Below are 72089 nucleotides of genomic sequence, written 5' to 3' on the forward strand. Positions count from 1 at the left end.
GAAAACTCAAGATGCTAATCGAGACATCAGACAGACTCTTAAACTTGCTTTAGCTCATCTGCATTGCATAGCCTTAAAGATGCAGTTACTAATAATGTATGTTTGTTCCTTGTTTCAGAATGATCATACCCCTTTTCTTGAAACCAGAAAATAATTTTAATTGATTAGTGAAAGCCTGTGGATAGTCTCTTACTTTATTAAGCTTGCACTGGAATCTCTGTCTGGAAAAAATTAAACCTGCTGTACTCGTGGAAGCATAGGAGCAATTCTGATGAAAGCTTCAAGCTATTGTTGATGTGTTCCTTTGCAAGACAGATACATGATGTCATTGGATCGCTCTCAGTAACTATTCGCTCCCGATCCCTTCAACATCATCGTGTGTGGAATAATCTCTGAACCTCTATTTCAGACCTCACCACTCCCCCTGTATTACCTGAAAGCATATTTTGTTAAGTTTTGGAGGGGTTTGAGCTTAAAAGTAAATATCAGTTTGATATCTAGAGCCTTCATGAAACACGTCAATATTTATTATTTTTTTGAATCATCACTCTTTCTGTTCTCTTTTATGTAAACAGAAGTAACTGCTGCAGGCACTGCCCATATCATTTAATTATTACACTGCAGAAAGGGACAGTAGGCTTGATTAAGCCTAGCTACAATTTAAACCCACTTTCACGCTAATAAGCCTTCCTTTTTGTTTAAGATTCTAGATACATTTTACATAGAAATCAGAACATAAGAAGGAAGAAAGGCACTCAGAGATGATCCAGTCCTTTTCCCACGGCCAAAGGAAGGACCAGCTATAATGTCATCTATCATGACAGACATTAGTTTGGACTCAGTTCAAGACCTCCAAGCCCACCCTAAGCAATCTGTTTCAGTGTCTCACCGCCCTTGTATTCCAAGTCAGATCCAAATCTCCCTGGCTGCAATTTAAGCCCATCTCATCCTGTTAAACTAACCGTAGATTATTTTATTCTCTTCCCTTCTATAGTACAATCTTCATATAGTGGAAAATTTAAAAATAGTACAGAATACTTGCATAAAATAAGTCATGTATGTGCAGTGAGCCACGGTAAAAAGTGCAGTTAAATCAACCTTTTATAACTGAATACTTTCTAATCCCACAGATTTTCTGAAAATTAGATTGAGACCTCACCACTGATTAAAAGATTATTTTGTTTCAAGTATAGTGTCAGCACTACAGTATCCTACTGATCTCAACTACTTTGTTCAGAAATACCATTATTTCAATGGTAGCAACAACTATGGTTATGTCCATTTTTGAAGAAAAGTGGATAATTTATTCAGCGACGCATTTTTCAAGAAATAAGTTTCACTTTCCTAAGCTGTCTAACATTTTAAAAATCTACACTTTTTTCCTTACTCAAGGACAGCTTCTGGGTTTATGACCAAAATAATAATGATAAAAAAGGCAATTATGGGCTGCACTGTATGTAGTTGAACTTGCACTGAACAAGGTTAGAATTTTGCTAGCAATTCATTTCCCTTCTAGGAGAACATAACAGATAACCAAGTACAAAGACAGGTGTTTAACAGAAAGTAGACAAAATGCTGCCAGAAAAATATGGTAAGATTTACCACTTACATAAGGAATTGAAAGTGTTTATACAAGGATTTAATGTGGATCCTTCTTTTTGAAGAGTGATTAAGTTTTAATCCAAGGCAGGCATACATAGATTAGAAATTCATATTGCATGTTAGTACAATCTCATATCAATCATGGTGTTATAACTAGTGGCACAAGCAGGTAAACTTCTTTGAAACATTCACTTTGCTGTAACTGCTCTAAAAAAAACAACAAAACATTTTTGCACATACGCATAACCATCCTGATTTGTGCCTCCTTCCTATTTTATGTTGTAACCTGTTCATAATGGTAACTAAAAGCTGTTTAAGTGCATTTTAAAGTTTTCTATCTTACTACTATTTCATAAGTACCGCAAGACAACTTTCCCACAACTGCTGCTGTCAAACAGCACATTCTGCAAGCTGTGTTTGAGGTATCTCTAAATGTTTCTACGAATCTCAGAGCCCACACTGTGAATCCAAGGAAACGCATTCGGGGTCATAAAGCACGGAACATGGCATGGGGCTGGGATGCCCTGCTGAAGTTTGAGTGAGGTTCAAAATTCCTGTACCCGTGCTATTTTGATCAGGTAGCTTGGGCTGGTTTTGAACCTTAATCAGTTAAATCTCTTGCTCTTATACTTTGTGCTTAAGGCTTTTCAAAGACAGTCATTCAGTCCCTAGTTTTACGTGTCGCTCCTAATGACAACACTTAATATTTTTAATTGCTTTTCCCTTGAAAAAAATTTGTATGAATTTCTGAAACACTTTTGAAAAGGTAGAAGTACACTGGGGGAAAAATAAATATCACCTCAGATATTATTCCTTGCTGTCACGCTCTGTTAAAGCTTTAATAACAAGCTTTTATACTAAGTTGAAAATAGTACTTGAGCATGCTTCTCATGTATACGAACATCAGGAAAAGAATTATTCTTTCTTTGGTAAAACATACCAACAAATACAGTACCATTCTTAAAAGCTCTTGTTACAAGTAGTGTATTTTTTGAGTCTGTAGAAGTGGATCCTTAGGGACCTTTCGGTAAAGATCAAGCAGATGATTAGCAGTCCCTCTAAAACATTTTATATTGACTCTCTTATTTTCTGAAGCAGTAGCTTTCATTTACGTCCTCATCTTGACTTACTTGACAGCTGCCTTTTGCACAATTTTCAGACATAAATGTGAGCCACAGAGTAAAATGGAAACAAAAAAGCTGCATTTCTGAAGCACGATGATGCGTCCAAAACCCTTGCCACTACAAACACAGGTACATGACCATTACCACACCTATCCCTTGGCCAAAATCTTTGGTATACCTTCCATTCATGAGATTTGAAGCAGAACACTGTTGTTCTAGTATTTTGTCCGAAATGGTCTACATTTTAGAAAAACTTTCACTAAGTATACGACATGAGTATTTACCATAGATATCCAGATCATTATCTCAACTGACTTAGGTGGCTATCCTTCTAGCCTACATTTCCATTTTTACATTGAGTGGGGAGTAGACCCACCAGTTCCCTGAGCTCCTCCGTGACATACGTGGCTATTTACCTAAGGCTTTCTTCATCCTTTACCTATCCCAACTTATTTCTTTTTATTTTCTTTTCCGAGTCAGTCACTCACTAGTTTCAGCAGAACAGATGACTACGGCTAAAGCAGAGAACGGCAGGTCAAAGTAACGCCTTTTCCCTCCGCTGTTGGAGAGGGGGCAGCTCCCCTGCCCATCCAGACCCGGGGAAGTGATGCCTCACACGGCTTTCCCTCCCTCATAGGCAGGGTGAGAGCTCCCTCTCCTGTTTCAACGCATTTCTCACCACTCTTGTTTAAGAACGAAAGCAAGAACGTAGCAAAACACGTCTGCCTGAAAAATACCAATGAATGAATACCCCGATGAAACTCAGCTCAGGAAGAGGTACACTGCTTAGATCTCCGATACCAAGAGCATGGCAGTTAATGCTAACGTTTCAAACTATAAAACACTTCCACTGTACAGTTTTTCAGTATTAACTGTGGCGGGAAGTTCTGCACAGGCAATGACAGAAGTGCAAGTAGTCAAAGAAAGCTCATCCTAGTGCAATCATCAGAACTCCTTAAGAATTAAAGGCAAATAAAATAATAATTTAAAATTAGTGGCTATTGCTTATTTACAAAGAGGTTCAGGAATGACAGAGCACAAAACATGAAGGATGACTAATTCATTTATCTTAAATATGGCAGAGAAGAAAGCCACTGAGATTAAAACTTTCATCCATAGGAGAACCACAGGGTTCTCCAATGGGATTGCTTACATGCTATCAAGAGAAAAAATCTCAGAGCAACAGATTCGCTGAGTATATGATTCCTAAATAGCATAAAATCTCTTAATATTCTGTGGCTATGTGTTTTGTTTTGTTTTGTTTCCAAACAAAATATTGGATTTGAAACAAAAAAAACAATGTATTCTATTTAAAAAAATAATATTCAAATGAAAAAGATGACAAATATTCATTCTTATTTGGGGTAGATTAAAAAAATAAACCACTCAAAAATCAAATATATTTAGTCAGGCAATTCTGAGTCTATGATAGATGAGTAATACTAGAATGAGCCAATATATGATGAACTTAAAAGCAAAATTTCACTGTCATCATATAAATCAGCAAGTAAATAAACAAAAAAAAAGAACCATCAACAACTAGAGAGAAATAATGCGAGCCAATGATCAATGAATTTAATGGAAGTCTTTCCCGTGACATTAATAATATTCAGACCTGGCTTTTGTGCTCCAAGCTGATGGTGGTTTCAGGTGATACAATCATTTTCAAGCATTAAAACACAAGACGACAGCCCCGTCTGTTTGGCTGCTTGTCTGTGCTGGCAGCGCAGGGAGGGGGGAGAGGTGTTAAGATTGCTATTAGAGAAAGATGAAATATTACACCACTCCAGACAAGAACTGAGAGCCAGTAAAATATTTCTGGCAATGCCCTTGAGATAACCACCTGTCACATCACTAGAATGTGCTTCTGAGTTATTTTCTGATGCAGTTTCATTCCTAAGTCCCTATTTTCAGTATAACATATTACTTTTTAGTAGCTGGTACTCTATACAGCACATGTATTAATTTTCCTTCTTCCAATTGAAATTTTAATGAAGATAAATTATAATCATGACATTTACATCTCAATGATTTTCACAATTGAAACACTCTTATAATACCAGCGCACATGCTGTAAATGGGTTACACAGCCAGATACTAAAGCAATCGTTTTATCATTGTCAGAATGAACATAATGCCTACTGCAACCAATTGGACTTTTATGGGAACAGTTGGCTCAGCTGTTTTTGCATTGTCAGAATTGCAGTGAAGTGCCCATTATCTATCTCCACTGTCAAAGGACAAGGTACGATCTTAGCTGTCATTCTCAAGACTATGAAACTAGGCCTTGTAACACAGCTAAGATCAGATGCAAAGGAGTGTCAAGGTCATAGAACGGCTTGGGTTGGAAGAGAGCCTAGAGACCACCTAGTTCCAAGCCCTCTGTCATGGCATTAGCCAGCAAAAGGACCAAGAACCTCACACCCATGGAGGTGAGGAGGTAGTCCTGGCCATGATGAATGGAAGAACTGAAGACACCGAAGGTGCAAAAAAGGGTAGATGAGTGAAAAAAAAAAGTGGAGGCTGCAAGAACTATAATTGCAGAGAAATCTTAGAGGAAGCAGCAGAGCTGCTGTGGGAAAAAACGAATAAAAAAAGGTAAACCAACGCAGGCATGAAACTTGGCCTGTGAGCTCTAGTAACCCTACAGAAAGTTAGAAGTGAGAGCTTTACCACAGCTAGCAGAATAACTAGGACAAGATTTTTTCTGCGAGTACTCACCATTATATCTCGTACTTCCAGAGGTTAGATGGGTTTGTTTCTGCCTCAGGCCCTCGGGTCACTTGGTCCTCCGTTGTTGCAAGCTGCCTCACTATCTCAGCTTTCTCATAACATTTTTTTTTTTTTGTGCATTAGCTATTGTGCCTTCAATAGCCTGTGTGCCAGTTGTCTGATCTATGTAGAAATCATATCTGGAAGAGAGGAATATGCCTGCATTCCCTGACCTACTCCATGAGACAAAGAGAGTGCCAAGAATACTGGGTTATGTTTCTTAACTAGCCTTAGGGATAACGGCATCATTAAGCACTGAAAATACATTTTGTGTGAGAACACAGTGGATAACACTGTACCGGGTCTGGCTGGGATGGAGTTAATTTTCCCCGCAGCAGCTCACGTAGCATTGTGCTCGCCACTCATAGTCCTGTGAAGTAATCACATTATCTCTTTTAGTAAGGTACAGCATAGACCACGATATTCCTATTTTCAAAGGCAAAATGAGCATGCTTTCATCCCCTTCATCTTCTTTTGGGCACATCTTCTAGGCTGGTATCAACCCAGAGTCTGCTGCCTAAAGAACACTCTCAGAAGTCACAGTGTTTCTTGGGGATGGAGAGGGACTGCACAGTGTGATGATCCTGATAGCTTCATAGCTCAGAGCAGAATTCTCAAAATGGTAACGAAGTAATAAGAGCTCAGTGAGATTCATCATCATCCTCCATACCCCAACATAAAGACAGAATAAACTTGATTCAACAGTACTAGACGTATCCCAGTGGAACTCGTCAGAGAATCTGGATTTATTCCCAATTAGATTTAGAGAAAATAAACTGTGGATTTCTTTTTTTTTTTTTTTTCTTTTCCGTTGTGTCTAATAACTCAGAGCAGATCTGAGCTGATCTAATAGCTGAGCTGGTCACATCAGTAAAAACCCTACATTATGCAACTTCGAAAGCGTCAGACATACACAAAAGACAGAAGATTTATCCTGATATAGAAAGTTGCTTAAAATAATTTTTGCCTCTTCGTGATGTACTAAGTTTCCAGATCTGCTTAACCGAAGTTAGAGTGGCAAATCTTTTTATAATTTTGAAGAAAAATGAACAGAAAAGGTTAAGGTTGGGAATATGCTATTTAAAAGAAAAAAAGCAAATATTTCCCGCCTGCTATTTAAACACATCCCAGTGGGGAGATAAACACAAGAAAACCTGTTAATGTTTCTGTTCACATGAGCATTACCCAGAGCCTACAAGTTGTGCAGACGTAAAACCTTAAGTCTACAAGCTTTTTCAACTTGACACCCTTTCCCCTCAAAATACAGTTTACTTACTCTTTAAAAAAGCCTACTATGACACCCAAAATACTTTTTCCACATTAAAAACTAGGGATGTGGAAAACATTATGCATGGTGAACACTGGAGATGCAGAAAATATTATTCAACAAGCAGGTATGCGCAAAGTTTGGAGCTAACAGTTGAAACAAAGGGAGCAGCAAGAAGGGAGACTGTGGAAAATGTATTGTTGATGACTCCTGGCTCGGACTTGAACCCCTAGGTGAGTGCCGATACAGTTTCTTGAATGCTAATGAGATGCTTAATATTATCTAGTACCTTGGCTGTTCTCCTGACTAGAGAAAATAGAGAGCAAGGAAAAGAAATACAGAACAATGTTTGCAGCTCTGGGAGATACAGTACCCAGGATTGCTATATGAGGGAAAAAAAAAAAAAAAGAAAAAAAAGAAAAACTAAGGAACTATAAAACAATCTGGCGTGAATTCCCCCCAAAGCCACACTTTGAAGGGTGGCAAAGATCTTTCCCTATGGCAAAGGGCAGAGGTTAGGTAGCAGGTTACAGCCATGAACCTTACCAGACCTCGCAGTGCTTGCAGCAGGACACCGGCAGAGAAAGAGATTGTCATCCACAAGGAGAGCCCACAAGACTGCTCAAGAGGTGACCGAAGTGCATCACGCTGTTCTCTCACTCATCTTGTTCTATATTCGTGACACATTTTCACTCAACTGAGTTGAATACTTACTTGAAATGTCAAGTATTTAGCCCAGTTTTACATCTACGCCAAGAAATAGTTTCTGACAAATATTCCAATTTGATGTATTTTTGTATGTAATATTTTTAAATCAATGTCCTAGTAATTTTAGATCTTGGTACTCTGGATCATCAGTACTTTGTCAATAAGAACGTAAATATCATTTTGTATAAGAAACAGTCTTGGGAACTAAATCTGGAAGGACAACTTTAAACCACGTTTAGGATGATCTTGTTTTGAATAAATTTCTGCTTTTGAAGACAGAAAACAAGCACTCTATAGTTTTAAAACTTAATCTAAAGAGACATCATTGTAACAATCCTATAGCGATGGAGTTGTCAGAAGTATGATCAAATAACATACAAAAGTTTGAAAACACTACAGATAAAAAAGAACACTAGCTTTGAAGTATATCAGTCCTGCATATGAAAACATAGTTTTCAATGTAATTGAGAATCTTTCCACAAATTCAGATATTTTAAGCTGATCAACTCTGCTACTAACTTCTATATACGTAAGATGTCCACTCATATTCTGTTGTTATTTCTAAACCATTTAATACATAGCATGGGTCTGATTACATTCCGCATCTTCTCACCAAACAATGGGGAAGGAAAAAAGCTATTAGAAGTTACATTACAGAGATAGCTTCAACATGCTGTCAGAGGAGGAAGATTTTGGTTCGTTTTAGAATAAAAGCCTGGGATGTTTTTCTGAGAACTTTGGGATTTCTTTTGTATTCAAATAACCTATTAAACTTTACATGAACACATCAATACAAGAGGCTCAGGGATAAGGAGCCAACCTTAAACCTTCTCTGCTTGTCAAAGGCCACATTAGATAAGTCTGATAACATCAGACAGCAAGTTTTACAATCAATGTGAGACTTCCCTACCTGTTGGGTTTGCAAAGGAAAATGCCAGATAAAATGTTGTATGGAAAAAATGTCAATCCTGCTCAACTTTGGAAGTCAGCAAGAGTAAGGCGCCCAAGTGCCTTTGTGGCTCTGTACGTGGATAAACTCTTCAAGAGAAGTTCATCTGTGGGCAAATATGATTCCGTAACAATACCAAGGTCAGCGATGTGCTGAGTAAGTACCACTGGCAAGTCAAGATGCCTGAGGGCACCTTGAGCTCATATACCCAATTTTCCACTGTGTCAAAAATTGTATGAGAAGCGAATACATCGTGCAACCCTCCATCTCTTTCCTTTTTGTTAAATCCTTGCCCTTCCAGCACCCCATCTTGAGAATCCCCTCACACTCCTGGCATGCTTCCCAGAGCCCGCAATGAGGTTCATTAAAGAAGGAGAATACTGACTTGGGGTGATTTGGTCTGCATTGCCTGAAAATACAGCACTACCTTATTCAAGTTGTTCAGGGAATCTGTGATAAGCAGAGCATGAATAAGCTCAGAAGCCCTTACATATCTAATTTCTTCCTTCAGGTCAAAAAAGGCAAGAGGAAGAAAAAAGCCATCTCCCTGAATATTGTGTCTTCAGTAATACCAGACTGGACCCATGCTGATAACCATCTTGCAACACAGAAGGCAACCTCTTAATAAACACTAAACCCTTCTAATCTGAAAGATTGCAACCATCCTAATTACCAGAAATTAAATTGTTCAATGAAGGCTTATAAAAATCTAAGTCTCTACATGCTCAGAGAAACGCAAAATAAATTTGCCTTTCTTTTTATTTTGACAGGACATAATCTTCTGGGTCGTATTATAGTACACATGAGATTTGATACAGATGTCCAAAAATATAGATAGTTACTGAAAATAGACCTCATTAAAATCCATTTGCAAGATTTTGCCATAAATGTAACTCGATTTCTCCAGTGAAATTTGTATTTCTTCTTACAAATGCCTGTGGCATGTTAATTACTCAGACTGTTGTTTTATTGAATGCTTTTGTAGAAGACATTTTCTTTCTAACTTTTACATACAAATAGGATTTAAAATTCATAGGTAATTTAGTATATATGTGAACACACCTGTAAATCACAACGGGCACAGCTTTGAACCTCCTTTTTTTTCTCCTCAAAATTGCTACTAGTTTGACAACATCAGAAGCAGCAAAAACTCTTGCATTAAAAATTTCCTGGTAATAATTTAGGTACACTGTCCAGCACATCATGCAATTATGTTTGTCCAGCCAAAAAGTCAGTCCTGTTGCCAGGGAAGGTGGGAATTCTGTTAGGTCAGGGACAACAGATAACTCCAGTTTATGATGAGAAAGCTCTTATGGCAAAATAATTATTAATAAAAAAAGATTATATTGTGCCATGCACTTTTTTTTTTCCGGGGGAGTGAAGTTTTATTTTCCTCAGACGTTTTGTCTGCTGCAGAAAAGGATCAGAGCATCACAGTAGAGAGAGCTTGAAATTCACAGCTTCAGTTGCCTTGCCCCGAAAGTCCCTCTTCAGAGGTTTTTCTCCCTTAGCCAGACAAAAAGCATATCCTTTCATGTTGTTAACCTGCATCACCAGATTTTCAATTCCTGCTGCCATACTCCAAAAAGTCTGCTGATGACACAGAAGATCATTCAGGTCACAAGTGTTCCTGTTGAGCTGCAGTCTTTGTTGGATTACATCATTTGGAAAGCAGTCCAAACTCTTTGTCTGAACCTCATAGATGCCCTGCAGCATACAAGGTTTAGACAGCTGCCCAACTAGCAAGGTACCAAACCTGCTGACATTCCCAAGTCCATTCTAACAGAGGTGCAGCTATCAGGGGTCAGAAGGAAAGAACAGAATAAAATACCCAATAACAAATCGGGAGTCAAAGACTAACCAAACACACTCAGAAACCTTCTCTCTCCTCTCTGAAACAAATGTTTTATCAGCTAAAAATTTACCAAGTTATAAATTTAAGCTTTTTCAAGTCTGCTCAATGTTAAAAAGCAATATTTTATTATCCAAGTGAGAAAGGGAAGGGATGAATGTAATCATGGAATTTTTGTTGTGGCTCTACTGCACGTAAGGTTTTAAAAACCCTGAAATGGGAGGAGACCAGAAAGGAAAGGGAAAAGCAGGATCTAATGGAACCTAGGTTTGCAGGTGAACATTAGTTATACTGACCTACGGACTTTTTTTTAGCTACTCATTAAAATACTCAAGATGAGGATCAGTTTTTTTTTTAAAAAAAAAAAAAAAAAAAGGAGGAGGAAGGCTAGAGAGCAGTCTGAAAGAGATGGAAGAGTGATCTGATGACTTCAGGCTAAACTTCCCTGTGATAGCAAGGATTTAGACTTAATGACCCAGAAGACTTTATTCCTGTCTTGTTCTTTATGCCCTTATGATAATTGGAAACTACTACACATCTGTGGGATGACTTTCAGGTAAATATAAAGTACATGTGCAGACATATTAAAAAGTAAGAGCATGTAGTTTCATCTAAACTATGATTGGGACTATATTAATCCTTTTTTCAAAGGCTGCATATGAACAAAAAGATAGGTGTTTGCATTTTTATGACTCTGTGATACGCCACTCTGTGAATAATGACTGCAAATAAATATCCCATCCACGGAATTTTAATCTTCTCCCCATTTCAAGATTATAAGGGTACTGGTACCAGCAGATTTATAGTCCCCACCCAGTCAGCCTCATCAAACGACAAATCCTGGCATTCAATTGCATTAAATGATAATTAGTCAGTCTTCTTCTAATCTGATGGCTAATATATCATGTCAAAGGCTCTCTCATGAAGTAGATTGAATTGGAATTTCATCTATAACATTACATTAATGTATTACGATAATGAGTCCCAATCCCAGCCCTGAAGCTTCAAGGAAGCTTGGATATGGAAACGTAACCGAACCCAAGCTTTCTACCTCAAGCCACCTACTATGCAATAGGCCAAACCACAGTCTATACATTCACGCCCCTCTGAACTTGGGAGAAATTCAGATTTTACAAAAATGGATAATGACATTACTTAAATGAGCTTAAGGTGAGGGTGCAGTTCACCAAAGATTTAACCAGCGATGAGAAGAGTAGAGATTCCCAAGAGACATTTTAGCGACAATCAGTTACCTGCACACAAATTACCAGTGCTGTAAATATGATGGAGCTTATTGATTCGCTTCTCTCTGCCACTCTACAGGAATAGCAGCCGCCTGTGTGTTTTTAGGCATGCCTGCCAGCCCCACAGAGACACGTCAGACAAACCACCGCATCTAAGCTGGCACCTGATACCTATATTCAAGCATCTGAACAATTCCTCCATTTCTTTCTTTCCTTATAGGCATAGGTTCTCCCAAACCAAAAGCTTTTGTGGTAACAGATCTCTTCAAAGGTTAGAGGATGCCAGTAGCCAGTTTTCTGCAATTGAAAAGGCATCATATTTGGAGCTCAGCTGGTGAACAAAGCCACCTTCTGGGAGTTATTAAACTGCCTTCCAAAACCACAGAACTTTTGTATGCTGGCCATTTTGGCTTTTCTCGAGTAGTTTTTTCCCAAAACACTTCAAGCAAGTTATCATATGCACCAGAGGCAGCAAAAAACCTACTGTAGATTTGAAAATTATTTTCTCTTCAGAACACAGTCCAATATTATCATCATGCCTGTAAACAGAAAAACAGCATGATTCTTACCAGAGAGGTGTAGAGCACCATCTGAGTACTAACCGTCAAGCTATAAAGCTAACAATATCTCTTAGGGATAACGAAAGCGCAGGGAGACTTTGCTAACCATATCCATGTGCAGCACAGCTACAATCAATCATCTCAGATGATAACTATCAAATTGAATGTAACTGACAGTCATTAACACCACTTATGGATGAGTCTCTAAGGAAAGATAATTTTGTGCTGTCCTTCAGCTTTCTGGGAGACAATTCATGCAAGAGACAGTTGCACATCTGACATCCCCTTCCTGCCAACTCTAATTGCTTATTTTTCTTGAGCTACACCCTTGTAGCCAAGCTTTATAGGTCTCTTGCTGTGCTCCTGCCCTTTAAACAGGGTCTTTGATAGCTAACCCTTTACCAGATTACTCTATTTGAAAGTGGAACAAAATTTTTTCCCATTAAAAGTTAATTGGGCTGTTATAGTAAGAGCATGTAACAACTTGCAGCCTCAGATCCAGAAGCATCTAAGTCTATGTAGAAAATAATGAAACTGATGGCATAGAGTCAAGTCCCTTTCCTCATCAATTGATTTCTCCATGATCATTCAGCTTTGTCTCCCTTACACATGGGACAGTGATAGGAAAACTACATGCTGGAAAATGAATTATTTACTGTTACTGGGTTATGACTTAGGATAAGTACAAATGACTGTGGCCTAGCTATAACATGTTTTCTGTCCTATGTAACTTCCAAAAATTAAAAAAGGAAATCTATTTTACCACATTATTACTAGTAGGTAATGTTCACTCAAAGATGACAGACTAGTAAATATGTATATAGAGACCGATAACTTCAGACGTACTGTTTTTCTGCAAGGTGTAAAATATAAAGTAACATTATAACACAGATGATTTTTCTTCCGAAGAGTATTCTAAAGTGCTTTACAGATTAGAATAATATAATCACTAAATTAAAAAGCTTATAATGGAAGAGACAAAATATAGAATTAAGAGGCTCAGACAAGTGAGGAAAGCTGCTTTCCAATGAAATTTTAAAAGATACAGCAAGTCAATGAGGCAGAGAGGCTCCAAAAGACTGTTCCAGATGGCAGCGTCTTCAGAGGAACAGAGTTTTACAGCAAAGGCACAGTTGAAGGATAGCACAGTGAAGACATGGTTGTCAGTCTAGTCAAAGGAGTAGAGAAGACGGAAGCAAATAGAATATAAGATGACAAAGTAGTATACAGTGCACACGGATGTCTCAGAACTCTCCAATTTCTACCCTGTGTTCAGTAGTGAGATCACGAGGACGAGCACTGTAGCACTCTGTCTGCTTTTACATCCACTCTTTTTTTGAATTGCCTTACTAACTGCTTTACTTTCACTATTTTTGCACACAACACCATTGTGCACATCAGCTGCATTGTCCAGAATTATAAATCAGATACCAATAACAACAGCAATAATGGCCATAACAAGATCTACTGGAGGAGATGGCAGGTACAGAAACATTTTCAAACTATATCTTAAAATGAGTAAAAGAGGAAAAAATTACAGTGGAAAAATAAAGGCAATAAAATCATAAATTTTCTGAAGTACACGAGCAGCATCGTTTAGAGAATTGCACAGCCATGAGTGAGTATGTTCAATTATAGTTGTTCTGATAGATCAGATTGTGCTATGTGAGGAAAAAAAGGATTGAAAGAATACCATTAAATATTGCTTTTTTCTTTATATAATACTGCCTCTCTAAAGTAATTCCAAGATTATTGGGAAATAATGGTCTTGGTAATCTCTATTCAGACTAATTTCTGTTGCCAGAAGAATCACAAAGCTTTTTATAAACCAGAGACTGTCTCTCCCCCTCAGCCTTTTGGTTATTAGGAAGAAATAGTCAGATAGCTCATTTTTGGACTCAGTTTCATTGGTTCTGAATCACAACTAGCCTGCAGCTAAGCGAACCCTGCATCCACAAATGTCTCCAGCAGGCTTCACCAGAAATCTTTTTGCACGAACTTCACACTCCATTGCTCTGTTTCCTGATGGGCTGAGAGGCGTTGAGGAAAACTGGAACAGCCCAATGCCCTGGCATTCTTCTCCTGTGCATGTTCGTAAGAAAGCTCTGCACGTACGACTAGGGAACCGAGAAATTCTCATCTTTAAGAGAAGACTAAACAGCCTAAAAAGAGAGCTTAATGGCATAGTTTGGTTACATGCCTAAACGCTCTTCAGTATTTCATCTAAAAGTTGCATCATGTGGAAACAAAACCCAAGGAAATGTTCACACCACCTCCAGCAAAGCTGGCCTGTTGCATTACATACAATCCTACAGTCTCTACCAACATCTTACTAATGTGGGTTGTTTTTTTTTTTTTTATAACAAAAGAAAAGAACACAAACAAAAGCAAACCAAACAAAGAGGGGGAAAAAACGGATGTCATATTTTTTATGTCACAGTAGAACACTGTCTCGACAGAAGAACAGTGCACGGCTCACAGTCTAGCTTTAACTATGGCAGGAAACTGAACTATCCCTACCTTTAATTTCCAATAAAAATTATTTTGCTTAGCGTAAGTCAAGGGGAAAAGAGGTGAATTGCTATGAAATACACTGTTAGACAATGTAGTGATTAAGAAGATTCCTTCGCATTTAACTGGAATGAGCTTACTGTAAATCATAAGCTTAAAAGTTTTAAAGTTGTAATTGGATCAGCAGAGCTCTGACAGGTTTCAGGTTTTATAGCAGTTGTGGATCTAAAAGAATGGATTTCTTAAAGAGGCACACAAGAGACAAGCAACAGAAAAGATTCAGTCTGGGATATATTTTCAAAGGAATTTCAAATAGACAATCAATCTCTTAATGCTCTTTTTGTATTATGAATAAACAGTTTAAACTTCAGAATGCAACATACCCTACTTTGCCAGCTTATTCTCACTGCACCTAAGACCCCATTATTTGACAGATGACTAAGGACTTAGCTGATCGTCTGCAGCGTTTGATATACAATCTTGACAAGCATAGTCTATTAAATTAGAAGCATGTCAGCTTAAGCGAGTGACTGAGATATTCAGAGACGCAATTAAAGAAGTGAATAAAAAAACAAATAGTAAGCTTTTCACCTATGCGTCTTATACGCAGCTAACTTTTATAAAGACTACCATCTTTCAAAGAGAATTATTATATCTCATAAAGAAGTTAGGAGTATGTTGTAACCTCAGTTGGTAATTAAGATTCCGCAGAGAGTGACATGCTGAATTTCAGAGCAGATGCTTATAATCCTGCCCCAAAAATCCATTTATCTAAGTCTGAATGACTTTCACTGGGACTTAGATACCCAAGTCACTGAGATGCTTTTGAAAAACAAACTCAAAAGTGCTACAGATAAAACTCTAGGCATCTCCTCAGTAGACAAAGTGATACTTTTCTGTTCCTGAAATACAAAATGCTATAAAATGCCTCTCTGAATAGCAGTGTGAGCACATGCCTGTGCTGAGACTTTCTAAATAAAGGGTCGAGTCTTGAGCTATTACCTTGCTGCAGCTTTTTGAAGCAATCTCTTTAAGGATTGGAGAACCATTGTATCCTGTAATATCAATAACAATTGTAACGAGAAGTTAGCTTTTTCTCTGCTATATACACCTGTATATACGAGGTAAATCAAATCCCAGCTATCAGTATTCAAGGCATGCAAAGGGCACGAGCAAAGGAAGGCCGCCTGTCAGGCTGAAAAGAAAAAGTGCTGCTGGAGAGGATTTTATAAAGTGGCAATTGCTAAAGTAGCAAGAGAGAAAGTGCAGAATATATATTTAAAATACAAGCAGAATAACCTAACCTGGGCAAGAAGTCCTTCGACAGGAAATTACATTAGTTAGATCAAGGACTGAGTTACCTTTCCAATTTGCAGAGTAACTAGCTATACCATGAAGCAAATATGTTAAGCAATTGACAATCCAATACACCTTTGAACTTAGCTTCATCTTGTTTTCTGAGGGGGAAGGGGTATTAGTTCATAATTAAACATTTTTAAAAGCCCGTGTATTCATAGAATCATAGAATGTCTTGGATTGGAAGGGGCCATCTAGTACCGATGTCAGTTAGCAGTGACACTCCCTATCAGCTCAGACTGCCCAGGGCCCCATCCACCCATGGCTTTGGGCACCTCCAGAGATGGGGCACCCGCAGCTCTCTGGGCAGCGGTGCCAGGGCCTCACTGCCCTCTGAGTATAGAATTTCCTCCCAACATCTAAATAGATAAATGCGTTCTCTATTATTTTAATTGCACAACGTGGCTAGGCCACACAGGAGTATCTGTTCTCCCTGCAAGTTTCCCTCAGTTTCACACATCTTTAATGATCTGGACATTAGTAGAACCAATGATGACATTGTAAGAATTTCTGCAAAAAAATGCAAAAGCCACACTTTTTTTTTTTTNNNAGGTGGGGGGAACTGCTATAATGCCGAAAATTAGTGTTTGCTTTTGCAGACTGTGCTCCAGGCAAACCGGACCTCAGCCAGTTTTGGTCTGGGAAGCATGCAATTACATGACTTCACCGCTGGAAATAAGGTAATAAATTTTCCTTCTCGGCAGATTTTATCACCCTTTACTTCACAGTATACTAACGCATGCATCCAACTTTCAGTTAAGAGCCTAAAACTGGGTAGTAGAAATCACGGGTAGATGATGTTTTTGCCTCCTGGCTATGGACAGCAGCACTTGAAGTTACAAGGAAAGCAAAGGGAGGCTTTAAATTAAGATTTCAATTCCTTTCAGTAGCTTATCACTAGTTTTCCTGATGGCACTGGAATTTCCTCCTCTCCTCCTTCCTAAGTTTAATAAAAGACTGCAAACAGCTGATACTTCAAGCTCATTTCATTTTGATGTCCTAATGTTGCAAAGAAATCAAACATGACTTTCCATTTTCAGTCAATGGTATCTAAGTGGTTTGTCACCAAGCAGGCCAGGTGGGGCCTATCTTATAAGGCCTGGCAATTTTAAGCAGATTGAGCTAGGCTGACCAGCAAGCCTTCACCCTTAGCTAAATGAGACCTTTATGTATAATATATTTTCTGTGTACCATTCCATGAAGAATGTTTTATGTATTTAAATTCCTAGAAATCAGACAGTCACGAGAAACAAGACTGATAGTGTAATTGCATGATTCATATTATTTGATTTCATTTCTATTTCACTGAGTAAGTGTTCTATAGTCAAGTTATTGTTTTTATGGAGTTGATAAGATATAATCTCTGCATAGTCATCCTTCATTACTCTAAGGAAGTCTGAAACACATTTCAATGGCTTATAAATTAAAAATATATGAAGGCAGCCATGGTAACTGTGACCACGTGCATGCCAGTAGTGTTCTCAGATAAGATAAAACAAGACTCAGTTTGCATTTCAGTGAAAGAGCTGAAAGTTATATTATGGGTGAGCTACGGCGTTAGCTGCAACATGGCTTTAAAATCCAAAATGTAAGTTGAACACACGCACAAAATCTTCAGAGTTATTACCAAAGCTAGAAAGTAAAAACTTTGGTGTAGAAGACTACATAAATATGATAGCCCTATTTCAGAAGCAACACATTTTTGGCAAAATCGTAACAGGAGCATGTAGGACAAGGCAGTAAGGTAATGTAGTCTGGATCACGATTGCTACAGCACAGATATTACATTTTCATGTATTTTCTTATTAGAGTTCACAAAAGATTGAACTGCACTTGTTCTGTTTCAGTTACGATATTGAAAAACTATCCAAATATAAAAATATCAACCTCTGCTGTTATTAACACAATCAATTCAGATATGAGGTCAGATGATATTGTTAATATTTTATTTCTAACTTCATTATATTCTACTACTCCTTTTTCAGTCTTAAATAATGATGAATATTAATTTTATAAGAGTTGCTGATACTTGTGAAAGAAAACAATGAAATCACATTAAACTGATAAACACTGAAATTACTACTCCTGGGATAAGATTTTGAATAAGGGGCAATATTTCACAATAAGCTGTACTGAATCCTTCAACTTATGCATGTTTTTATTTAAGAGCCATCACTTCTTTGTACAATAGCTAGAATCACTGGGGATGTAGCCTTTGTGGGATTTTTTTTTTTTAATTAATTACTTCATTTATCTTGATGGTCTTTTAGATTTACTGAAGTAATCTATGAGAGTGTTATTTTAATGAAATTTCAGTGACTTATTACCATTCCACTGTCTAGAATTTCTTACTGCTAACATTAAATAATCCACTAAAAGTTTACAAGTTTGTTTAGCCAGCGTTTGTAGCAATGCCAGAACGCTGACACTCGCTCATCAAGTGCATTTCTTACTCCAAATATTCTCAAGTTTGCGATAGCTATGCAATATTTTAACACACTTATCCTAGAAACAACATTACAGAGATTCAGGTTTTTTTGAAAATGTTAACTTAATCTGCTTGTAGGCACAGGCTGTAGGACTCAAGTTAAATGTATGATTTTATTTGCTGATATATATCATTTTATAATCCCTTTGCATTATTAACTCATTTCATTAAGAATTTTTTAAAAGCAAGTTAATTTCCCAGTAGCACAAGCTGCAGGTTTTCCGGACTGACGCAAATTTCCATCCATTGTTCACTAGCTTTAAGTTTCCTCATTTCATATGCGTCGAAGCTGGGGCCAACGGAACCCAGCAGTGCAGTGCTCCAGGTCTGGTTCCAGTCCAGGTAAACCAGCAAAGAACCTGATGTTTCAGAGGCAGTGCACCCACACGAGCTCATAGCTGTCCTGCATTTAATAATATTAAAGGCTCACCTGGTGAAACAAACGTATCTGCACTCACACATTTATCAGAATGGATGAGGATGTTAACCTACTCGCTTTGTTAGCTCACTACCCTCTCACAGATCAGATACTGCACTTCTCCTTTCTTCCTTTCCCTTACCATCGATATTACAGCTGCTCTACAAATCTCACCCTTTCGAGCAAAGGAGGACAGCGATTCTTTCTGGAATCCCCAGGAGGGCTTTTTATATTACCTGAGCAAAAGATTTCCTACCAAATTCACAGATGTTTCTTGTTCATCAGTAGCGCAAAGCACCGTGTAGTTTGGACAATCTCTCCTCAAGAGATAATTTTAACATACTTTTAATGAGACTATAGTTCAAATACATATTTGTTTTTCATTTAGCCAGCTTGCCTTTTAGATATCATTACCATCATTAACATTAAACTGCATTTTCAACCTCGATTCAAAAACACGCTGAAGGTGAGGTAGCTTCTCGAAGGCCCTCAGGCAAGAAGTACAACCTTCTTAAATTGCAGTCATCTTAGATATATTCTCAAGAAGAAAAGAATATCAAGGAAATCTTGACCATGAAAAAAGCAAAGCTTAGCAATTCTATATAACATATATACACCATTACAGTTTGCTACATTACAAAGGACAGTCTCACAGATAATTACTCAAAAGCGCTATACCTTTCAATCTCACATAGGTGGTTTAATCAGTTCAGAACCTTAACGAAAGGTCAGGCTACTCTAGGCCACGTTTACAGCCTAAATAAAAAAAATGCTGAACCTAGATTCTACTGGGATTAACAGGGCAACTTGAATCTGTATCTAATTATCTGCCATGCACTTATTGTGATGAGCTGAGGATGACTACAACAGGCATTGAGACTGTTGCAGTCTCATTGCTGAAGCCAGAATAAACAAGGACTTTAAATTTGAAGCAGCTCTTTCTCTTGCAGGCAAGAGCTTAGCAAAGTTCAAAAATGTCATTGAATGTGGTTTGTGGACTAATTACAATGTTAATTTCAACACTGATTCCAAATTTGGTAGGATTAAGCACTCACCTTCCTATTTCCCACCTAAGAGCCACTCTTTCTATATCGCATTTTACATGAAAGCAAGGAAAGACTGTGGATCAGTTGTATAAGTCTTCCTAATTACATAGAAGCTCTGTGTCAAAATCTTTGCATATCAGCAATGATGGTAAACAGTGTTTCATTAAGTTACAAGCAGCAGGAGCTGGGAAAACTTGAGGAGAAATTTTTAAGGTGAAATTTAATCAAAAAATGGATGGGATCACATGGCATGCATGCCTGAAGGTACTTGGATTCCATTACTCACATTGCTTCCGGGTTTAATTTCCCTTTGTCCCAGTACAAGATTTCAGGGTCCGGTATGACAGACTGTAAGATGCCAATAAAGAAAATAGGAAATCCTATAAACTTGAAAATGCAAACAGCAATGCTAAAAAATGTATTTGTCTTTTTTCTCCTTTTCACTTTGCAGGCCCATTGATTTCCTTCAGATATCTTCGGTTTTCAGGAAGTTGGTATTTCATTGCTCAACCATTTTCAATACCAAGATATTTTTTGTTAGACATCTTATTAAGCCCAGAGTATTTCAACACAAGAGTGAATTCATTCTGTACTGAATCGATTTTAGTGCAGCTTTTATATTGATTATTTAGAATCAGAGGCTATAACTGTTAAAGAAATACATTTCTTTCTTTGTTCAGACTAACAGTGTAACATAATAAATGAAAGGAATACACTATGCCATCCTAAACTGTTGTTTCATAATTTAAAAATAGAGATAGAATGCCATCTACTTGTTAGTTCCCAATATTGCTGGCTGAGGAAAAAGAGCTAGACTCCTTGGATTACTACACTCTTTATTTCATGCTTTAACTAATCATCTGTGTGCAGAATTATGTGGGGAGGAAAAAAAAAGCAACCATGAAATTAGTATTCACCTGATCAGTTCGATGCATGAATGGTACAACACAGCAGAGCTCTCTCCCTTTCAAACCTATTCATTCAACCCCAAATGTCATTCAGAACTAAAAGGCACCCTCTGACATTTTGTTTTCTAGAATCCAGATCTTGATAAGGAATTCACATTACAGAAAGTATAGAAGAAATAAGGGTAACGTTCAGAGATGGTCTTTGTACCACACTGCTCTCGAAGTCTCTGGAGATGACTTTCTGAGAACATACTGGTTCCTGAAGTTTCAGGATGGGCGTTATCAGCTGGGCAGAACAGCAAAGAGTTGTTATTCAAGTCAAAGGCAGACAAAACATACAATTATTCCTATTGTGTCAATGCTTTCATCACAGAACCCAAAATCAGAAAGTTGACCAGAAAAATCTAGAGAAAGAACTTATTATCTCTTATGAGCAAAGGAGGGGATACACCTATGTACGTAAACTTGGCTTACTGAAGTCTATACTGGTTCTCTACCAGCTTTCTTTACATCTCACCGTACTCTTCATTTGTAATTTTGTAATTTTTTTTTTCCGACTAGCAGAAAAACTCACTAACGAACCATGACCTGTTTTAGTGGAGAATTCTATTTGCTAGAACTGAAAGGTCCCTGCTCTGCCTCACATATTTGAACAAAGTGTCTTTTTTTTTTTTATAAATATTTTCCCCATGGCAAAGTAGCCATCAGTGTGAATAAAAGCCTCAGAAATAAGATCTGTAAATACTGTGTGTTAAGTTGTCATATCATTCATTTTTCAACACTTCTACCTTCCTTTACAGACATTTACTTGGATGCTCTACAAACCTTTTAAAAACGTTCATCATACACCAAGGACTCAAGCAACAAGTCTCCAGTGAGAATTTCCCCGCTACATAAAAATAGATGGAGGACTCTTAACCCGAGAATCATAAAGAGTTCTACTATCATTTTTGCTGCATTTGTTTTCTGTTTTTGATCTTACAGGGGATGAAGGTTGGCATGTTCATTTTAAAGCCAGAACAGCTAGTAGCACACTTCAGTATTGAGCAAAAGAATACGTCACTATAAAACCGTTCTACTTGTCTACTCAGGTAGCTCCACGGACTAATACTTTGAGAAAACAGTTGCTTCGGACAAAGAATATGGTCAAATAATTAATTATTTTTTATTAATAACACTTTTATTCCTTGAATACTGCACAAATGTATGCCTAGATTAAAAAATGATTTTAAGATATGTATGCCACCTATTTTTTCCCCTCTCTTTTTATCTTTGGATTTGATGCAAGACAAAAAGAGATTGAACACAAAAGTGAAGGAAAAGTAAGACATTAAACATTCACCATTTAGTTCTGGCCTACTTAGAGAACCCACTAAGTCTTAGTGGTTTCACAAAACTGATCAGAGTCACGACGGAGGAAATAATACAAGCTTTTGAGTTTGATACGATGCACCATCCAGATGACCATTCATCTCCAGATTTGAAAATACAGAATATCTAACAATGCTGGGTTTTGCTGCAGCTTGTGCTCCCTCTCCTGCACACTCTGAATACCTTAGAATTTAACCTTTATTTTTCAGTTCATGTAACCAAGCAATACTTCATAATATATATGATGGCTTCCATACACTTTGCGTGCCAGCAACCTTTTTCAGAGCTCCTCATAATGCTTAGATGTCTTAGTCAAATTAATATCTCCATTATCAAATCGCCAGTGTTTAGATATACACTGACTGGAAAAGTCCAGAAGCATAAACATGCATGCAAACACACATGTAAAAAGATGATTTTCACTTTTATAAGAGAAAAAAAGGTGAACAAATAGGCCCTGAATATTTTGCCAAGATCGTGCTATGAGTACAGAGATCTACTTATTGTAGAAAAATTAAAATTTGTTGTATTTGCACAACCTCAAAAGGATACAACCTTCTCATGGAAAAGAAGCGGACACCACTACAATATCAGCCCCAAGGAATGGAGAGATTAAAGAAAATAGAAAACAAACAGCACAATTCGAAGCAGCTTCACGGCTTCAGTAGCACATAGAAAATGCCTTTTCGTGCTATTGGCTAGCTCTTCCATTTCCTTCTCATCCTAAATATTTTCAAGAATTAAACCTCTTCCTGAAACATCGTGACACTAGCCAGCACTAATCAGGTTCCAGAGCGATGATGGAAGCCTTCAAATAAATTTAAAGGTGAACAAGAATGAGGATTAACACTGTCAGGGTTAGTGCCGCATAATTCTCTACTGAGCTAAGCTAATAAAGTGGCAACCTGATTAAATCATATCTCCTGGATTTTGTCTTTCTTCTAGCACACCAGGGACAAATAATGGGAATACCATTATTAGTATTCCCATTGGAATGGCAAAACCATTCCAGTTTGTCCCACCATGAACTAGAAGCCAAATCCTGACAGAATCTTCAAAGGCACTTCTAACTCTTATTGCACCACAATATCAGTGAGTTTTATTAATTTTTATGTAGACAGCATCTGTGAGTGCATTTAAGCAAGTAAATCTCAGTGCATTCTCTGCATGTAAAATGGAAGCATCTGTAATTTCTGCAGTTCCACCTAAGTAGGTTAGGTCAGGTCAGTACAAGCAATTAATATAAATGAACAAGAACTTCATAAAAGCAATTTAATTTGAATTAACAATTTATCTACTCCCAGACTTCACTACAGTCATGAGGCTGCTACTTCTTTCTATTAATATTTTTATTTATGTAGCATCCGCATTAGAGAAGATGAATGTATGCAAGCATACTAGTATAGAAACAATTTCAGGATGAATGCCCAAGAGTCTATAATGCATATAAATATTAAATGTATCTGTCAGGAAAACTTGTACGTTGCTTTCTCTATCCAGATGAAGTCCTGAAAACATCAGTTCTGAACTAGTTTCTGGGTAATCAAGTGTGTATTTTATGTATTAATATTATTTAACATATACATACGTTATAAACAATTACAAATTTAATATTTACGTCTTAAATTCTTTCCTAAGCCAATTTCTCGAGATACAGTTTTGGAGCTATGTTATGTTAATGGAATGAATTACATCAGAACACGTGGAAACTCCAGAAATTCTCTACTTGATTACCTCCATTCAAACTGAAGTGGTAATCATTTTATCTACACAACTTCAGTGAAGGACACAGTCTGTGTCAGACTGTCCCTGTGACTATGAACATACACAGAAAGCGATGGGGCAAGGATATATTTTGCTTCTTTTTAGGTTACTACAGCTGAGACTGAGGTAATCAGTGAAATCAGTCAGCAAAGGCTGAAACACAAAACAGCTTTCCATGCCCATATACAACAGCAGGTATGGCTCACACCGTATCTGTTTAAAAAAAGGTAGTTATGACAGTGGAGTTACTCCTGCCCTTTACAATTCTCAAGTACTTTGCAAAGAATTAATTAGTCCCACAATCATTTCAGGCTGGTAATTATCGTAATTTTGCTAAAAGAAAAAGAAACCAGTCGCACAGAGAGTTTGAGTGACTCACCGTGAAGCAGCACTGGCTCACTGTTTCACATTCAAGCAAACATCTCCCTGCTATCACCCCAACAAGATCACAAAAAGAAATTATCTCCGGGCTTTTGTTTGTTTGTTTACTTCTTTCCCCACAAACAATTCCTTTCTGGCTGGCGGATACAAAACAATTTAGAAATGCATTGAAGACCAGGTCCAGCACTAAAAATAGCAATGTAACTTCATCGGTTACTGCAATGAAAGAAATTAGATCTGTTTACAGACAATGAGCACCAAGCACTTCGGTGTTAGTTGAAGTCATATTTCTAAAGAGCATTAATCAGCAGTGGCTTAAGTCATATCCTGCAGCAACTAAGTTTTAAGTAATAACATTTCAAATAGCAACTTTCCATAAAAACAGATACTTTATTTTGATAGTTTTCAATGCTTGGTGCGTAGTTTCTCTTGAATTAGAAGGGTTTTCGTTTGGAAGCCGCAAGGGAATTTCCTTATGAAAGTTTCCTGTTTGCTTGGAGTGGGAACTGGTCTGGGTATAGTCATCTCGTTTAGAGTCTTCAGCAAATTTTTGTCTATCTTGCAATTCTACTTAGCTATGGAAGTCCATCATGCAAGATTATAACTGGTCTGGATGAAGTTTCTTGAAACTGAGGTATTTTCTTTAATTTTGGAGGATGCATATTTCTGATGCTTTCTGTTTCGCTAGAGAACTTGTAACCAGAACTTTTAGGCAAACCGTTAGATATGAGCATTATCACCCAAGTTAACTCATGTTCCTGTACATCACAGCATACATTTTCTTTTAGATATACATCCATAAACCCCAGATCACTTTCCAAAGGATTTCAAGTCTCAGTTATAGTTTGGATAAGATGTTCCATTTGCATTGTAGCCTACAGGGAATACTTTGCATAACTGCTTTTACCTAGAGAATGCCCTATTCTGTCTTCAGTGGAGTTTAAATTGCAGTTTTTCCCCTCCAGCCCAGAAAGTCAGCTTTAGCATGAGTCTTTCACATGGCAGTGGTTGGATGTGCTTCAGTGGAAGACAGACACCCTTGTTTTCCAACTGCTACAGTTCTCTGTACCGTGCTGAGGATACATAGTGCCTGCTTTCACTTACAAGCTAAGGCACTTGTCCTCCCTGAAAAAGGGTTTAAGTTGCACTATAATTTTTATTACCTCCAGTACGTAGACTATCTACATAGGTCAACCGCTTGTCCGCAGATGGGTACTACGCATTGTAGCTAGATAGACAAGCATGCAGTGTAACAGGAAGAAAAAAACATGTTCTAATTGGATGACTTACGGTTTGTTTCAATGCCATATTCTGCAGCTGTATAGTCCTTGATTGAGATGATGAGAAAAAGCTGATTTACGTGGTCACTTTGTAGTATGGACTGCGATTAATCCTCACGACAAATAACGTTTTATCTGTTTGCAAAGTTGCTCAAGCAAGTGAACAGACACCAGCCTTCAAGATTATACCCACTACCCAACAGTACAATTTTTCTGTATAACACAAGAGGCGGTGCTCAGTGTGATGAGGTCAAAATGAAATTATTTTCCACTTCCGTTTTCGTTACATTTTCACTATTTGAAACTGGATATCAAAATGTTCACCTAGAAATCACCGCTCAAGGTGAGCCATATTGTTTCTGTATCTTTTCCTATCCTTCACTCTCTTCCATCTCCCTTTGTGTAAATATTATCCTCCCATCTGTCTTTGGCAGGAGGAAAATTTATTTTCTCCTCTCACACATGTACTTCGTACCACCGCTTCTAACCTTTTTAAGTGAGAGAAGCTAGCCCTTACCTGAAGGTCCTTTTGACAATACCTATCAATTTGGACCTTCCACCTTCTGTGGAGAAGTTCTCCATATCCTGCAGAGACAAGCAAGCTTCTGTTTCTCCCTCTTTATGCAAGAACAGAGGCACTCCAGCTCTGCTACCTTGCTGCCAGGTGCCATTCTTTTTTCTCTATTATCATGCCACAGAATTCACTGTGGTATTGCAGGGAAAAAAATATGGAAACTAGAGTGTTAGGAAATGGGTTTAATAAATTTGTCACGTTTCAGCAACCCTTGTCTTCCTGAGGGCTTATAGAATTGCTCATTCCACTGACACATAAATGTCATGTTAACCATCATAATATCCTTGTTATCATGCTCACAATGCTTTCTTATCTTCATCTCTGTGGTTGTTAGGCAAGTAATATGACCCTTACATTACAGCTATTTCAACTCTTCCCACCCCTAAAGTATTCAATTGGCTGATCACACTGAAGTTTTCCTTTCAGATTGCAACAACTTAGTCTACACAAACCTATCTACACATGCAGCTTTCTCAGAGGAAAATTCCATTTCCAATGCATTCTTTCTCTATTTTGAAATTTTCTATGGGGTGTCCTGAAATCTTCCTGCTAAAACTCAAGTGGGAAAAAACAACTATACCATTTTTGCTGTTATTCTCACAGAATCAACATCCACACTTTTAACTTTGCCAACAAGTATCGCACGTATAATTGTGTTCCTCCACATGCGTTTGTATCTCTTCGAAAACACTTTACCAGAAGACATATAGCCATTTATACAAATATGATGATACATTACAAAGCCAGGTACTCAGGCAATATGCAACCTTTGCCAGAAGAGCAATATGCATTTGGGAAAAGAATTGCACATTTGTCCCCATATGCAGAGAATACACAGAAATACAATTTTGAAAACAATTTTGTTTTAAAAAATTCAGTGACTGGATGATCCAGCTGGGGAAATGTCTGACCTGAAAAGATTCGCCCAGTAAACATTAAACATAACAAAAGCAGCAAGCAAGTGAAAAACAAAACAAGAACAACAACTAAAAACCACTACAACTCTGAAAAACAAAAACCACACAGAAACAGCTCTACAATCAAGTCAAAGATAGAAAAAATTATTTGATAAGGGTGAAGAGTTTGAGGCAGTATCAAAAATAGGAAAGAGTTCTCTGCAACAATTTAATAAACTTAACATTATTGCTGCTATTTAATATCCTAACATCTTTTTGGGAAATATAAATTATTCACTGTTTGAGTGCCTTGTAATTTGATTCAAATGATGAATTAAAAAAATACTTCAATTGTAAAATATATTTTGTATGCATCTCACGGGAACATTGACCAACTTACTGAAACAGGCTCTCAAGAGATCTGGATGGCTCAGATGACTGCTAATGGATTGGGGCATCCTTCATCATTAAGATCATGAGTTGAATCCAAAACAAGTTGAAAGCAACTGGAAATGGTTTCTCAAAATATCTAGAAATTCGAAAGAGTTGTATTAGACCTCTTCATCATGTCCTCCAACTTTTCTTCAGGAACATTTTTGGAACCTCTGGTTTATACTACAGCAACATAGAAAATGTTTAGACCTTCTTGACAAGTTTTTCAAGGCTGACTGGACTGTTGGACTCCTTGCTTCATTCTTGGCCTCAGTGCTGAACTTTTGCCTGTCTTTCACACATTCACCCCATTCTTTGATCAGTAGGACCTCCTACCAGTCTATCAGGGGATACAAGAGCGACATCAGGAACCGCAAGCTGCCCAGATACACGCTAAGGATCATCACCTTTTCAGAGTTCTTTTACCCTTGCTTAAAAGCACACACCTGCAGCCCAAGCAACCAAAATTGTTTACCTTATTTTTCCCAGTCCCTCCACAATAGCATTGCATTGGCAGAAGCAACAGAGTTGGCCAGACCGTTGCTCCGCAAATTCCTCTGTTGTTAGATCCCAAAGCCACCTTCCTTTGTGTAGGACAGCGCTTACAAGGGCCATAGGCCTCCTATCCCCTGAGCAATTATCTTTGACCGCCAGCTGCATCCTAGCTGCCCTATTCTTCTCATGGCCACTATCATGTCTGCAGGCATCTTTGTAACTTCACTTTGAGTAAAGGACCTCTGACTGTTTCCTACCCAGAAGCGGACAGTGCTGGCAGGAATAGGCCACAAGCAGTTCTAGGTGGCAGAGGCTCTCCTCCAGCTCAGGGTCTGTGTGGGACTGCAGGGCCAATATAGACACGGCCTGGTCAGAGAGGGCCCGGGCCTGTGCTGCCATGGCCTCCGGGCCCATGACCAGGGAACCTCCAGCACCACGGAAGTTTGCTTGATAAAAGTCAACATGCTGCATCTAAGGAATCGTGACAGGTTCTGGATGAAGTGAGAGCCCCTTGTCACTGCAAAAAGCACAAAAGAGGAAAGAGGCTGTCAAAATTCTAGGACTGAATCAACTGGCAGCTCAGGAAGCTTTGTTCACATTCAATAAGCCGTTTTCCTAGCAGTAATTCTGTTGTTCTTGGGAATTATTGGTTTAGTAGGTGGCTGGTAGCCAGGAGGCTTCAGGGCAGTGCCTCAGCTTGCTGCCAGTCCGAACAGTGCAACTTTGAGAAATGAAGTCTAGATCTGCAGCTTCGCCCACTACATGAAATATCTTTGAAACAGAAACCATCTGTGAGTATCTGTGAAATTCTTAGTATAAAAATATCTTCAACCTTGATTGGATTTTTGATGCCCTACTGTAAGATAAATAATAGTGACTTTTTAATAAATGCAAGTCCTCATATAAAAAAGTGTGGATGAACTAACGTCCTTGAAATTTGCACACAACATAAAGAAAAAGGGCGCAAGGCAGGAACAATAGCTTAATAGAAACACTTAGTACATCTGAGAAACTCAGTATCAGGCACATGAACCTCCATCCACAGACCCAAGAAAAGCTGTATTTTTCCCAGAAATGTAACCTTCTTTCACACCTCAAACATTCAGCATGGTACTGATGGCACTGTCAGCTCCTAACAGCAGTCTACCTACCTGCATTGTACACATCAGTGGAAAAGTCTCAAGAACTGAACATTCCCATTTACTTAAATGACGAACTTCTAAATTGTATGAGACCTAACAAAGATGTCTTCCAGTACCTTTAAAACTCCCTGGCTTCCTTATAAAGTTGTGTCTTAGAAATGTAGATACAAATGGCTATTCATAGGAAGGCACACAGCAAGCCTGAGGCAAACTGTCATTGAATAACTGAAATCAGAACCTTTTAGTTAAAGAATGGCTAAAATGGCCAAGAAGAAAAGGTAAGACTTAACTGAATTAGATTACATCACTGTTATAAAATATGCTGAGACAAGCTTAGCTCCTGCATTCATTGGTGTGAGATCCACTGAGATGTCTTGCAGTTTTTGCAGCTTTCAAAATAGCAATATTTAAGAAGACCTCAAGCTTCCAAAGTGAGTCAGACTGAGTTATTTCTCAAACCCTATATCTGGTCACCAGAGAAGAAACAATGAAATATTCATCATCGCTTCACAAGAGGCTGCACCAACAATTGAGATAGAAGCCACAAATTCATCTGGATAGTAGGTACAATCCCTGTATTTGTCTCCTATCAGGAAAGTTTTTTTTTTTTTTCTCCACATAAAGTGCAGAGACTTAAAGAGAAAAATTTTATATATATAAAAACAAAAATACTCCTTTTTAACTCTAAAGTCGGCATGAATTATATTTCTATTCAACTCCACAGTCACCTAGAAGATACAAAGATGAAGCAAAACTTTCAGAGAGATATATATATATACTGAGAATTTTAGGAATGTCATTATAACAATTTCATGTGAAAATTCTATGAAGTGTTTTTAGTACACTTCAGAATAATTGTGTCATTAGGAATAAATAACAGTGGTAAAGTGATGCTAGCAAATTTAACAGTAGGAAGAAAAAGGAACCTCTTTTTTTCTAATTACTGTAACACAGATTATTCTGAAACATGTTTAACACTTAAAATTTCCAGTGAGGCATACCCATTTGGAAAGAATTGCAAGGGTCAAAGCAGAACTTGTTGGCATACAGAAGAAATATTCTGCACCAAGCAAACATATTGTTTGTATTTCTACAGATCTATGAGTCTAATCTCCTAGAATTTCCAAGAAAGTACTGGGCAATTCACAGCAGAGGGGCAGAACCTGTACAATCTTACCACTTAGGAACTTTTTTCCTAAATGAGCATACGTAATATCAGAGACAAGAGTCGTTATGAGTTTTTAGTCACTTGTTTTCGATTTCAAAGAACTGTAGGGTTTGTGCATTGGAAAACGTCTAGGAGTGACTCTTTCTTAGGTACGTTGAGCAGAAGGAAAGGATTAATAAGCTATATGAAACAGTAATAAGTGAATAGGAATAATTTGAACAGAGCAAGATGAAAGCGTAACAGATCATTTTAATGATGCGTAAACTGCTCGAAGAGAGTGGAGATTAAATGTATTGCCTTCACGTGTATAAGGCAGGAAGGGTGAGGTGTACGTAGGATTTTAGAGACGAGCAGAATACTTTCTCTTTGACCACGGTTCTCTTGCCTTGCATCTGTGATCTGCAAAACTCTAAACATTTTACTTTCTCCATTTAGTTAATATGGCTGTAACAGTTCCTAAATGATTAATATCACCTTTGTACAGATACCAATAAATAAGTTGCAACAAACTGGGTATTGAGAATCCTGAAATGTAATTAGCTACATGCACGCTTTTTATCAGCAAATCTCAAACTATACAGTAAACAGAAATGAAGGACAAAGCATGACCATGCAACATCATTACTCAAGAAAAAAATGATACATTTATACCCTCATTACTCACATTTTATAGTTGTGGATGCTGAAATACAGAGAAAGTGGCGGTGCAAGGTCACTCCGGGGAAGCTTGGAACAAAAATCAGACATCTCATTCTCCAGAATAGTGTTCTGCTCACTGCTTTATAAATTGCTTTTCTCCTTAAAAAAAAAAAAAATAAGAAGATAAGGATCACAACAGTAAAGTTACAGAAAAGGCCTTGAGTGACACACAGATAAGTATGGACTTAAGATAAGCTGCATTTCTGCATCTCATTTGCAGCGATACTATTTGTTGACTTCAATAAACCACATGCAGAAATAATATCAGTGCTAACAGAAACACCTAATAATCTTAAAAGCAATATTCTGGTCACTCTGAACTCAGTGATAACGTTTCCATTGTGACTAAAATTTTATTCACAATGCTGTCTTTGAACATTTGTATCTTATAAATTATCTCATCTGAAAGCAAACTGCTGCCAACAAATCTGTCTATTCACTCCAGTGGAGTCTAGAGCTACTTTTGAATAGAGTGGAAAAGGCAGAATATTACATCTCTTCAGCTAGGTCTTTGTGAGGGCTCACTTGCTAATGACTCTCTCTTTTTCAGCATGCCTCAAAGCAAAGCAGTGAAAACATCACGCATTTAATATGCCACTGATACATCAAACAATGTCACTGGAGAAAGACGTATTTACTTCAAACCAAAGTACAATGAAAAGAATATTATTCTGTAGAAGAAATCCTTTTCGAGCTGTGGCATCACCATAATAAGTCACTCTCAGATTCTGCCTCGCCATGAGCTGCTCACTGCGAGAAATGACCAAGAACCCATTCACTAAGGCTGTCCAGACCACTAATACAGCAAAATGCATTAAAAACATCACTCACGCTAATTTTCTCCCAGCCAAAACGTGCTGTGGTACAGCAATTAGTGATTTCTTGTAGGTAGATGCTAAGTTCAACCATCAAAAACGACATGACTCCTGGCAGGTATTGTTCTGACTTAGCAGTCCCCTGAGCAAAGATAAATTCAGCAGGATTTGACGACACCGGTATTTGTGTACACATGTGAGTTTCCCCGTGCCTTGTGTGTAGACAGGGCCAGGCAGGTGATGGGCAGCTTTGGGTATCCCTAACAGGTTGTACTTGCAGATTCAGTTTTGGGATGACCTATCCTTCCTTCCAAACGTTCCTGTCTTCAAGTAAGTAATGATCTACCTGCTAGAGCACCTTTCAACAAAGTGAAATGTTGCAGACAGGAAGGTTTTTAAATCAGCTTGGAAACCTGCAAGCTAGCACATCAGTATACATAAATATTTGTATGTTTAGCAAGCTTCTCTGTTCTGCCATCATTTAACAAAACCGTGCCTAAAAATAGTTTCTAATCCACATGAGTTAGAATTTCTACATCTCTATTAACTTCTACCCTTTGCTGAACTCCCTCTGCGTTTATATTTTTGTCTGCTGATAACGTGTCAAGAAATGAATGCAGTCTCCCACATGTGATCATGAGTCCTTCTTTTAAAGATAAATACCGACCCGATGCGTTACATCCTGCAGATGTTAATAGAACTCAGAACAGTGTTAGTACTTTCTGGAGCCAAATGACACTGCAAGCCTTGCGCCTCTTCCAAAACAAGGATGATTTCTCATTTTGCTGCCCTTAGCCCTGAAAATTGATCAACGCAAAGCCAGGTGCTTGCTTGCAAAGCCAGGTCCTTAACAACATAAGCATCAGAGAATCTGAAACTTTCTAACGCTTTGTCCATGTTATTTCTTTGTCCTTGCAGCTGCTGAGGCTGTTCAGGGAGTGGAGGAGCACAGCTCCATAAACTGAAAAGGAATGTCAGCTTTCAGTCCGAACATTCTGGATTTGTTTCCTTGCTTGCATGTACTGGGAATACTGAATTATATTACAGGTTTATTGGCAGCTGTTTTGCTTTGTATTTACAATGACCTAGATTGCCAGTTTCCAATCTGTCTGCAAAGCAGTTGAAACATAGCTGTACTTTCCCAGAAGATGACTTGGGGATTCGTCTGGCAGGGACAAACAGTACACCATGAGCACATACCTCTTCTCACCCTCCCAGCTCCCACAGAACTAGAGAACAGAATATTGTGAGAATGTGCCTAAAGTAAGAACTAGAAAAAAAAGAGAAATTTATCCGCTTTGCTCTCAAAATTTTGCAAGCGCAGGCAAAGCTGCAAAGACTGAAACACGTTTATATTTTAAAGATGCAGAAAGAGACTTCCAATGTGAGAAAGTCGATGGAATTATAGCTAGTATTGAACTTCCTAGCTTTTCTTTTTCTCAGCCTTTTGGTGCTGATGCATTTCAAATCTGAGAGACAATTTGGATGATTCAGTGCTTGTTTCAGAACAGCTTTTGAAAATGTAAAATATCTACTACTCTTTCTCTTCCTAGCATTCATTTGCAGAAGGAACAAAGAAACCTTTATTGAATAACATGCTATACTACAGAACAGCATTTGCCACCATCTCTGGCTCTGAACCAGGAATTCATAGTATCACCTTACATAAGCATTGTGTTCATTAACAGATTGATAAAGACAATGTCAAACCCAAGAACAAGTCTGACAATACAATTGCAGCATCATTCTATTATTAGCACCACAATCAGTCAAACGCTGGAAGATTTTTAAAGGAATTTTGGGATCAGTATTGTGTCAGCAATTTACTAATGATGGCAATTCATGGTCACTTCAATCACACGTGAAAGTTTTTAGTCTGAAAGTAAAGTATTTGTTCTTGTTCTTATATCCTTATCTCTTGTATTGTCAGCCACTCTAGTCTCAAAATTGTTATTAAGTAAAGAAAAAGCATCACTTTTCCTGTGATCCAAGCCCCACTCCATGAAAGAAATCTGTAAAAGGGAAAGCACAATGGACACCTCTCTAATTCCAATTTGATTGTATTTGAAAAAAGCATAGTAATTAGCCCTGATAAAACAACATTGTCTTATTTGACATGACCGTTCAGAGATGGACATTTTGTACATCTCTGTTTCACCACAACTTTAATTCACCCTTCCGGCAAGTTTGACCAAATATATATCCAGAAAACTAAATCTGGAACTTTTCTATTTTCATCATATAAACATATGAAGTGGGCTCAGCACAGGGTATAGCCCGGCCCCCCATTGACCCCATCTCCTTCCAAACACCCACATGTACAATCTCCTGGTCACCTCTTAGAACTACATACACAGCTAATGAGCCTCGGATTTTCATTTTGAATTGTGGTTGTTGGATAAGGCATTCAAACAGAAATAAAACTGTTTGTTTTCTCTGCACATGAACAGTGATGCTCAGTTGATTAACAATTGCTTTTTCTGGTGTGGATGATTTGTCTGATCACTATCATTCCCAGCAGCAGAAAGAAAATCTTTCCTGACGGATAAAGTTTGTACCCAAGAGGGGGACACAAAGGCTCCTGTGACTATTTTTGTAACTTCAACTGATGACTGGCACAGCCACTAATGAGTGCTCCAGAACCTAATCTTCCCTCGTGAATGCTTTAATATTAGGCTAGTAAATCAGGCTTATTTTTGCTGTATTTTTCCCTGGCACAAAAAAACAGATGAGAATAATGGCTCATTTGGACTCTCACCTAATGACTTTCCCTCCAAGAGGGGCCTACAGCTTTCTGTAGAGAGTTCTCTATCTTGTCAGGTAGAGAACCTGAACAAGGCTATTACGTACCTATAAGACTGCTCAGTCTCTGGTGGAAAGGGGGGAAATGCCCTCAAGAAGGTCGGAAATGAGCTTGTCTCCTGTGCGCTGGCTGACTAACCATCCAGCACCTCATAAGGAAGCTACTGGAATCTTATCTTTCATTATTATTACTGAAAGCTGTTACGGTCTTGTCTTGGAAATCCTATCAGATCAAGACCCATTTGTGAACATGTACATATTCAATTTGTGAACCCTGGGGCAACTCATGATCCTATTTCTATCTTTTCTACCACACCAAAATCAAAGGAGATTGTCACGTCTAGGAAACAAACTTCAGTACCCAGAGGACTCCAAGTGCGGTACCTGAAGCATGAAGGATTTTCAGGCGTGTACATTTAAAGTAATTTGTCTAAAGTCAAGGAGAGAGGAATCATAAACTCAATTTTAAGAAATCAAAGACAGTTGGGATTTATGCATTTGCATTCCGATAGGGATGAAACCATCAAAAATCCAAGCTAAATTTCTAAGAAGATCAAAAGGAATCGGGTCCAAATTATCCCCAGCAGATTTTGGTGTCAGAACGAGATAACTTTTATCAGCAAGCAAAGATGGAAAGAGGCGACAGGAGAAAAGGGAGATGTTATGCAAAGTATAGCCTGTTGCAAAAAACAAAAACAAAAACAACCTTTAAACATTTGCCTTTATATACTGTTTCTATTAGATTCTGCACTTCACATTAAATTTTGAACTCTTGGAAGATTTGTTCTAAATAAATATCATATCAGATCTACATTTCTCAATGTAGAGCTATAGAATGTTGCATAAGAAATGTGAAAATACAGCTTTCCCAGTTTTATGCTGAATGAAGTCTTGAGCTGAAGAGCTACGTTCTCAGCCATAGAATTAAATAAAAACTAAATACAGTTATGTTTGGGGATTTCAGAGTCAAAGTTTCTAATATATCTCTATCTCTACAAATGCTTGAGCTGGGTACATCTTCGACCATAGCTTTTTTTTTTCCTTTGACAGTAAAAGTAACTACGGTCAAGCACAACTTAAGGAAACCTAACATTAAAGAAAAGTGAAACAATCACCACGAGTTGATTTCTAAATTAAAATTACTATTGCTGCACATACAGCACTCAATAGCTCATCCAACTAGACTATGCATACACAGCCATATGATATTCATATATTGGTATTTTCAGATTCAAATACATGGACTTGCAAACTTGGTTTTTTAGGGGCCAGTTGAAAGTATTGTCTTATATTTGTTTAAGGAGCTCAGATTTTTCCGAACAGATCACACTGGCAATTATCCACCAAACTTAACATGCTCATTTTCTAAATGACTTCTTGAAAATAAACTAGCATGATTAAAAGCTAAAATATTATTAACAGATAATAGAATGTGCCAAAAGGGAATCAATACAAATTACAAACAAAAAAGAAAAATAGAATAATATATTTATTCTCATCATAAATCGTCCTTTATTATGACCCTAGACGTTGCAGACATCAATCAACACAGGAAATATTGAAGAAATGCTATGGTGCTCTCTGCTTCAAACTCTTCAAAATCAAGAATTCATCCAGTAAATTACTGGAAAAGGCATCTCCCACTGGAACTTCATCTAGCTTTAAATGAGCACGTGTATATTTTGTGCATGGAAAATCTACAGCAAGCACTCAGGTAACAGCATATATTTTGAGCTGGGTGCTTGTCAGACACTGACTGTTAGAGAAGTTTCTCTGTTTACAGTTGCACGATGTGACAAAGAACATCTGAAGGGAATTTTGTTTTCATGAGGATATGCTGCTTGTTGAAAATGTCCTTGAAACTATCCTAACCTAGGAGAAGAGAATGGCTATTCAGAAATAAGATGACTCAGGAGGAAATATTATCATTCCTATCCTGAGGCAATAAAGTTTACTCAGTAATTTCCACTTTGTCTAACCTCTAAGCTATCTTATAAGTGCCAGAAACATTCTTTCCAGCAACAAGAAGATGATGAAAATTTATGAAGACTTCATTCCTAAACAAAATCAAAAAGAAAAAGAAAAAAGATGATCTTCCCCCTTTTTAAACGGTCTCATAAGAATTAAACCTTTAATTAGTAAGGAACAATTAAGGAAGAAAATCACAAGTCTGCTCATATTTCATGTATTCAGTTTTGACCACAGAAGTGAAATTTTTAAGAGGCCCCCTGTTGTGCCTTTGATGTTTTTGCCAGGGGAGGTATTACAACAATCCAAAGCAAGGTGTGTAGGCTACCAGTGTTTCCAGCAATCAGAGTATAGAATTAGTGGGTGTTAAAAAGAAAACCACAGCCAGAGTGACTGGCATTATTCTCATAAGTCAGATGTCAAGTTTAGACATGGACACTGAAGATACAGAGAATAAGAAAGCCTTTGAAGAGATAGAAAACATACAGAAAAGAGAACAGTATGTGCAGAGCTGGAGACTAAGGAAAGAGAAGAAGGACCACAGAAGAATGAAGAGATTTAAGAGCACCGGGGGAGGAAGTTCTGACCTAGCAGAAGGATAGCACACGCAACACTAGCCCTGATTAACCACCACAATAAAGTTAAACATAATAATCCCATGAGCGATATCCAGACTAATAAATTGGGAGCACTGACGGCCCGAACAGGATTATAAATTTACGACTCCTTTAGCTGAGCATCTGGACCCCATAAGCTCATCTGGCTTCCTCAGTGCATGTGTTCTCGTGACAGATGTCACTTGTACAGCACTCAGGGCTGCAAAAACAAATGGAAAGAATTGTTTTTACCAACCACATACTGCAGGAAGGAACTAGAGGATGAAAGTCTCGATAGAAATCCAGAAAGCCCAACGAAGAGACATTCAGTTCTACGAAGGGAGATGTAGCTCAGAAAGCCGTTATTCTGCGCACCTCAGGTGAACATCAGGGTACAGAAGTTGGCAGCAGATGATCTGTGGCTCATTTCTTGAGGGACGTGGGAGGTGAAACAGGGCTGGGTGATGTATTCTTTTAGTCCCGGAGCAGGTAGGACAAAAACACATGTTCTCACTGTGTTGAAATCTTCCAACACAATCAATAATTTTTGACTTAGACCAAACTTAACAAGTGAGGAGAAAAAAATCCAATTAAATCCAGCTCCTTTAAATGCAGCTATAGCTTGCTGTGAGTATGGACAATTCAGAACAGGACCGTTTCTCCTAACTTTTGGGAGTAGCGTGACAATTGCTGTCATCAGTACTGTCTTGTGAGAAAAACCCTTTCAGCCTACCTGCCTGTAAAATAAGCAATTGTGAGACAGCTTTCAGCTCCAAATAAGTCTTTAGATGATGTCCCCATCTAACCCAGTAAATTGTTCCCGGGCCTAAATTCCAAATTTCAGAGCTTACTATCCTGTATGCATCCATTTTCATACAGATTACCAGAGCAGTATGTTTGACCATACTGCTCTGACTGATCAAATGCTTCTCTTTCAAGTGTACCATTTGCAGGAAAAACACCACCCACTCACTTAGGGCCTAGCAAACGGAGCTCTTTTTCAGGACACCAATATTTTTGCCCTTCTCCTGCAAATTTCTGGAGTCTATCTGAGAGCAACCAGACAGAGATTCTGGCTGTGTTGATCTGCAATACGTGCACGTATTAAAGTTCCAGTCAGGATGTGGTATGCTACTGCTGTGCAGGTCATGCAAGAATCATAAAAGAACCTGAAAACTACTCCCTTATAAGACAGATTCTGAGCTCTCACATCAGCAATTTGTTTTTCAAAGCACCAGTGTGGTCAAACAACACAGCATACTGTCATCTGTCAGCTTGATTGTGGTTTGGGGAAATGGGCTAAGACTTTTCAATGTCTGCTCTGTGGTAATAATTCCTAAAAATAGGTAGGGGCTCCTTTTATTATCAATATGAAATACGCATTTCCTAAACACAGTAAAATAGAGATAGATCTCACAAGAAGTTCTCTCTCTCCAAATGCACAAACTCTTCTAAACTTTTCTAAAGAAAATCCTTAACTCTGGAGGTTAGGATGAAGGAAAAAAAAAAAAGTCATGCCAAAACCAAACATAAAGATCAAAAGATTCGGCGCCAAGAAAACTTAATTTGATGGAAATTGCAGGTCCTTCTTACTGCAACTGAGAAAGGAATTTGAGTGCGGGGTACTGCTTAATGCTCTGTCACGTGGAATATAAGTCAATAAAATCTTAGTTATTCACGAAAATGCCACTGTGAAGTCTCCTTCCATGACTTTGCCACTGCTGTTCTCTATGTAAGACTTGAATTGCTCTACTGGGAGTATTTTGTTTACTTTCCTTATTTGAAAAATTTATTACAATTGATGCAACATCATGTTATGACATCAATATTAATAGTAACACATCAATAATAAGATGACTTTTTATGTTTCACAGCCATGCATGGAAATTTTCAGAAACTGCACCGCATATTATTAGTTAAGTATTCAGTGATGCAGAATCTTTCATAAACACAAAGACCGAGTAAAACAGATAACAATATTTCAAGAACAACATCAGAAAGTACAGAGAAGTCAAAAAGACCAAACCTAATCTTACAAACATAGTCAAAATGGTTTTCCGTGTCATACATGAAAAAGTTGATGGAATCAATAACATAACTGATCCTTAATCAACACATAATAACTGAAGGTTATCTAACAGCAGCCTGCAGCCCTGAGTGCCACCACTAGAAGCTCTTTTAAGGCTCAAGCGGCAGATGAAGACAACACCAATCAAGAGCAAAAACACGTACGTTTTTCCTTTGTTTCTCTGCCTTCTGGAGTCAGTACAGAAAAGTGATCAGTCCTACTTACACCTCCAGGAAAGCTGCACGGCAGACACATCCTCTATTTCCTCCTGGGGCTGAACGAGGCTGACCATATTCCCTCCACCACGTGGCACCAAAATTCAGCGCTAGTTACACTGATGAGAAGCCCTGAGGCCATCCCTGGTGCTGCTATTTTGTGCCTGCTGCGTCAGCAGGGGACTCCAGGCCACGGCGTCACTGTCCTCTTTCTGCCACTCGCTAGAGAGGGAGGTGAGCAATGATTTCATTCCCCCAGGCTTTCTTACTCCACAGAAAACACAAAAGCCTTGCCAGTTCCCTTCTGTGTTTGAGATCAAACCCAGAATAGCGGCCACATTCTCCAACTGAACAAAAAGGAGAATTCCCCATCACGTACGGCATTTCTCTACAGGGACTGGCCTAAAATAACTAAATACAACAAAGCTGTAGAAAGCATTGAATTAGCACATTTAATTTCACTGCAGAGCAACAACTGGAGTCACATCAGCGTACGGATCTCCAACACACTGATGAATCAATGAAACAATTCATTTGAAATACAAGATTTCAGCAAATGTGAGTTGGAATAGTGCAGGAATTTTCCATTTCCGAAATGGAAAAAACTGTTTCAAGAAGGAAATCATTTTTGACCTCCAAAATGTAAACACTTTAACCACTTCTACCCGTTACAAAAATGGCTGCAAATTTGAGTCTCAGAAATACCCCCATCTTCCTGAGCTCACGCGCATTCACACAAATCTCAGAGCAGCTTAACAGAAAGCAGCCCTTAAAGAAGGTGATGGAAAGGGGCTGGTGTCCCTAAAACCACCACTGGGAGGTCCTCCAGCTTGCTTATCCCTGTTGTCCTCAAGGAGATTCTATCAACAGCGCTATGAGAAGATTAAACACATCATTTGTAAGTCCCCGCCAGGATTTGGATCAAGGCTGAGTTACCACTAGATAGTTTTCTGATGTATTAGTGAATAAAGCAGCTGCCCAGCTAAACCATTTTTCCTGCTATCTTGTCTTTTCCTTAGTCATAATTGTTACAGAGAGGTCCCTGCATCTCAGCTGCCTACTTGAAAACTGACAAGTCCAGCCTAAAATTGAATACGGTCCCTGCTGTTGTTTAACAAATTGCAGTTTCATTTTGTGTTTTTCAAGTCTAAAAGGCTTGTGATTGTCATCCAGCATCATTCCACTTTCTCTGTGCCATGAGAATGCTGCATAGACGAGATTTTTCGACAAAATTGAGGCATCCAGTGGAAAGAACAGAAAATGAATCTAACAGATTTTTGAATTCATCCAAATACTAAATTACCATAGACCGACTATTCTTATTATAGGGGTGCTCAGCACTTTTTGCTTAATGAACAAAAAATTCTAAGGCATGTTCCACGTGCGATCTAGTAAGTGTCCTGTGGGAAGGCAAGAATTGCTTACGCTGAAAACTACTTTGAGTATTTTGAAGCGTTTTTAAAACAGGTGAACATACCAAAAGAAGGAAAACAAATGGCACTCAGCCAGATGCCCACCTCTGTGCATTAGTATGCCCACAGAGACCTAGATTATAGACTCCTGGCAACATCAACAGTCAGAATGTTGCGTGTGTCTTGATGAATGTTAGGTCGCTAAAGAAGTAACAGGGACACAACCTAGATAAGGAACTGGTTTAAGATGAAAAAGACAAACTGCTGCTAAAATTAACACAAAAGTTCCTGGCTAAAGGGTGTTAGAAGCTATCAAGTGACATTGGCTTCAGCAAAACAAGACCAAAAACCAGCCAACAAACTGCCAGACTCAATCACTATTGTCTCTGTTCCGCTTGCACTTAATGTCAGACAGATATGAGACACTCACAGAGATAACCCATGAGACGCGCTAATTCAGTGACTGAGTTCACCGAGGAAAGTCAGAAGTGAACACTTGTCAAAAATGTCAAGAAGACATTGAGGAAATAAAGCATTCGGGTCCAGATTTTTAATAAAATCTGGCCTGCAGAGAAACAAAGCAATATTTAATGAGTCACTGCTTACAGCTCTTCCCCAGTTGTTTGAATGTTAGCTCTCCTTCTAAAATATATCAACTTTTGAGCTAGGAGAACAATTTCAGCAGCTCAAATACCGATAGCATTTTAATTGTGAGTAAGCACTGACCCAACAGTGGAAAACACTTGAAAAACAAAGAACATTTGAATAATATCAAAGGTACATTAGTTATGTACATCATACTTACATAGCTAGGAGAGTATCTAATAACTCGGATAATTTCTCCCCCATAATTTCCTGTGCATTTGGTCACAGATAAGGCTTTTAATCTCTCATGCCTCACTGTAAAGCGTTACGTATGAATCCCACCTTTAAAAACTGCTGTGAGGATGAACATGCTGTCGATAACTGAGATATAAGGATGGAGACGACATCAATTTCAGATTAATAAACAACCAGATGAATGAAGCACAAGCAGAATCATCTAGAAAAAGGTATTCCATACAGTCTGTACATTGGAAATATGGTGTAATCAATAAAAGAATCAAAGGGAAAGCAGAAGAGAAGATTCATCCCTTCTCTACGTACTCACCGCTGAAGGTCAGGTAGAAGCAAACCACTCTATATCAGCAAGCAGCAGCCACAAAGGAGGTGAGAAGTTCTATGTTCATACATGCTCTGACATACACCTTTGCCATTAGGAGATTATCATGCTTATAACCTCACCCCACAAACTTCTGGGGACAGTACAGTACTATACAAATATATATTCAGAGGTTTGCATCTGCCACTCATCTTGAGCAATTATTTGCGACTATAAAGCAGCTATTAAAAACAAACAAAAAGCACAATAAAAGAGGCAGCATTTTGCATGCACCTTGCACAGGTACAGACGTGCAAGACTCAGTTTTCAGTGTATGCAATGCTACAAATATAGAGATTTCTGTGACACGGCAACATTTCGTTTTTCATCAAGGATTCACCTCTAAAGTGGAATCCAGATTTGCTCACTGTCTAATTTTAGCTACTCTCCACAGAGTCTTGGCTGAAAATCCCAAGGAAAAGACACTGGAGCTGCAAGGACAGGTTTGGTGGCAGCACCTGTAGGGCTGCATGGATGCAGCACACAGCGAAGGGGAGAGCAGAGGATGCTCAGGGATGAGTGAGAGATGAAGAACTGACACGGGCCAGATGTAAATTCCAAGCTCAGAATTAGAAGCTTAGATGTGGTTTGTGTACAGTATAGATTTAGTAATAGACCCATTGTATCATTCAATTGCTGTATTAGAAACACCACGCACTTCCATCAAAACCAACTAATCCTTACAACCAGGTGAGGCAGAATAAGACAACAAGCTAGAAAGGCTAACATTTGAGTGTCACCATTCATAACTGTCCTATTTAGGCTTCACATAGAAGAACTGCAAGGTCACTTTCAGCAGATCCAGTGAACACTATCATACTGTATCTTGACTTCTAACATAATAGAAAGCCATCTGGTATGGAAACTCAAGCTCAGCAGATGCATTTGGAAAACAGAGCATTCATTTTTATTGTGCACTCAAATTAGATTTGAAGTGTGCTCAAATGCATAACTAAAACAGATTGTCCCTTCTAGCCTTGATGTTGTAGACATCAGTGAGGACTGTATTTGTTGACTGTGCGTTCAGACATTTGGTTTGCTTCCTATCTCTGTCAAAATACTAAATGGGAAACTTCTTTCCTTCTGACAAATCTAACTCCAAATAATCATCTAAACGGTCTCACACGTCATAGCTGTTCACAGTTTCTTGGAAATGTATAGTATTTAAACTTCAAAATTTGTGCTGTGTGAAAATCCATTTATTTATAAAATCATTGCTATTAGAATGTCTTTTTTTTTTTTAGTAGCTACTCCTGGATCTTTTAACCAGCTTCCTGTCACAGCAGAACACGTGTTTGCAGCTCCATTGCAGGTGCATTTTTTGACTAAATGGAAACAGTGACTCCTACTCCTGTTAGCATGACCCAGGTTGCCCTTCGTATGTGGGTCCATGCCACATATAAATTAATGATGCAGCACAGTCCAACTGCAGATGTTTAGAATCTTATCAACATTCACAAATAACTTCTTGATTTTAATGAGCATTTTTCCACCTACGATATACTCAATTAGTGAGAACTTCTCTAAGCTCCACAATTTTGAGAAGCTTCAGGCTGAGAAACTCAAACCAAAGAGGCTGATAGTGCCGGTGTTACTAGAGAAAGGAGCAAGAGCTGACATATACAGTAGAGCAGCATTATACAGATTACTCTGGCATGGAATCATTGAATAGTTACAAAGATGATTTCTGCAGCTGCCTGCTGCAAGCAATTGAATGGTTATACATATGAAGTGTAACTGGAAGTAATTGCTTTGGTTGGGATGCAGAGGTGAGTGCCCATGCAAGGAAAAGTTCTCATTTGCAAGTAGTACAATCTGAAGCAACAGTTCATTAGTCTAATGGTATTAATGAAATTGCACAGTGTTTAAAACATACTTAAAGCAGCCTGCAGAGGTGCAGGCTTACCATGGAGGTTAGTTGAGGCTCATTGGTAACAAAGGACAGTTCACAGTTATCCGTAGCTGCTGCATATATGGTCATGTATACAATTTACCTGCAACACTCAGAGTAAATGACTGGAAGCCACAGATTAAGTGTTCAACAACTCTGCCCACAAAGGCGGGGGGGGAGGGGCTTGGAGCTAGGTGATTGAGATTCCTTCCAACCCAAGCCATTTTATGATTCTACGGTCCTATGACTAGAATAACAGAAATTACACCCAAGATCTAATTGCGCTTTAAGTCGCTGTTATGATTTCAAGCTTGTAACTAACTCATTCCAAAACTCAGGACTTTCTTCCCCAAAGGTTCCTTTAGGGCTAAGTAACCACAATGGCAATGTGGTACAGGAAAGATGCACAGTGCCTTCAACACAACGCACAAATAATCTGTCTATGGTCTTCACGTACTCTTTCAAAAGTAAAGGTGAATCGGCCAGCTGCTGGCAAACTTCTTCTCTATACAGTTATGATTCCAGAACTGATTTCTTCAGAGAGACAAGTACACAGCCTAAACAAGACTGTACACCAACATGGGGTAGTCGATATGTTAGATGTGACAGGTTGTAATAAAGCCACTACCATTTTCTTCGTAAGCATTTACGAGTGCTTGCAGAGTTGCCCAGTTTGACCTGTACAGATACAGCAAAGCGTTCCATACATCTATGCTAGAGCAACGTGTCTGACACTGAACACTGTAATTACAGTACACAATCCAAACTCATAATTTCGGTTTTCTCCCCATTCTCTACCTGAGAAAAATGGGGGTTACAGAAACTTCTCCACACTGAATCTAGCAGCTTAAACAGAGATGTAAGAAAAGAGGGAAAGGACAGAAGGTAACAAGAGTGTGTCTTTTTCACCCTCTGATATCAGCTCTTTGCTCCGGCATATGAGAAGCCTTGCTTCTCCAGAGATCTAAGACAAAGTAGGAGTTCAAATGGAATATCAAGTGATCTTTCCCATTCTCTACCTTAAAGAAGAGCTCAGCGGAAATGGTATGAAGTTGAACAGGCAACACCATCTATCTGAGGAAACTTGGGTCTGAGATCTACAGCTTTATACCCATTAAAAGTATAACAGCGAGGAGAAAATACAGAAAAGGGCAGACTTGAAGCCAAGGTATTAAAAGTGATAAAAGCAAAGAACAACATGTCTCATTCCATCCCTAGGATTCTTTTAAATTTTATATTATTTGAATTCTCAGATCAAGTATCCGGACTATTATGGAGAGACCCATGCGGACAAGGTTTTCAGATAACTACGAAAAAAGCAAAATTCAGCCATACATGAAACACGTTTGGACATGGCAGAAAAAATCCTGATCTCAATACAATAATCATCCATGTCAGATGACGACTTTAGGATGAGTTTGGATTAATTACCAGACACATTCTAGAAATTCCACTACACCTTTGGTAGCTCAGAGGTCTTGCATCTATTATAACTTCTGTTATAAAGGTCAGTAACGTCAAGTTACTCTACTTCTCTAACAGATAAATTGTTCTTGAGGAATCTCCCCATCCCTCCATTTTCCATGATACAGTCATATTATTCAGGTTATAGAATGACTGTATTTGCAAGTCTTTCCCCACTCCTCAAGATAATAAAACATGAGTTTCGGCATTAATGTATTGCTCTCCACGGAACTTGGCACCTCTGAAATGCTGCAATTCATGTAATGGAAGTGCACTCCAGTGAACTTTCTACAATGATAGCATAGTTAGAAAATTTAGGCTTCAATTAAAATGAGAATCAGGCACAGATAAAATACCATTTGTGGTAAAATTGTTGTGTTAAATGTAGGAGTTCAGGCCACTAAACAGAAGATATATAGTTATAATGTTCAGTTCTATCTGTGATGGTCTGATCAGTCTTAAATACCACTTGAAACAAAACAAGCAACCTATCTGGTGCAATATGAAGCTGATACATTAATTAATATATTCTCATTACAATTTTCTTTCTCTTCAACTGAGCACTGGAAGGATCTTTGAGAATTCTGTGAATAACACCCCTTTAGTGCTGACAGCAATGTTACATTTCATTTTCTTATTCCTGTGACTCTCTTAACTTGTTTTCAGGCTTGCAAGTGCCAGCACAGTTTGCTCTGATTAAAAAAGGGAAAGAGTCATCCTCTCAAAGAAACAAGTTTTAATTTCTCAAATTGTACTCTGATTAGTCTTTTAGTGAGAATTTTACTGAAAAGAATTATCTGAGGATTCTGTTTCATGTGTTCTCACATCAAGAAAAATATTTAAATGATAGTTGAAGTCAATCTGAATTCAAAATGTTAAGACAATCAAGAAATGGAACTACTAGGTTGTGGGAAAAAACTGCAATGCCAGCTTTGTACAATTTCCCATTTGCTGAAGTTATGAATATTCAGACTAAGTGCGGAAATAATTTATGGGCTGTTTGGGCACCGTGTGGAGTGTCACTGTCCCTGAGGAGCGCTGGCTGCATTTTGCCTGGAGCCTCACAGCACAGACAGGAGCATACAAATCGTTACGTCTTTCTGAGTCTACACGCATGGGAACAGGATAACCTCAGAAAACTCCATCTCAGACAAAAAAGTTTGTGAAATGAGATGCGTATCTTCACACCGATATACAGCCACACTTGGGAAGTTCTGCATCTAAGAAGCAAGGAATTCTCTGATTCCTGACAGCACTTAACTTGAGAAACGTCATTCGGCACAATTCGCCTCAAGATGATTGGGTTTTTTTGGTGGGAAAGCTGTTTTACCATAGCACACGAGGTCCAACAAGTCCAGCAACGCCCGTTGCCTCCCCAGCTATCACCACTTGTCAGGATCACCAGTTTTTTCAGTCTGCTTCCTTTTCCACTCCCAGAAGCGGCATGAACTCAGGTCGCAAGAACTCATGCAAGTTGAAGAAATGCATCTTTACTTAATCATTAGAAAGGCTGTCCACAGATGTGTCCTTTAAATATCTACCCTATGTTACTGCATTTCCTATTGCATATAGAAAAGGTTATGCCTTACTTTCGGACAGCTATTCACTTGTATTTTCTCTTCAGGCACTTCCCAAAAGTTTTTCAACAAGAAATCACCACTAAGAACAAGGAAACAGTACAAAGCAAGTCACAGTGAGAACTGCCTTTATTTTATTACCTTCATGCCCTTACGTACCCTCAATACAATAAAAAAAAAAGCGTAGTTCACTGCTCCTGCACTACTATGAGATTCTGCCCAGAGACTCTTAAAGAAAGCAAATGATACACTTGGTCAGTAAATCTCCACCTTCCCTTTCTTTACGGTAACATGTTTATGGACTCACATGCTTAACAATGCCCTCTTACATTCCATTGCTGCTCATTAAAATATACTATTTGGTTAAAGGACAATGAGACAGAGTAACGTGTGAGATGTCTTAAAGTACTGGTTGCTGCTTACAGATTATTTCTGGTTGACTGATGCAATTGTGCAGTATCACATCTAATCCAGAGGGTAAAACTGGCATTAAGCCTGTTGTTTAAAGAAATTCAGATTCGGAGATGTGCATAGTAGTTCCTTTAAAGACAGAAGGGTAAATATTATGGAAAAGCAAATTCTTCACTGAAATACTTCTGTGATTATCCCCAACACACTGTACACTATTGTCCCCACTGTACCCTCCAGCTTCACTAAACCTGCTCAGAAAAAGCATTCTCAATGTTGTTACTTTCACAGATCAGCGATTAAAAACAAATTCTATGAAATCAATGTATTAACCCCTGATGTTCCTAATTTTAATAGCTACTAAGGCACTACACAACAGATAGAATCAATTTATTGCACAAAAATAATTTAGAAGATCTGCATTCTACCTGTAACTTCATAGCTTGCAAAGGATGTTCCTTAAACCCCCTGCAAGTCACGAGGCACTGTTATTTGCTTATTGTCTTCTTTGTGGGCCACCTTAAACCCTTAATTAAAACCAAATTAAATTAAACCTACTTCAGGACCAATTATCCTCCATGACATTCTAATTTTCCACTCTTTACTTTTCCCTTCCCTTAAGGCCAGACACAGCAGCCATCTCCACAGCTGGAGACAGCTCTTGCAGAGCTCATCAGCACCATTCTAGGTGCTGGCCGGAGGTATCAGTGGCCACTAGCCAGTTCCTCTTCCCTCAGAGCCTGGTGTGTTCCTCCAGCTCTCACAAGCTAAAAGAAACAGAGAACAATTGCTGAACTCAATGTCCCATACCCAGATCGTTGCACATCACACATGTTGCTGTACAGCAACAGGGCAGCTGTTCTCATCTTCCAGATTCACTTTCCTGGAGTCTACGTAGGTACTCGAAAGTCATGAACAATGAAAAAAAAAACAAAAACGAAGACTTAGGCCCATTGCAACATTGATGTCTATTCAGTTCTCACAGCACCAAACCCCCCACCAGCAGGGCTCCGTGTGGGACAAAGTCCCGTCCAGCTAACACCAAAACAGCCGAAAGACAGCAAGTGCTAACAGCTGCCGAGAACAACCTTGTGATTTTAAAACACGTAATTAAAGCCAGAAGTCATTACCACTCTGACGGCTGCGTGATGATTCATGTTAAACTCATGTATAGCCCAATCTGTTCCCAAGGACCAATTTGGCAGTGGTACGGCCGTGTCAGGGCTGGAGAGGCCTGGGAGGGCCAAAGCCCTGTTCAGAGCAGGGCATGGGGCACAGCTCAGGCACCACAAACACTCTGTCACTGCCAGCCTGCAAAGAAGCAGCTTATAACTATCTTTTTGCTCTCGCTAGTGATAAAATCACATCAAATAATTTTAAAAAGAAAACAACAAAGCAGAGAAGATAACCTCACGGGGACTACTTACACCTACAGGCCTAAGTCACTGCCTACAGGGGCCAGGGATGCAAAACCAGGGCTTTCGCTTCTTGCAATTACGTATACAAATGGGTGAAACTTTTTGCCAATTTAACAGTAAACAACTTTGAGTAATGTCAAGGTATCACACTGCATGCACTTAAACTAACATATGCTTTTATGGTAACTCCTGGGTGTAAGTATATAATCTGTAAGCCTCAAAGTAGCACTAGAAAAGTGCAGTGACTCAGAAATATTGTTCCTAAGCACAATGCTGTCTTAAATGTTGTGGGAGTTTTTGTCCTTTTAATTAGTATGCTGTGCTTAAATGACAAGATAGCAGTTAGACAAAAAGCAGGAACGCTAAGTCACTTCATTTTGGCTGCCTATCTTACTCCTTAGCCACAGAGCCTCCCATTCTGCCAGTTCACCTCATATTTTCATACCTCCAAAGCACTGAGATCAACAAGGCAATAACTGCGTGAAGTGTACATTGGAAACCATAGGACAGAGAACTCGAGCTCTCACACACCACTAGCGCAGTTGGTTGCTAGCCCTACGTTTTTATTTTATGCCTGAACTAGTGATTGCACGTAAGTAGTGATGGTTACAAAATGGAAGTGACTGAAAGTGCCTTGTAGTATGCAGAAACAAAGCACTGGTTTTACTTAAATTATGCAAAGTAACATTCAGTACATATCCGGGTGCATCTCATATCTGAAATTCTGTAGTATTTAACTTGGAAGAGTGTGTAGAAGTTAAAAGTGTTATCTTATTTCCCCTCAGTTATTTTGGGTAACTCAGTGCAGCTGATGGATGAAGTTCTTCCTTCATATCTGAATCAGATACAGCTGAGGGAAGTGTCATGAAACATTTGTTTTTCCTTTTAAAAGAAGTACAGTTGCAAGGTTTGAAAGGGAACAGCTTTCAAAATGCTCATCATAAGATCCTTTCACTCCAGATTCTTCATCATGTTCTCTTTAGAGTACACAGCTTTTCTTCTTGACACAATTTGGTATCAAGCACCCCATCCAGCACCACCAGTTTTTGCAGCCCTCTGCAGGATATGGGTTCAATTAAAACCTAGTCAACATGAGAGAATTAGGAACTTCAATCCCAGTCCACAGCATGCTTTGAGGTGCACATCACAGCCTTCATTTCTCAGTCTAAGGGGTTGAGATGCCCCACGTTCCTTGCTTTTATGAGCTTTCTGCTACTGTCCTTCAGTTGGGTTGGATTTGGAAAGGAGGAGGCTACGAGGTACAACTAGATAAGAAAATCCAATTTAATTTTCAGGCAAATAAAATCGGAATTGTTTAACTTTGTGTACTGAGTGCCTTCCTAAAGTGACAGAAGGAGATAAAACTTCCAGCAACTCTGCCTCAGGTTTTCCTACACCATCAGAGATTTAACTTTACAATAATTGTCTCTTCAAATACAGAAAGTGAATGACAGATTTTAAAACAGACAGACACGCACACAAAGTAATCAACATTTAATTTGGTAGACTGACCACAACAAGAATTCATTTGTCAGGCTTTTTTTTTTTTTCCCTCCCTGAAAGAATTGAAGCCAGCCATACAATAGCAATGCTCCAGATGGCTGTACAAAGTCCTCTGTCTCTTTCAACCAAATGTTGATCATGATCCAAGAAGCAGGAAAGTGCTTCTGATGGACATGCATGTCTTTTCTGCAATGTGACAAATCGTACAAAATAAAAGAAGAAAAGCCACCTCTTTTACAAAGTAGTCTGAGTGGGGGATGCAATTTGGAAGATTAGAAGGGGAAAACAGATACTCAATAAGGCTAGCAATTAGAAATAATTTTTTGCCTTCCCTTGTTAAACCTATTATTTAGATAGAATATTTTCCTACACTTACGACTCCTAACTTAGATGAAAATAGAGATTTTATATTTTTTTAAAAACAAAATTCCCTGTCTACTGCTTTAATATTTTCCTCTTAACTACGAATCAAACTGCTGTTAGCTGCATTTGCTTACTAAGAATGAAGCTAGCAACTAGCAAGAAACTTGATTGCTTTACACGGTGGAATAAAACTTAGTTTTTTTCAACTGTTATCACTGTGCCTGCATTTTCTGAGCTACCACAGGAAAGGGTTTCCCCAAATGACTCTGAACCTCAGCACACTCTGCCTGTAAAGCTTAATTCTTCCTCACCCTTGTCCCAGGGTAAGGTTTCCAAAAGAGGCCACCTTAATTTCAAAAAGGAGCATTGAACAATAGTCATGTACCAAACTTCCGGTGTCATTTGGATAAATTCTTGAAAGCACAGGCGCTATGTTTAAAAAAAAAGAACAGTTCCCACAATTCAGTTGCCTTATTTGTTGAAATCCTTAACTTGCACAAAGATCTCATAGCATCCTTATCAATTACCAATTTTTTCCTCAGCTAGGAAAAAAGAGAAAGGAGCTAACGAAGAAACTATCATCTTCCCTTTGCCTGGTTGCTCAGTAGGTAAATTACTCAGATGCACAAGAGAACCTAGATTCGATTCCTTTTTTTTGCCCAAAGGAGATTCAGCTCTATATCTTGCTTCTTGACAGAATCTTAACCTCTCAGTCCTATGCAACCTTCAAATGAAGCTAATTCTGCTTTAAGAATAGCTGCTAAAGCTAAGCAATTTCACCAGAAATAACGTTCAATAGGTTAAAATAAGAAAGCAAACACAAGCAGAATTTTCCAGCATAACTTTTATGACACCTTTATATAAGCAGTGACACCATATTAAAGTCCTTGTATAAAATATTAAGCACGTTCTTGAAAGCAGACTTCTCTCAACCTCTAAGACTTCATATGTGATATCTGACACTGAATTCACAGCTGCTTCTCTCCAGCTTACGTCAGCATAACTTCAACAGTTTCAACAGAACCAAGCTCGCAGCAAATTTTTACAGCAAGATTCTCTTGACAGCTCCATCAGTATAATAGCAGGTATTTTCTACTCTTGCACAGTGGTAGTTTTCTACTTTTTGAATGGTAGCGTCACGGTTCTACTGGCTGTTTAAGATATATATGCGGGGCGATACAGGATACTCACCAAGTTTGACCAGCAATATACTCCGTAACAGATTTCTGCCTTGGATCGTTTGAGTAATAAATGCTGATATTGACTTGCTTTTCCTCTCTGCTTAAACTGCCCCATACTCATAGTTCATTGGGCTGTGATGAATGGCTCACAAAAAACAAAGTCAGCCATGAAAGCATCAATCCCTCATTCAAACACAAGATCTCCGCTACTTTATCTCTGCGTAGAATAACTTCTAGAAATGAAAACATTCATTCCCGTTGCTACATATGAATATGACAAGTCTTAGTTCTTAAGCACAGTTTTTCATTGCATTTTGTTTATTTTTCAATATGAGAATGTTGCAGAACAGCATTATTTACACTGCAATACGAAAAGCACGCATTATATGTTTGGTCACACTCTGCCAATTTCCAGAGATTTTCAGGAAGATTTTTTCAGAAACTTCAGGGACTTAACAATAAAATGCTGCTTTAGTTTAATGTCAAACAGACATCTCAGTAGGTGTCTTTCAAAACAGTATTTCAAATCAATTTCAGCAATTTCTTTTGTTTACTGAAACCCATTCCCTCCCAGTTGTCTCCTGCAGAAATTCATAACTTGCTCAGCCCAACTGCTTTCCGCAAGTGCACCTCCATTCTTTTCCCTGCTTCTGCACTTTCAATCTAGATAGCAGCAAAGAAAAAAACCAGGTGATCATAGCAGTAATTATCATCAAATAGATCTAAGGAGAGCCCTCGGAACTTTACGTAGGTAAAATGACAACTCCTAAAGGAATTATGTAACGCAGTAATTAATTTAGATGCTAACTCACCATTTGAAAATTATAAGCTATACCATGATTCCATTTCAGATCAAGGACAGAATTTCAGATTATAACTCACTAAAGAAAATCCAGCTCCTCATTAAACATAGAAAGAAAACAACGAGAAAGAGATGCTGACCTAAGCGGTAAGCTGAGCAAGGATTCATCAGTATGAAAGTTTTAGGTCTATACACCACCTGTGGAGCGATAAGTAATGGGATTCAAAAGTGAACCTGAGTATATCTGAATCCTCTAAAACGCCAATTCAGATTTCCCAAAACTATTGAGGTTCATCTAACAACAAATTTAGAATAACGGTAGTTATTTCAAGTAAAAGTAGTTATAGAAATACAAAACGTTGTTAACGCTTCCTGCAGCGACTTATACGCTTCCACAGATCGCACGCGCACAAAGCCAAAAAAGGCTAAAACAAGAATATATGAATGTATGATGTACATTACCGTGATTCAGTCAACATAACGTTGAGAAAGAATGAGGCATTCGGAGATTTGCGTCATGAATTAATGGATTCATCGGACTTTTATAAAGAACTCCTGAAGAACACAGTAACAGTACCAATACCTTGTTTACAACTCCTTACAAGCAGATAGGTTTGTTCTTTGGAAGCAAAGCACGGATGCTATGCAGTTCGAACCCTGGAGTCAGAAAGGTCGTGCTGGCTGTTCAATGGCTCAGCTGAGAGTTCAACTGTATTAGCGCTGCACACAACAGGTTAACCCACATATAAGGTAAAACATCTTGGACAAGTTCAGTTAAGCAGCATAATTATGCTCCAATGTGCCTGATAAAGAAGCAATCCTTGCTGCTAAAGAACTACCCCAAGAGTCTTCCAGCAGTGGCTGGCTACAAGCCGTCACTGTCAAAATGACTTCTCTCTTGGGCGGCTGGCCGTTGGTGGTTCAGCACAGATTCCCCTTTCTTGACAAATGACAACTGCTCACGCTGTGATTTTCTTTCTACTCATTTTCTTTTATAGGTGGCTCTATTCCCAATGCTCTAATGCAATTCAGCTTCATAGCAAGTCTGGTTATATTTCTTCTACAGATTGCAATTACATTTCTAAACTAGTCTTTGTGTTGCTGTGAGAATCAGACAAAAGGAAAAAAAAATTAAAGTTTCAATGAAGAAAATTTCCATAATATGTGGTGGCTGTCACAATCTTGCTGATAGAAATAATTACTCCTCCCAATGTAACTACACTAAACCACCAAGAAATACAGATAAAGACTCATCCATCTGTGCAAAGCTCTCTCCTAAATGCATACGAAAAGGGAGCTAAACGCAGAGATTAGCATACACTGAGATGGGCAATGAGCACCTGTTAAGGCAGCAGGCCCCTGTTACCTTGTGTCCTAAGGTGGGAAGGTATTAACTTCCTCTTTTTATCAGTAGGGAGGAAAGGCTACTTACGATACGCTGTGATTTTGAGTAAGGCTACACTCAGTCTCCCCGTGATCCACTAGATTATACGTGCTAATTCTCCCACATTTGTGACTGAAACTGGAAGTATCCAAAAACAAAAGCACAAGCTGCCACAGCATGAGCTAACGATGTTTTTCTGGGGCAAGAGAAAACCACTCATCTGCAAGGAACAGACATTGCTTACTTATAAAAACCATTGCTTCTGTGGCTGCATTGTTGAACAAAAGAATAATTGAAAGGTCTTCTCCTGTGATTATGTTGTTCTGTTCTTACCTAAACACTAGGACAGTACCATTTATTACTAGGTGCACCTCTTGGATCAGGAGCACTTTAGGAAGTGACTGCCACAACCCAAGCATTTCAGATGGGATGGACGTACCTTGGCACTGCTTAATTTTCTGCTTCAGGTACCTGCAAGCACATTGCAACTGCAGAGCTCAAAACCCAGGGCTCATGAACTTCATGAGCAAAGCTGTATCTAGACAACCAGTTAAGTTACCCACGGTGGCAATCACTGTAAAGTAGGTGTTTCTCTGGGCAGTGAAGGATTGCTATTGTGTGGTCATAAAGATTGCAGCAAGAAATCTTCGCGAAACGTATTAGCAGAGAAAGAGATACTAGGTGTTGATCTGTTCTGTTGCACTCTAAGACCTAACCAAAGAACAACTGCTAAGCTACTCTTTAACAACAGTGCTGCCAAGACAGAGGCTTTATCCAAGACTTGTTGAAAACTTAGCTGGCTACTCCAGAAAGCTATAGGAAAACTGTTAGGGCAACTTCTGTACCATCTTATCTGTGCAAAGTTACCTTCCTTCCCTCCAGTGAAAAATCATAACCTATTAATGCAGCCCAACATCATTTGGAGTGCCAACCATTCCCAGAAGCCACAGAGGTCTCATTCCATGCCTGACCACCCCCGGTGACCATTCCATCCTCCACAGCCACAATGGCAAGGAGACAGTCTTCCAAATACGTTTCAGCAGAAAAGAAAGTTGAACAACAAACTAGATTGCCTAAGGGTGGAATTGCACCTGCAGCCCACAGCAACTTGAGCCCAACAGCGCTATAAACTCTTCATCCAGGAAAAGCATTGCTGAGACACTGCCCTGCAGCAAACTCAATAGCAGGCTAAGCTAATAGCTTCAGGGCTGTTATCCCCAGAGGCCCCGTCTAACTGATTGGAGACTTGCTGATTCAGACTAGAGTCACTTTAGTTTTTTGAATCGCTAATAGGGCCATCAAAACGGCTGGACATAACTCCTTCTTCACTAAGCATCTAATGAGTAATCAGAATTAACTGTGGGAGACTGGATTGTCTAGAGTCACAAGCCCTGTAATCCACGTTAGTACACACCAATCCTTTCCTTCCATTAAAACACTCATGGAAATGAAGTTTAAGAGAACATAGGCAATGAATGACTGTTTAAAAAGCTGCCAAAAGCTAATCTTCCTTAGCAGAGAAGACCCAAAACATCTATGGAGAAAGAAGGACTGCCAGCAAACATTTTAAGCTGTTTCTGCATTAAATAAAGCAAATAAATCCCAAAATATCCATTGTGACTTGAATCATTATATCACCCTTCTTGAAGCTGAATATTCAACTTAAGACGGGGAAATGCAACAGCTGTTATCAAAATACTTGAAATCATTATTATTTGAAAGTAATCTTCACTGTAGTGCTCTTTTCCTTTCAATAGATATCTAGTGCCTCTGTTTTCTTATTTCTTATTCTTCTTGGAATAGGAAGTATCACAATATTTAGGAATACTTCAATTTTAAAAACAAATACAAATTATTTTTCAGTCTTCTGAATTCATCCCTTGTATTTAGAATTAAAAGCTATAAATGAAATCATTAACTCCATAAAGTGACTGTAAGCAGAACTAACAAAATATTACTTGAAACACGCTTCAACTGGAACTACTTATACTAATTACCAGTTTACTTTAGATAAAATTAGTGACCAGAATCACTGACCTTCTGAATTACATCAAATTATCTTTGAGACAGTTTTGAGAAGCCAAAGCCTTCCCTGGCATCAGTCCATCTAACAACAGACCAGGAAGGTGGAAGTGACTTCCCTGACTCTTCGTAACCCTACCTGGCAGATTAAAACTTATCTCCAGCCTTGTTCTCCGAAGTGTGAATTTTCCACTGTTTGTATCTTACTCAGTCCTAGCGCTTACATTTAAAAATTCAAAGGCAGTCATGAGTCTGCAATAAATGAGAAAGTACAAAAGAAAGCGTCTACTCAGCTCTGCATGGAACAAAAGAAGAAAATTGTCTGGCTGGCCTCACCCTGCCTTTTCACAGCAATCAGATTCATCACACGTAGCTTCTCTGAATTATTTTAATCCCATCACTGTCAACACAAGTTCTCCAAAGCGGTCAGGAGATAATGATGGCTTTATTGGGCCTGCTGACCACTCTGTTACATCCTGATGTGTTCTTCCTTTATGGAGCAATTAAAAGACGTTGTGGTGTTGTTTCTGACCATAATATAGCAGCAAGTCACACAGATCTAAACCTCGAAATTGCTCAGGTTGCATTTCAATCCTGTAACTTAGGGGATGCTGCCATCAAGAGTTTTGAAGACATAAATGGCACGCTGACAGCCGTTGTCAGTGAGGACAATGAAAATTGGCAGCTCTAGCCAAGTATGAAGCATGACAAATTGGAGGAAAGCAAAAGGAAGACAGTGTTTCACACAATTCAGAAGTGAGATGACATTTGCTAGGAAACTGATGGGAATTCTTCATGCAGACTACAAGATGTGCTAAATGTTACTTGCATTATAGCAAATCATAAGGTATCAACTGCGAAATCATTTCACTTTAATGAAGACTTCTCTAGGAAAAAAAGCAGAGGCAATTAGACCGCTGAAACTAGAAATATGTTGTGCTTTACGTATCTTTGAAGCATGAAGGAACCTAACAAAATGCAGTTAATAAAAACAAATATCAAATCACTGCAGCTTATCAGATTGACAGCATTTTGAGCTTATGGAACACTCAGCAGGTTTCCCTCCTCTCTTTACACCTACACTAGCAATATGTTTCCAAAAACATGTTATTCTCTAAGATAAGGCCATCTTCAGTATGTTTATCAACTGTTTCTTACCACTAAAGTGGAAGAGTCACTTTTTCCCCCTCTCAAAAAAAGACCCAAATTCACAGCATCAATGCCTACAAAACAGAAGTTGCTTAAACTGTAGCCTACATTTGCTTAATACCAATAGGATTATTTTTTTTTTTACTCATCTGGGGGGGGTCTTTTGCTAAATAGGCTTTGTTTTGTCGGTTGATCACATTTTCCAGCTGTCATAATGTTTTGATTGCTTTAGGATTGGAGTGTTATGATTTTCCATCGCATTGCAAAATAATAAGCATACCATCTTTTTAAGCACTACCTGTCATCCCCAAAAGAATTTTGCAGACTGATGTTAAAGAAGTCTTTTAAAAAGTACTCCAAAATAAAATTAATTTCTTTTAGAAAAGAAAAACCTCTGGAGCAGCTACCTCTTAAAGTACAAAGAATTAACACAACAACTTGTTTAAATACCTTGCCAGCAAACAGAATGCATCTCTGAATTTCAGAATTACATTCTGGAAGTAGAAAATAAACCTTAGCTAGAGCTAAATAGCATCAGTAGCAACACTGTGTTCTTTCAGTAAATCATGAAAAACAGCATTTCTCATTTTCTTAATGGTTTGACTGTTGTGCCAATATCAACTTCTAGAGACGTGATCTAGAGAAGCAGCACAAAGGGCCCACAGCCTCTTCTCTCCCCAGTGAAAGAGGTTCAGTTAAACCTTAGCAGATACCCAGCCTACCACGTGTTTCAGTCTTCAACCCCTCTGTAGGGAGAAGTGACAACTCCAGCACATTAATGAGTGGCACGTTTAATCAGACACCCACTTCTCTTAGCTAAGCAAGGAGCCCTTAACACCTCATCAAAAACCATAACACTTTATTGCAACCTGGAACAACGTACAAAAACTTTTACTAATTTAGACGTCTATTCTTTCCCATCAGGTTTTCATATCATCAATTCCAGGAGATAATGGTACCACAACTTATTAAGAAATCTTTCTTATTTCATAATAAAAATAAAAACATTAAATTGACTCTGGAGCAGCTTTTCATATTACTAGTTTAAACATCACTCTAATTCAGAAAGACAGACCCTGCACAGCACACACAACAAATTGCATCCTGCATTTAGGAGCCAACATAGAGAATCATAGAATCACCAAGGTTGGAAAAGACCTACAAGATCCTCCTGTCCAATCATCCACCCATCACCAATAGTTCTCACTAAACCATGCCCCTCCACACAATGTCTAAACGTTCCTTGAACACTTCCAGGGTCGGTGGCTCCACCACCTCCCAGGACAGCCCATTCCAGCACCTGACCACTCTTTTCCAAAAGTAGTATTTCCTAATGACCAGTTGCTTCCCTGCAACTTGAGACCATTCCATATGGATTTCACAATACAATTTTAAGCATTTGAGTATACATGATATCCCAACGCTCTGCAGAGAAGTTATCACCAAATAAAATTCATCACAAGATGCGCAGAAAACATATAATTCATAAACAGCTAAACTGAGTGGCTGAATTATTCTTCACACGCAAATACTGCTGGTTCCCCAAGAGACTTAAACAGTTGCAAGCTCTACAGTACATGAGAAAAAAACCAACAACAAAGCACATTCTTCAGTAATTTTTGATAAAAGACAGTTAAGAAGAGGTGAAATCCCAAACATTGCTTTCTGTGTCAAAAAGGAATACTTTAATCTTCATAAAAAAATTACAAAAAAAAATACATCCAGTTTCTTAGGCCTTTTAAATAAAAGAGCACAAAGCAAACTTTTTGTTAAGTAGGAAAACAGTACTTACTATGTGTCTAAATGCAGCTCAAGGGACCCAGCTTCTCTTCACACTGCAAGAGAGCACTTGGGGTTTTACTTCACCCTCTTTTATTACCACAATTAGCATCAGCTGCCTGAGCCCAGCTCTGTAATCTGGGGAAGATCTATGTCAGGTGCTTCCATTCTGGATTTAAAGGTAGCAAGTCTCAGCTTCCACGGCAGGTGGTGTAAATCTTTGATTCTTCCCCACTGGGATGAATCCTTCATTGGTAAAGAGGAGCAAAATCCCTTCTGCGTCTCATTAACACCTCCTACTCTCAAGGATAAGATTTGCCATCTTTAACCGATCATTTTACAGGGATTTATATTTCCCTGATTTTTCTCTCTGCTTTATACTCATGAACTCAGAGCAAAAACAATGGGAGCTGAAGAAACTACTCTGACAAATGCTGCAGCTGAAGAAGGAAAATAGGTAAATAGACAGCTGTGAAAGAGCAAGTACAACTTCCTGTGGCTCAAAAGCATAATGTGATTTCAGAGAGGTCAATCTCTTAATCCAAATGCATACCAATGTGTTCTTGAAATAAGCTTTATTTCTTAAAATCAAAACATTTATTAAAGTCATTTAGTGAAAATCCTGGTATTATCAAACATCCTACTCTCCCTTTGATCGTAATAAGACAAAGAAGTTCTCCTCCTTGGTGAGAAAAATGAGGGAATGAGGAGCACCAAGAAAAAAGAAAGCTGCTGAAACCAAAAGAACTAATTAAAAAGTAACACTCCTTGCCATGTAGAATCATTGCTCTCCTTTCATAATGGTTCCTGGAGCTCTGCTGAACTTTGCAGGGTCATACAGAACAGCAAACCATGCATATGTATGGTGGTTCAAAAATAGCACTGCAGTGAAGGTAATTGAATGGAATTAGGGTGTTTTTTGACTTCAGTAACTGAAGTAGGCATAAAGGGAGCCCTCAGACTCCGTACGCTTCCCGCATGGTGGCCTTTGGTTTGCTTCGTGTCTTAGAAATTCTACAGGGAAGACAGCCAAAGTAAAAATGACAGTTGCTCAGCTTTTACATTACAGTTCAGTTGGATTTAAGTCTTGCCCTTTATTTTTGCGGCAGGAAAATAAAAGGGATGACATGCAGGAGAATTTCTATACTGTCATGAGTGTACTTGCAAGCTCGTTTTTATAGTGCTGGACTCAAAGGATGCAATGTTCCTCCCCAGGAACAGAGCACACCGAATTGTGTAATGGCAGGCACTGCTGTTTTAAATTGTTTTAATGTCACTGGATGGAAACATACTGGCTGCAAATCTCACTCTAGGTTTCATCTTGGCAATATCATGCCACGTTGTCAGAGTACACGAATGGGGAGGGAACCACCACCAACAAAGAGCACCTGATGACTTTTAAAGCCAGCTGCAGGTCTGCTGAAATGAGCATCAACAAGTAAAACCATTCAAGTTTAAGCACCCCAAGACCAACTTGTTTTCAACTGGCAAGTTCTTGGAACTTGGTAGCTCTGAAAATAAGACAGTCTTCTGCCATTTTGCATATTATGAAATACACATTAGATGTATTAATTAATTCTGTAGTTGGCAAGTCAAAGCTGCTATTCCCACCAAAGAAGCTCGCATGTTAACAGAGCAAAATACATTGTATATTTGCTTACATTTCTGAATGTCAGCACTCCTCACACAGAATACTGCTGATTAACTCTTAATTGCACACTATAAGAAATGCCACCACTGGATTAAAATTCCCTGAAACTAAGAGGTTACTGAACAGATGTTTCAGCATAGCTCTAACTACGCTGGTTTGGTGACGATGCAAAAAATCAATAGTATTACCATTGAGATACAGAGTATATAGAGATATAGAGACTACAGAGAGGTTTCGCTGTGGCAACATACACAAATTATAAAGAGAATAACAATATGCCATTTTACATATCAGTTCAAGGTCTAAAAGTGTTTGACTCTATTTAAAAATACATACTTTTCCTTAAAAAAAATAATAAGCCCTCAAGATACTTTGTTTTTAACATTTGAAATGTTTATGTACCACTTTAAAAAAAACGGGTAGACAAAAAGCTTTTCTCTGTCTCCTTTATTCATCACAAGCATAAATGCACTTCCTGTTGAGAGCCTTATTCTAGATGAAGGAAAAACCAACAGAACAAGAACTGAATGTAAACTCCAAAGGATAGAACAGCGTGTGCGTGTGCCTTTGATTGGAACACTTACACTGCAAGCTAAATCGTAATAACAAATGGACATTTGAAAACTGAGTTAATGTGAACAGCATGAACTACTCCTGCACGTTGCATATTTGAATTCATCAGGGTACCTAAGTACTGCCAGCACGATTATGAACAAACATCCCCATGAGAATGAATGAACCAACTACAAAGCAGTGAATGTTAAGCGAAACTCCAAAACGGTGCTTCGTACATAACTTTTTGGCATTCCCTGCATTTTCTCCACATTTACTCAGATTTCACCATGGAAGTATTTTCCTTGAGACTTTCCTCCACCCAGGGTGCAAAGATTTTTTTGGCAGCAAAAATCCAAAACTTGCTGTGTATTTGAGAGTCCAGGTCCATGAAGCAGTAGGAATGCTCCCATCGCCAGAAATTTGGCCTTTGGATTTGTAGTCCCTCATCACATTTAACTGTCCGAACCTGCTCAACTTCATAAACTAATATAACTCCAAATTTCTTCCAAGAATCAATTTTGATTCCATGCGTGCTAGCCAATGGCACTACAGCAAAAGTTAAGAAATTAGAAGAAGTTGAATGGAGAGAAAAAAGGCTTCTAGAAGTATTTTCACTAATATTTTTCAACGTTAAGTTCACAGGGATCTTTCAGAAGTCTGAATCTTCATCAAAACCAAATAAGAAAACATTGGCAAGGTATTGTTGAAGTCGTCTCAGCTATTCCAATTAGTTAAGGAACGGAGCCAGCGTTTACATTTAGAAGGTGCCTCAGTCAAGTCTGTGCCTTGCCCCTTTCTACTCCTCAAATTATTAACTAATTCACCCAGTTATGTCCAATTATGTCATCCACGCATTCATTGAGCGTAGAAACCACAGTGCAGTAATTCTAGGTTTGTTAAGGTATGGGCCCGCTTAAGATCATAGGGCACCTTACAGATAATTAGATACAGATAGTCATTTAATTTTTTGAAATGCGCAATAATTCCTATAGGTACTGTATTCATATTTTATTACTCGATTGGTTGTAGAACCCATTATACTATCTTGCTTCTCTGTGAAAGATTATCAACTCAATAGATTTCTCAAAGATATATACTGTATATATATATATATATGTGCACATCTATATACATATATATAGCGTAGATTCGCATATAAACACTCGGTCTTTGATCATCCCAGGAATCAATAGGCCTGCAGACAGAAACACTCCAAGAGAAAATAAGAAAATGAGCAAGAATAACAAAAATATTTTTGCACATCTGCACAGATGCTAACCAGTGCTCATACTATTCCTCAACGCATTTAAATATACAGCTCTTAAGTGTTTTTATTCTTTTTTTTCCAAAGTTAGTTGTTCATCTGAACTCTGGAATTGTGCTCACCGAAGTTCCTGACCAACCGAGAAAGCGTAATTCCATTTTATTCCCTATCCAACAGATTTTATATTCAATTTTCTTTTCTTATTTCAATACCACATAATTGCTTGTGCTTGCATGTGAACAGTTGCTATTTAAATGCTTGTGGAGAGCTCAGTTTCTGGCTCATTTAATTGCCTGAGGCCTTTGGCTAAGAAGATCTAAGGAGTCGTGTATGAGTACATAATTTATTTTATCTGCCCAGAATGAACCCTCCGGTCTCCTTTGTGATAGTGGTGTTGTTTGTCATTGCTCCATAATTCACCAGCGTCATTAATTGTATACATGCACAGTACCCTCCGCGAGGCGTGCGTTCGCATCCCCTTGTCTCTCCTTTTATTAGCTGCATAATGCCGGGCCTCCTGGCATTAGGGATTAGGAAACATGTCTTACTGATGGATTGCTGGGTCCCACCTGTATACGCTCATCCATAGTTCATAATTCTGCCAAATGCGACTTCTGTTGTGCTGTAATTCACCAACCATTCACCGCAGCCCTCCATGACAATTCCTATACTCCCCCACTAACGTTACATCGGCCCATTTGTACAATTCCTTCCTCACAGCAGTGATGCTGTACAAGCACTGACAGCGAGCATCGATTCCAGGGATCGTACTTAAAACGCCCTTCCCACTGAGAACAAGAAGTTTTACAGGGAGAGCTCACAGGTGTTTGGATAGATTTTGTTTCACGTGTTTCGCAAGGAAAGCTAAGCTTCGGTCTGGGTAGCCCGCCTCATTCTCATTCACACCGCTCCAGTTCTTGCAATTATTGCCACAAGAATAATATTTCCAATTCGAAGTTTCAGTACTTTCAGTGAAATATACCACTCTACTCCAAATGCATTAATCATTTCACACTGGGGCTTACAGTTTCTCCACAGAAAAGGAGGCTGTAATCAAGAGGCAAAGATAAAGCAGAGCCAGAAATGAAACAAGGAATACCAGAAAAGGTCAGAGAAGCCCTGCACAAAGCATAAAGAACAGCTTCAGCTTTCTTACCTGACTCTCACCCATGTTCCCCCATCACAAAACTGGAGAAAGAAAGTCACGTCTCTGGTTAGGAGACCTGGATACTGCCAGCAGGTGTTTGCTTTCCCTACAGTAAACTTCAGCATGACTCTACGATGGTGATAAGCCCACCTGGTGCTCCCTGAAGGACTCAAAAACAAAAAAAAAGGGACAGAACAGCCACAATACCACAGCTGTCCATCATTAGCCCACCCCTTGCCTTGTTAAAGCTGATATCAAACCCCATCAGCTCTGAGGGCTTTGCTATATGTCTCTTCCTAAGTTCCCAGGCCGTAATGCAGCACAGCCACAAGAAGAGATACACGAAGGGTTGTCTTGTTGTCATTTCTTAAAATTTAATTTTAACTAGGGATTTTCTATTTTGATTATATGTGTTCAACATGGAAAATTCCATTATCTTCTCAACATGTACTAAATTTAACTGCATCTCCAAAAGATTGAAAGGGGGCATCAGCTAAAGAGCATCTGCTTTTTATCTTTGTCACTGAGTTTGTAATCTGAGACACGTGTTCACATATAAAGCTGTAGGAACCGGGACAAACTCTGTTTTCCCTTAGTGAGGTGAATAGCTCTTTTTCTGTGCTGTGATTGCAATTAACCCTATGTCCTACAGCATCCTGCCCATGGCTGCACAGTCTGGGGTCTGAAAGGTTAACAGATGGGGGTGTGGGAGGAAGACAACCTAAAACTTCATCTCTTTTGGCCTTTCCATGCAGCAGACCACTCAGAACAGCATTTATACGTATGAATTGTTTTTCTGCTAGCTTTATTTCATCCTTTGCCCCTCTGGTTTAGGCAAAAGCAGTGAATAATGTCTTTCACTAATAACAAAACTCAGGTTCCAGCCAGCTGCAGCCTAAGCGCACTGACTTTGCTCCAGCTTGCTCTACAAGGTCCAGAAGTCCTGAAAAGAATTTAGACTACCCATTTATCAGAGAGAAAAAAAACCAACAAGCAAACAACAAGCCAAACCATGAGCAAGCTGAATAGTTTGTTGTCAAAGAGAACTTGAACAAAAAGATTTCGTTCTGAATGGAGGCAGTGCTCTCCTTCGAGGCTTGTTCTCATGACTTTTTTTTTTTTTTTAAGGCAGAATTCACAATGCTCCCATTTTCCGTTTCTTCTCCTACAAAACACTTTACGTTCCCAAAATTGAGCAACTGAAGTAAAAATTAATTAAACATTGGAATGAAGTGAGATTATTGGGCTTTATAAATCCCTTCCTTTGGGACAGAAGCTTCAGTCCAAAAAGATCCAAGGGAAAAAAAGCCTAACTCGACAATGTTTTTCTATTAAGCTACTTATCATAAAATCTTTTCAGAGAGGAAGGAAATTATAACATTAAATGCAACTCTTGGGTATAGTCTAGTAATTTTATGGGAAATACAAGAAGAGCAGTAGCTCAGTCATGTGCAACAGACTTTGCAGTCTCTTCAAAACTATTCAGAGATTCTACAAAGTTAAGAAATTAAGCTGCTTTGGCGCAAAATAAAAAAAAAGTTGTATTAGGTTTATTCATATTTTGTACTCTATTCATGTTAGTACTCTAAGAGACGTCGTCCAGTACAGATTATAGAGCAAAAGCAATGACTTGTCAGCCAGCCTGACCTCCAGCACAGCACCGGCCGCAGGATTTCCCTAAATTAACTCATCATTTAATGCCCATGTAGCAATCTCAATGACAAAAGACACATTTGAGCCCAGGTCCTAGTGCACAATATAAAAAAGGACCTATGCATTCCTGTATGTAAATATACATCGTGGTCAGTGAGCTGCCATCCCAGCTCTACCCAGCTGACCTCAGGAAAGGGAAAGGTCTTCAGGTCTGGAGCCATCACTTTGACCCCAACTGTAGTCCCAACTCAATCTGGAGCTGTACACACATTTTATAAATATGAACACACTCCAGTTTTCACCCATTCCTTTGCGTAGTCCCTAGAAGGAAGCGCGGCACAAAGACCAGATCAGATGTTCCTAACGCACTGAGCTGAAACATGACAGCGCTCTTTTCCTCTAACAAGAATGTTAACGTGATGCCTTAATGATCTTAAGACTGCATTAAGCAGTTTTAAAATCTTCTGGAACTCAGTCTCCATGAATATATTTTCCTGAACTTTCAGAAACCATTATTAATTTTTCGAGAAACATTAATGGTAAGTAAATGAAATTGAAAATATTGGTAGGGAAAAATGTTGGTGCCAGGCCTCTTCCTTTGTAAAAAAGGTACAAATCAAAGTTCAGAAAGGGTTTGCTTATGCATTTCCATAAAACAGCACGGCAAATGCCAACTTTTTTCCTCCATCAGAGGTGTCATAGAGCAGAAAATTTCTGGAATCGCAGTCTGACTCTGAAGATTTCAAACGTCATAACAAACAGAAGCAAGACTTTGACTGCAAAGATATTTAATGGATAAGATCCTAACAGTGCACTAAAACCCATTCTTCTTTCACATATCAAATCAAAATGTCAAGACTTGCCAACAAGATGGTCCAGCTAGAATAACTCTATATTCTCAAAACAGTTCATCTCGTAAGACATGTGCTCTATTTTATCTGTACATTTACAGGTCAGAACTGATCTAAAAAAGGTAATATGACGTGAGATCCTGCAGCCCAATGGCATTCAGACGTCTAAACCACTGGCAACCAGATAAAACAAAAGATAGAAATTAGGGTGCAGGTAGATAGAAAACAATTACAATGAAATACTAGACTGATGCGTATTAATGTTACTATAGCAAATGCAAAATACACAATAAAACAGGAAAACTAGTAATGGAGTGTTTTAATATATGTGATGTTAGGAAGTCAGAGCTCTAAAATTTGGTCCTGAGAACCGCATAGCATCTCTTTGTCCCCCACAGGAAGAAACTGGATTCCTGATCCTCCTCCAAAGTTCCACTCAGCGAGCGCAACACATAGAATAATTAAAAGTAATGGTACTCTGCGTCTCGTACTGATGCAACTGTGAGTTAAAAGCTCCAGCCCTCCTTCCACTTCAGTGGTGGAACCCCTTCTGAATTTTGAGAGAGCAAAACTCAGCCTAGAATGAGTCCAAAGCAGCAAAGCCCATTTAACCTTATCGTCAGCTCCACACCTGCTATGGGATGAGAAGTGGCCAACGGCTGTCCGGTAATAATTAGTTTGCCAAAGCTTCTATGATGAATTGCAGAGATAACAGTTCTCTTTCTCAGATCCATACCAGACAACATTTTAGAAGGAAAAACTCATCTCTCCATTGCTGCCTAATTAACTTGAGGTTCTGCCAGCTCGCTTCTCTGCACCATATACGATCCTGGTTTTTTTTCAGGCTCCACCCATGATACTGAAATGCTGATCAACACCAAACGCCAAAGATCGATCTGTGTTATTTTCAGAAAGAAAAGCAGGGTCATAGAACAGGCAACAGAAAAAGATGAAACTAAATTTGTATCTATAACATCCAGTAAAGCACAATGGCAAGTGCTCAGGCCAGCAAATATTGCAAGGTCTAAAAAATAAAAATGAAATAGGAAATAGCCCCCTAGTTACTAGATTACTTAAGTTTTGTTAACGAGAATAATGATTAATTCTATTCTTCATGTCATTCTGGAAAAGACATAAGTAGTCTGTTATTTCTAAATCTTCATCGTGAAGGGGAGAACTTCACCTTTACAATTAATTAAAATTACAAAATGGAAGCATCAGAACAAACAAACAATTTAGGGCAACATTTTTTAACTGAGATTTAAAAAAACCATACGCCCTCTGATATATATATTCCTCTGATATATTTTCTACAGTGCCCTTCTCATGACTCTTGATTTTAAGTCATCTCCATGCCACTAGCAAATGCCTGGGGGCTTTGTGCATATCACCCAACAACACTGGCTGCAGCTCCTGTCGCTAACTTAGGAAGTCAGTGTAGAGAAGGTTGCAAGAAAGCAACAAGAACAAACCTGAACCAGGAGAGCTGCACTCAGGTCTTTTCTATCTCTACAAATAGGAAAAAAAGTGCACCCTCTATCAGCTGTGATTTCTTGTCTGCATGTTATTACACAGGTATTTCAACCTGTCTCATGTAAATACCCATGGTACAGTCTCCCCTTTTCTTACTGATTTCAGTTCTTGGTATAAAAAGAGTTTGCATCTTCCTCCATCTCAAGATGGGATCTATTCCAAAGCCACTCTATTAATTTCATTAAGATTTGAGTTACAATGCATCAGCTAGGCCTTGCTAGCAATTTCAGAAAACACATAACAGCGTATCTTTTTTACTCCCTGGAGTACACCCAGTATTTTAATCTGGAGTTGTAATTGACTCCACTTTTAACAGAGGTGATAAAGCATTCAGAGTTGCCACGGTGCCACAAGATAAGCAGCCCTGCCAATATACAAGGGCGATAGCACAACCACTGGATGAGAAAATGATTACAGGTACATTAGAATGATCCTTTGCCACATTGATCTGTAATTTTATGTTATCTATTAATCTCTGAACTGTATGCTTTGAATCATATCCAGGTGAATAGTATTCCTGGCAATTATTGCTCAAATTTCCTCTCAAGTTACGGTCAACATAGCAGCAAGCAATACATTTTGTTACTGCAAATATGATGGACAAAATTTGATACTGAGAAAGATAACAGTGTAAGTGGGTGTGCCATCAGGCCTAATATTGTTTCCTGTTGTGTAAGATAAGGAAGAACAGTTTCTATCCTTTTGCAGCAAGCAAGCAGCATGTTTGGTGACAACAAAAAAAAAATCCTTGTAAAAATACAAACTCTACTTCCAGGGCTTAAAGTTGCAGTGTAAGTCAAAAGTGACATTGACTCAGTGAGGCTGTACTGGAATTCAGAGACACTTCCACGAGTCACTCGAAACCAGTGAGTTTTTATAACAATTGGCAAAAGCAATTGCAGTGGGGCAGGAAAGAGAAATGAACAGAATGTTCTCTAATCCTACCTAATCCATAATCGTGTCAGCTTCTGAAATGGGATGTTTCCACTTGCTTCAGCACCTGCTAGACTAGAAACCTGCCCTTTGCATCAGTCATAGAGCATAACTTTGCTAACCTTTATGTTCATCTATTCCATGGATCATTTGAGAAGCACTCAAAAATTAACAGTCACTTCAGCATCCCAGAGAGAACTCACCTCTTCTTAACGATTTGTATTCTGTGAGGCCAAAATTAATTCCTTCAGTGAGAAAAATGACAGGCCACAGGAAGCTGTCATCTAATTGCAATATCTCCTGCTAAATTTCCTATTGAATACCATCCAGGACCATACAAACCAGTATATACAGTGCACCCATTTCCTGGTTGAAACAGTAAGACCTTCCTGGTCACACGTGCTCCAGCTTCCAGCTGTAGGATTTGAAGCTTGGAATGTAGAGTTGAATGAAAGGTACTCATGTTTATACTTATGTGCTTTTATGATCACTCACCACAGTATTTCAGACTTCTGCCAGCAGGCATTTTTTGGCTTATCTTCTGCCCAGGGGGTACATCAAGCTTTATGTATTGGCAACTAAATTGCAAAAAGATGAAGAGACAAGCTTAACTTGCGTCTTTCAAAATCTCTTCTTCTTCTACAATATCAGCTTCCCTCTAACCAATCACAGTCCGACAGATTAGTTCTCATAACTCCCAGAATCAGATGATTCCGTCACCTAAAAAGCAAACGTCACCGACAGATTTGCTGATACGGCATCAGCATTTAGAAATCTGCATCCACTTATGCTCTCTTGCCAACATCAGCACTCAGTGCTGGTTTAAGTTTCAACTGTATGGAAGAGCCCAGTAACATCACATGGCCTCAGACCACCAGCATTTGTGGGTCTCATTATGAGATACTGAACATAGGTGATGAAGATCTTAGAGACAACTATTTTACAAACTTAGAGAAAACAAGCACTTGTGCAATAGATAGCACAAGTGTTCAGCTTAGAGTCTGCAATACACATCTTATTGGATATTAAGAAGTTCCATGGAAGAGGAAGCCCATAAAATGTTACTATCATGAAAAAGTATCAATTGAGTTTATATCAATCAACTACAAGCTCATAGATTTGTGGGAAATGAAGTTTAATTTACATCGGTGCTCCTGTATTTCCTAATTCCAGAACATTCCCAGCTGCTATGGAAAATTAACTAAGGCTTAAATCCTGTGGTTCTTTCTTTAGCACTTGTTGCATGGCAACATTCATTTCTATGAATGAGCTTCTTTTTCCAAATGGCTTTATAATAGTCTTATCCAAAAGATGAGTTTTAAGATAGATATTTGCACATTTTGGTTTAGCTTTGTTGGGTTTTTCACTCATCGGATATGAATTATTCACTGAGCAGAGTCTGCAAATCTCTGGTTGGTTCTAGGAATCAGAGAAATCAATCAGTCAGGGCAGAGGATTTAACTGGCTTCTTGTTGACAGTGATTTCCACAATTGTTCTTAAAGAATATCCACTGAGGCAAGCTTTGCTAATTAAAACTAACTGACCTCACACCTTCTTCCGGTGAAGAATGGGAAAGCCCCTTTTTGCCATCACCTCAAACAAAGATAAACAGTTTCCCTGCTGCATTGCTTCTCAAATTGTCTTTTAGGGTTATTAGTTTTCTTTGAATTTAAATTCTGAACAAGAGGCAGTTTCCAGGAAAATTTGCATGGGGGATCTATATCCCAGTATGGGTGATTTTTTTTCCTTCCAGAGAATTGGAAGATTCTCAATCCCATTCCCCATGGGATGAAACAGCCTGATTAAATTCATACAACAGCAAAGTAAGAATAAAGGAACAGTGATATAGTTAAAACAGTAATCTCAGAGGACAAGTGGTATGCCTCCAGAAGACATTTGCCTCTCTACTGAACGCCCAGAATCTGCTAGTGACCCAGTTCACATGACACCGCTAACAGCTGATGAATTCTCCCATGTTTTCAACATGTGATTTCTATATTCGGTTCATTTTCCTTTTTCACAGGTCCCGTGGGACTCCAGAAATTGAGTTTGTTTGGCCTAAGGGTGTGTACACACTAACACGGTGTAGGTGACTTCTGCCAAAAGTTGGCTCTGCTTTGTGTGCATCAGATAGCAATGGTTTGCTTCAAAAGCCAGAGACTTATATTTAATATTAATATTTGATATTTTTTCACATAACAAGCAATCAATTGACACAAAGAACCAAGCATACTGTTAGAATAGCTCTTCTCCCTTCCCTGCAAATGTTTATTGTGGAGGCTTAAAAGTCTGACTGTAATAAAAAGAGAAACAACCTGCGCCTTATTACAGCACAAGTTCATGTTCCCCGAATGATGAGATTTCTGACTGTGGATTGGTCAAATCTAACAAAAAGCTGAAGGGAAAGCTCACAGAACAAAACCTGTTTCTAGATCAATATGAGCTAAAGTATAAATTTTTGGTAGTGAGCGCAAGTAGTAGTGAAGGATGCTATAAACTTTAGGCACTGTGAAATCTTTAAATTATGATTAGATATCATTCTAAGGTTCCATTTCATTTGCAAGATACAAAATTGATGCAGGAATCACTCAGTTTGGAGGGTTCCACTTAGTATGCAATGGATTATCATTCCAGCAGACCTTTTGAAAAAAAATTAAAAAATCCCACAACATTTTTGATCTACTAATCCTACCTTCCCTAGCAGGGACTATCTAAGAAGAGAAAAAAAGCAGACTTGAGGTCTGATTAAAAGCAGCATGAAACCAAACTCCAGTTCTCATGATGCTCAGATTTATGCTGGGTAAAAGTCAGCAGATGTCATTCTACTGATTTTAGGTGAAGCGCTACATTTAAAGATGACCACGCATTAATGGGGTAGTCGACTCTCCACTCTTCATTTTGCATAGCTTCCATATAAACAAGTTTGGTGCTTGATTTTCAAAGAAGAAAAATGAAGTAATCTGGTAGCTCATAAGGAATTAATTGAAATAACATGGAATCAATTATTAAATATTTAGGCCGAAAGGATACCTCAAAATTCAGATGAAAGGAAACCTTCCTAGAAGAGCACATTAAAGCTTGGAGTTTTAATTGTGGCTTTGCAACAAAAATGCTGAGGAATAACATTAATAGCATCCTGAAAGTTCAGTTCTCTTGCTACAGATTGATTTCAAACCCCAGTTTTTCATGACATCACCCGGGGAAATGCTTAAATTCCACATATTATCAAAAAGTTCCCAGCAACATTTGAGGCGTGTTTAAATTTTACACAAATAATTAGTAAAGAGAGGATTAAGCAATTAAACTTGGGGTTAAAATTAGGAACAACAAAAATAAGGCATTCTAACAGCCATGAAACGAAGGCAATAAATTATATGAAAAACACTGTACTCAAACTCCCTTATCCAATTTTATATTAAAAATATATATCGATTTGGTTCAATATTTTGCAAATTTGTAGTTAAAACAATACCATC

At 38.5% G+C, this 72089-nt stretch overlaps 1 long non-coding RNA gene across 2 annotated transcripts; it reads right to left on the bottom strand.

The window, feature by feature from the left end:
* LOC110397261 lies at positions 24195-59148 on the bottom strand. 2 transcript variants are annotated; one of them, XR_002437654.1, is made up of 4 exons: positions 59039-59148; positions 30973-31106; positions 27472-27600; positions 24195-27086 (listed from the first exon to the last, which is right to left on the bottom strand). It is a non-coding gene; the product is annotated as an uncharacterized LOC110397261 (long non-coding RNA). The 2 variants fall into 2 exon arrangements; XR_002437653.1 differs by having other exon boundaries at positions 24195-27600.

Source organism: Numida meleagris, chromosome 4 (genome assembly GCF_002078875.1).
Source record: "Numida meleagris isolate 19003 breed g44 Domestic line chromosome 4, NumMel1.0, whole genome shotgun sequence".
Lineage (NCBI taxonomy): Eukaryota > Metazoa > Chordata > Aves > Galliformes > Numididae > Numida > Numida meleagris.